Source organism: Vicia villosa, linkage group LG2, assembly GCF_029867415.1.
Source record: "Vicia villosa cultivar HV-30 ecotype Madison, WI linkage group LG2, Vvil1.0, whole genome shotgun sequence".
NCBI lineage: Eukaryota > Viridiplantae > Streptophyta > Magnoliopsida > Fabales > Fabaceae > Vicia > Vicia villosa.
In genome coordinates this window covers 149514021-149586109 of record NC_081181.1, presented here as the reverse complement: position 1 = coordinate 149586109, position 72089 = coordinate 149514021, and the positions used below count along the sequence as shown (strand labels likewise).

Genomic DNA, 72089 nt, shown 5'->3' with positions numbered 1-72089 from the left:
ATTAAGAAAATATTACTAAGATATTTCTCTACTAAGAATGAAATTTGCACTTCATTTTTTAATCATGTTTGCTATCAAGTATACTAACAAGTCGAATTAGACAAATTTTTGACTTGAAATAGACTCAATGTTTATCAATTGTGTATTTTTTTTAATGTGAATACTAAAGACATTTATAATCATTATGTCATTATTCCAAATATATCCCTACTTTTTTTTCACATTTTTATGTCTTTAACGATAACCAAAGCAAAAAGTAGGGATAAAATTAAAAATAGAGTAAGATTTAAATACATTCAAATATTTTTCTTAAAAGGTGAGCTATTTTTATAAAGTTGCTTATATTAGAGACTGGAAGAAGTATATACATCATTCAATATAAATTTTTGTTGTTGTTGATTATAACACTGGGAGGAATATGCTTTTTATTTGTATTTTTTTAAAAAAAATTATAGAGAAAATTTGAGAATGTTCAACAATGGTTTTTGTTAGTTATTAGATGATTTAGATTTCATGTCCTATCTTATTTTTTTATTTAATAACTTTTTAATAAAAAAAACTAATTTGTGGAATTTGAACAACATTATATTCATTGTTACTAAATAAGGATAAAGCACGTTTTAAACTTTTGCCAAAATATCACTTGTAGTAGTACTTAATAACAGTGAAAGCCGTGGGCCGAGTTCGTGTCACATACGTGGTCCTGTTTTCTGCCATCTCACCAGTAAAGAAGAATATTTATAGCAGTAAATTCAATTTCAATCACATAAGCAACTTAGTTTTCTGATGAATATTTTTGAGTCATACAACCACTCAGATACATCTTCTTCCTCAGAAACAAGCTCCTCAAACCGTAATAACTCAGAAACGTTTTTGGCATCTGAGAGACCAAAGAAGCGAACAGGTAGAAGAGTATTCAAGGAGACAAGACACCCTGTGTACCGAGGAGTACGAAAGAGGAACAATAACAAGTGGGTTTGTGAGATGCGAGTTCCTAACAGTAACAAATGCAGCAAGTCGAGGATTTGGCTTGGAACATATCCAACGCCTGAAATGGCTGCACGTGCACACGATGTTGCTGCACTCGTTCTTAAGGGGAAATCAGCTTGTCTTAATTTTGCTGATTCTGCATGGCGGTTGAGGTTGCCGGAGTCCAATGATGCAGACGAGATAAGGAAAGCTGCGATAGAAGCTGCTGAGTTGTTTGCTGTTGATCAGGACAACAACCAGTGTGAGGTTAGTGTTGGTGATGGAGTGGATATAGAACAAGTTCCAACGGAATTCGACGACATGCATGATTTGCTTTTGAGAATTGCAAATGAGCCTTTACGTTCTCCTTCTCCTTCCATCACAGATTATGCCACTAACTGGGGTGACATGGAGATATTTGACACTCAAATTTCATCATTATGGAATTTCGAAACACAATATTAAAGATGTAATTAGTTAACAATTTGTTGTTAGTTTCTCACAATTTCTGTATATGATATTGTGAGTAATTCATTAGCTTAGTAAGTTGCTTGTTTCCCGAGCGAGCAACGGTTGTATAGGAATAATCAGTTAGGTTTGATATGTGAGGAAGTTAGGATAGTTACTAAGTTATTTATTTATTTATTTATTAAAGTTATTTGGAATAGTTTGACTATAAGTAATCAACAATACAACTCTTGTAATTATTACTAATTCTACTTAATACAGAACCATTCATGCAATATTTTTTCTTGTTTGTGATACTAATATTTCTTTTATTTTGTTTATCAACATATTCCGTTCATTCAATTAATCATTTAAAACTAGTTCTTGTATGACTGTTCCAATAAAGTGGTATAGAAAAGAAATTTTTTGCAATCCTTTCAAGGAGAATTATGATACATGGTGTATGCAAATGATGGTCATTTTTCAGATTTTATAATGTGTTTGTAAATGTGATTAATGGTGTTCCTGCATTATCTGAATATGCAATTTGGTTGCAAACAACTTTTGAAAAGCTTGGACATCGCAAATATGACAATGACACCGACACAGAAAAATCAATAATAATTTTAAGAAAAAAATAAATTAAAGGTAATCACAAGTGTTGGTGTAGGTGTTGATGTTCGATACAGGCACACAGACATGTCATTTTTAAGAGATGTTTGTGTTACATAACAAACAACTCTCCATCGTGAGTTTAAGAAAAAATATTTTAAAAAAACTTGTTGATAATTCATAATGCATGGATTCTTATATTTGAAATGTAGTTGAAGAAGTAGAAAAAAGTGTTTGGGATTTTCTAAAAAAAAATATTAGGGCGATGAAAAAAAATGAAGAAATTCAAGTTGCCGTTTTGTGGAAAATCCCTCTCGAAAAGTTAATGAAACACCTTGGTTTGGCAAGGTCTAAAAATCGTTCTCTAAAACAAACACAGGTTTTTTCAGGTTTCACAACGATTTTTTACATTTCAATAGGACGAAAATGTTGTAGTGTTTTAAGATTTGAGGCGCCAATAATAGATGTTGCAAATGGATGATTAATAACTTGTTATTGACTTCTTTAATTACAAAACAAGTTATAGAGATTTGTTCATAAATTGACCCAACCCCACTTAGTATCAGTAGAACCTGACCCATGATCCCTAGACCACATTAGATCTGTGGGTAGTACTTAAATCAATATAAGTAAAGTGAATCCAACTACAAATCATATTGACTATCTTGCCAATTTAGAAAAATGTTTCAAGATTGCTAGAAATTAGAATGCTAGAAAGTAGCATGAAATTAACCAGAAAGTTGGGGGCCGCGGTACGACGACGTCTAAAAATCAACAGCGGGGCGACAAAACTGGAGTTAGTTTGGTTGTTTCCGACGGTCGCAGAGCGGACGAAGTCTAGCAAAGTCCAATCGGCCAGTGGCGTGGTTGTGGCACCAATGCTATGGAGGAGGATTCGACGATGATCTCTTCCGGTGGCAATTCGGGTCCATCTGCTTTTGGTTCGGTTCAGTAGATTTGCGTGTGTCGGGCTTGGTTGTTTTGGTTTAAAGATATATTCGTTAAAGGGTTGTGTTTTGGGTTCATTAAGGATCCATTTGACATTTAGCGTTTGTGTGATTCATATATAAAGATTTAGAGAGATTGAAAAATATTTGAGTAGAAAATAGAGTTTTTTCTTAGAACCATGGGAGACTATTTTCTCGTAACTCATTTGACATTCTTTTGTCATAAGTTTTAGAATTAAAATGAATCAAAGTACTGTTAGAACAAGATTTGTTCTGATCAATTATCTTAGTTTTGATGATAACAATAATATGAATTTTGCTTAAGATAATATGGTACTCTAATCCAATGCAATTTCCCTTTCAGGAAATATATAAAGAGTACGCATAATTCAGCGCTCAGAAGCTTTGTCTCAAGGGTTCAGCATGCAACATCAGAACATGGTCTGGCAAGACATCAGAAGATGGTCGAAGCAGAATCAGAACATGGGTCTATGAAAGCATCAGAAGAACAAGAGATCAGAAGCACTGAAGCTCAGAAGATGGTATCACGCTCAGAAGCACTTCAAGGTCAGAAGATCAGAAGATGCTATGCACCAAGCTGTTTGACTCTGATGATATTCAAACGTTGTATTCACAAACATCAGATCAGAAGAAAGTACAAGTGGCAAGCTACGCTGACTGACAAAAGGAACGTTAAAAGCTATTAAAGGCTACGTCAGTAGACACAGCGTGAACAAGGCTCGAGGTAGTTGACAAAAGCGTATAACATTAAATGCGATGTTGTACGGAACACGCAAAGCATTAAATGCATTCAACGGTCATCTTCTCAACGCCTATAAATATGAAGTTCTGATGAGAAGCAAGGTTAACGATCCTGAACAATATAATTCAAATTAACTTGCTGAAACTCTGTTCAAATCCAAAGCTCAGAATCTTCATCTTCATCAAAGCTCACTACATTGCTTTTGTAATATATTAGTGAGATTAAGCTTAAACGATTAAGAGAAATATCACAGTTGTGATTATCGCTTTTAAGAAGCATTTGTAAACTCTTGAATTGATTACATTAAGTTGTAAGGAACTAGAGTGATCGTGTTGATCAGAATACTCTAGGAAGTCTTAGGAGTGAACTAAGCAGATTGTAACTAGAGTGATCGTGTTGATCAGTAGACTCTAGAAAAGTCTTAGAGGGTATCTAAGCAGTTGTTCCTGGAGTGATCAGTGTGTGATCAGAAGACTCTGGAAGACTTAGTTGCGGACTAAGTGGAAAACCATTGTAATCCGTGCGATTAGTGGATTAAATCCTCAGTTGAGGTAAATCATCTCTGCGGGGGTGGACTGGAGTAGTTTAGTTAACAACGAACCAGGATAAAAATAACTGTGCAATTTATTTTTATCTGTCAAGTTTTTAAAGCTACACTTATTCAAACCCCCCCTTTCTAAGTGTTTTTCTATCCTTCAATTGGTATCAGAGCGCCGGTTCTAAGGTGCAAGCACTTAACCGTGTTTAGAAAAGATTCAGGAAGAGAAAAACGCTTCTGTAAAAGATGGTTGATGAAAGTGAAAGGACTACACCTACACCTGCATCTACATCTGGCTCTGCTGAGCAATACAACGGTAACAATGGTTATACTAGACCGCCGGTATTTGATGGTGAAAACTTTGAATACTGGAAAGATAAACTGGAAAGTTACTTTCTGGGTCTAGATGGTGATCTATGGGATCTTCTGATGGATGGTTACAAACATCCTGTAAATGCTAGAGGCGTAAAGCTGACAAGGCAAGAAATGGATGATGATCAGAAAAAGCTTTTCAGGAATCATCATAAATGCAGAACTGTTTTGCTGAATGCTATCTCTCATGCTGAGTATGAGAAGATATCTAACTGGGAAACGGCTTATGACATATATGAGTCCTTGAAAATGACTCATGAAGGAAACGCTCAAGTCAAGGAGACCAAAGCTCTAGCTTTAATCCAGAAGTATGAAGCCTTCAAGATGGAGGATGATGAAGACATTGAAAAGATGTTTTCAAGATTTCAAACTCTTACTGCTGGATTGAGAGTTCTTGACAAGGGATACACCAAGGCTGATCACGTAAAGAAGATCATCAGAAGCTTACCCAGAAGATGGGGTCCTATGGTGACTGCATTCAAGATTGCAAAGAATCTGAATGAAGTTTCTCTGGAAGAGCTTATCAGTGCCTTGAGGAGTCATGAAATAGAGCTGGACGCAAATGAGCCTCAAAAGAAAGGTAAGTCTATTGCATTAAAATCCAATATCAAGAAATGCACTAACGCTTTTCAGGCTAGAGAAGAAGATCCTGAAGAATCAGAATCTGAAGAAGAAGATGAACTGTCCTTAATCTCCAGAAGGCTAAATCAACTCTGGAAGACCAAGCAGAGGAAGTTCAGAGGCTTCAGAAGTTCAAAGAAATTTGAACGTGGAGAATCTTCTGATGACAGAAGATTTGACAAGAAGAAGGTCATGTGCTATGAATGCAATGAGCCTGGACACTACAAGAATGAATGTCCAAATCTTCAGAAGGAAAATTCCAAGAAGAAGTTTCATAAGAAGAAAAGTCTTATGGCAACCTGGGATGAGTCAGAAGATGACTCTGAAGATGAGCAGGCCAACTGTGCGCTGATGGCGACAGAAGATGACGGATCAGAATCTACATCAGAATCAGATTCTGAAGAGGTATTTTCTGAACTTACTAGAGATGAGTTAGTTTCCGGTCTAACTGAACTTCTGGAACTCAAGTCTCAGATTAGTCTCAAATACAAAAAGCTGAAAAAGCAATTTGAATTTGAAACAAAGAAGCTTGAGTTGGAGAATTCTGAATTAAAAGATAAACTTTTAAAATTATCCAATAATGTTGGATCTCCTTCTGATTCAGAAAAATCCACTCCTAGTCTAAACCATATTCTGAAAGAATATGATTTAAGTTTCAGGAAGTTCTTATCTAGAAGTATTGGCAGAAGTCAGCTAGCTTCTATGATATATGCTGTGTCTGGAAACAAAAGAGTTGGCATTGGTTTTGAGGGTGAAACCCCATACAAACTTGAACCTGTTGATGAAATGAAAATCACATACAAGCCATTGTATGATCAGTTCAAGTATGGCCACTCCCATGATATTAGGCACACTTCACATGCTCAAAGCTTTCACATAACACACACCAAAAAGCATGTGACACAACCTAGGAAATATCATGAAACTCACATTAAAAATTATCATGCTGTTCCTCCTATTGCTTACAATGTTAAACCCAAGTTCAATCAGAACTTGAGAAAATCTAACAAGAAAGGACCCAAGAAAATGTGGGTACCTAAGGATAAAATTATTCCTATTGCAGATATCCTTGACTGCAAAAAGGACAAAGCACAACAAGTCATGGTACCTGGACTCTGGATGCTCGCGACACATGACAGGAAGAAGGTCTATGTTCCAAGACCTGGTGCTTAAGTCTGGAGGAGAAGTCAAGTTTGGAGGAGATCAGAAGGGCGAGATAATTGGCTCTGGAACTATAAAGTCTGGTAACTCTCCTTCCATTTCTAATGTACTTCTTGTAGAAGGATTAACTCATAACCTCTTATCTATCAGTCAATTAAGTGACAATGGTTATGATATAATCTTTAATCAAGAGTCTTGCAAGGCTGTAAATCAGAAGGATGGCTCAATCCTATTTACAGGCAAGAGGAAGAACAACATTTATAAGACAGATCTGCAAGATCTTATGAGTCAGAAGGTGACTTGTCTTATGTCTGTTTCTGAAGAGCAGTGGGTCTGGCATAGAAGATTAGGTCATGCTAGTTTGAGAAAGATTTCTCAGATTAACAAACTGAATCTGGTCAGAGGACTCCCTAATCTGAAATTCAAATCAGACGCTCTTTGTGAAGCATGTCAGAAGGGCAAGTTCTCCAAACCTGCATTCAAGTCCAAGAATGTTGTTTCTACCTCAAGGCCATTAGAACTCTTGCACATTGATCTGTTTGGCCCAGTCAAAACAGCATCTGTCAGAGGGAAGAAATATGGATTAGTCATCGTAGATGATTATAGCCGCTGGACATGGGTAAAATTCTTGAAACACAAGGATGAGACTCATTCAGTGTTCTTTGATTTCTGCATTCAGATTCAATCTGAAAAAGAGTGTAAAATCATAAAGGTCAGAAGTGATCATGGTGGTGAATTTGAGAACAGATCCTTTGAAGAGTTCTTCAAAGAAAATGGTATTGCCCATGATTTCTCTTGTCCTAGAACTCCACAGCAAAATGGGGTTGTAGAACAAAAGAATAGGACTCTGCAAGAAATGGCCAGAACCATGATCAATGAAACCAATATGGCTAAGCATTTCTGGGCAGAAGCAATAAACACTGCATGCTATATTCAGAATAGAATCTCTATCAGACCTATTCTAAATAAGACTCCCTATGAATTGTGGAAGAATAGAAAGCCCAACATTTCATATTTCCATCCTTTTGGATGTGTATGCTTTATTCTGAACACTAAAGATCATCTTGGTAAGTTTGATTCCAAAGCACAAAAATGTTTCCTTCTTGGATATTCTGAACGCTCAAAAGGCTACAGAGTATACAATACTGAAACATTGATTGTAGAAGAATCGATCAATATCAGGTTTGATGATAAGCTTGGTTCTGAAAAACCAAAGCAGTTTGATAATTTTGCAGAATGTGATATTGATATATCAGAAGTTGTTGAGCCAAGAAGCAACGCATCAGAAGCAGAGCTTCTCAGAAGCAAAGAATCTGAAGATCAAGTATCAGCTTCTCTGGAGGATCTAAGCATTTCTGAAGAACCATCTGTCAGAAGATCATCCAGACTCATCTCCGGTCATTCAGAAGATGTCATTCTTGGAAAGAAGGATGATCCAATCAGAACAAGAGCATTCCTTAAGAACAATGCAGACTGTCAATTAGGTCTTGTATCTTTGATCGAGCCAACTTCTGTTGATCATGCTCTAGAAGATCCAGACTGGATAATTGCTACGCAAGAAGAACTGAATCAGTTTACAAGGAATGACGTTTGGGATCTTGTTCCTAGACCAGATGGATTCAATATAATTGGTACAAAATGGGTCTTCAGAAACAAGCTCAGTGAGAAAGGTGAAGTGGTAAGGAACAAAGCCAGACTGGTGGCTCAGGGTTATAGTCAGCAAGAAGGGATTGATTATACAGAAACCTTTGCACCAGTGGCCAGGTTAGAATCTATTCGTCTATTAATTTCATTTGCCACTCAACATAACATCACTCTTTATCAGATGGATGTCAAGAGTGCCTTCTTAAATGGTTATATAGATGAAGAAGTTTATGTCCATCAACCTCCTGGTTTTGAAGACTCTATGTCTCCTAATCATGTTTTAAACTTAAGAAATCATTGTATGGATTGAAACAGGCTCCCAGAGCTTGGTATGAACGCTTAAGTTCTTTCCTTCTGGATAATGGTTTCACTAGAGGAAAAGTGGACACTACTCTCTTTTGTAAAACCTTTAAAAGGGATATTTTAATTTGTCAAATATATGTAGATGATATTATTTTTGGAACATCTAATGCTACACTTGGAAAGGAGTTTGCTAAGTCTATGCAGGCTGAGTTTGAAATGAGCATGATGGGAGAACTCAAGTATTTCCTCGGAATACAAATAAATCAAACATCAGAAGGAACGTATGTTCACCAAACCAAGTATGTGAAGGAACTTCTGAAGAAGTTTAATCTTCTAGACTGCAAAGAAGCCAAAACTCCTATGCATCCAACATGCATCCTAGGTAAGGATGAGGTAAGTAAGAAGGTAGATCAGAAGTTATACAGAGGTATGATTGGATCTCTTCTATATCTGACTGCTTCTAGACCTGACATTCTGTTCAGTGTTTGTTTGTGTGCTAGATTCCAATCAGATCCTAGAGAATCTCATTTAACTGCTGTTAAGAGAATTCTAAGGTATCTGAAAGGTACTACTAATGTTGGCTTAGTTTACAGAAAATCTAAAGAATACAACTTAGTAGGATTCTGCGATGCTGACTATGCTGGAGACAGAATTGAAAGAAAAAGTACTTCAGGAAGTTGCCAATTTCTTGGAAGTCATTTGATCTCTTGGTATAGCAAGAAGCAAGCAACTATTGCTCTATCAACAACAGAAGCAGAATATGTCGCTGCTGCTGGTTGTAGTACACAGATGCTCTGGATGAAGAGTCAGTTAGAAGATTATCAGATATTTGAGAGTAACATTCCTATATTCTGTGATAATACTTCTGCTATATGTTTATCTAAGAATCCTATTCTTCATTCAAAAGCTAAACATATTGAGATTAAACATCATTTCATAAGGGACTATGTTCAGAAGGGTGTTATATCTTTAAACCTTGTTGATACAGACCATCAATGGGCTGATATCTTTACAAAACCCTTGGCTGAAGATAGGTTTAAGTTCATTCTGAAGAACATCAGTATGGATTTATGCCCAGAATGAGAAGATGAGAAGTTCTCATGTATGAGTATCTTCTGAAATGAAAATGGATTATTTTTTTTATATCAGAAGTTCTGATTGAAATCTTTTAGAAATTATGATTCGGTTATTACTAACGTTTCATTGTCTAAGTTGATTTAGAACCTCTGTTAAAGCAAAATAGCTGTTACGTTTTATCTCGGGATGGTAAACCTGTCGTTACTATTCATGGATAAACGTGCGTGCAGTCGAAGGGACACCGACCATAGGTAACTGTGCTAGTCACCTCATTTGTCTTTATTATCTCTCCTCACGTCACGTAACATTAAATGCTATGCATCATTCGTTTCATTTTATTTTCTTTTAAATACTCTTCAAACTCTTCTCTTTCCCTCTCATCTCTCTCTATCTCTTTGCATTTCTTCATCAAGTTTTTCTCTCTCTCTTCCGTTTTCGTCTCTTGCTCAATTTTTTTTAAAACCTAGCGTTCACCCTAAGCCTGTTGAAGATCTATGACTCAAAGGCGACAGATCTCTGCATATCTCGGGATGGCTCTCCTAATACCTCTCAAGTCAGACCTCTTCTTTGATGTTGTTATCAACTTTCACCCAAAGACAGAAGACTTTCTTGAGTTATGGGAGGAGGTTAAGAATGATATTCTTAACCTCTATGTTAAGGGAAAGCCCCGTTTGCAACATTAGCTCTCTGTCTGTGAACTGTCCCTCTCTTCCTCTTTGGTCACTTGGATCTCTCCTACAGTGGAGGTTCTAGTCTGGAAGACAAGAGTCCACAGGGATTCTTGATGGGTTGACACAGAGCGTGTCCTGCTAGGGTGCTGTTTTTAATTTTTGTAGTGATTTCCTCTTTGGAAATCCTTTTTTGTATTTGCTAGGAATGTTTCTCATCTCGTTAAACATAGGAACTTCTTGTAATATTTTTTTTTATTATCAATGAAAAAGTTCTTTTACATTCCAGTGATTTTATTTGTCGTTTCATGCATCTGAATCTTTTGAAATATTCTTTTTGATGTTATGACAAAAAGGGGGAGAAGATAAATGATAAATGATTTAATTAATCTATCAGTTGCTGGGTAAAGCTCCCACACATTCACTAACAAGAACTGCAAGTTCTACATGGTTTAAGTGTTTTGCAGGTATAAAGAAGTGAAGAGAATCCTCAAAGCAAACACAAGAAGCAAAACCATGGAAACTGAAGCTAGCCGAGTGCTGTCAAGCTTCAGAAATCAGAAGCACTATCAGAAGCACTGATAATAGAATTTGATCTATATTTGTCTATTTATTCTGACAAAACTCTATTTGCTCTGATACATATAATGTTATGGCTCTGATACATTATTTGCTCTGATACATTATTTTATCCTATATGGCTCTGATACATATAATGTGTTCAAACATACATCTTATGTTCTAACTCGTTCATGCTGACTTTTGTCGTTTAGTTTTTGTTCTGTAACATTTCAGGATGTAGAGATGCTCAGATGATGCTCTGGTACATTCAACAATGTTCTGATACAAATCTAGCATGAAGTGATGTTGGTAGAAATTCAAAGCTCTGAAGCTATCCGAGGGAAGCAGAAATCAGAAGCTGCGAACGTTCTAAAGATCCAGAAAACTCAAGTTCTGAAGCTGTCCTGAATGGAAGCAGAAATCAGAAGCTGTGAATGTTCAGAAGATCAAAGAAATTCAAGTTCTGAAGCTGTCCTGAATGGAAGCAGAAATCAGAAGCTGTGAATGTTCAGAAGATCAAAGAAATTCAAGTTCTGAAGCTGTCCTAGATGGAAGCAGGAATCAGAAGCTGTGAGTGTTCTAAGGATCTAAGGAAATTCTAGTTCTGAAGCTGTCCTATGGAAGCAGAAGTCAGAAGCTATGAATTCTCTGAAGACAAGAAGCTTATATGATCGTCTCTACCGAAATAATCAGGGAAGTCTTTTATTAAAGTTCTTCGAGTATTTATTTCAGGGGGAGATTATTTATCTCAGGGGGAGATTGTTAATCTCAGGGGGAGACATATTCATATGCTTATGCTATAGCTGTGTAATTTGTCTTTTGCCTACTATTCTTTCTGATCGCAAATTCATATCATTTATATATGTTTTTGTCATCATCAAAAAGGGGGAGATTGTTAGAACAAGATTTGTTCTGATCAATTATCTTAGTTTTGATGATAACAATAATATGAATTTTGCTTAAGATAATATGGTACTCTAATCCAATGCAATTTCCCTTTCAGGAAATATATAAAGAGTACGCATAATTCAGCGCTCAGAAGCTTTGTCTCAAGGGTTCAGCATGCAACATCAGAACATGGTCTGGCAAGACATCAGAAGATGGTCGAAGCAGAATCAGAACATGGGTCTATGAAAGCATCAGAAGAACAAGAGATCAGAAGCACTGAAGCTCAGAAGATGGTATCACGCTCAGAAGCACTTCAAGGTCAGAAGATCAGAAGATGGTATGCACCAAGCTGTTTGACTCTGATGATATTCAAACGTTGTATTCACAAACATCAGATCAGAAGAAAGTACAAGTGGCAAGCTACGCTGACTGACAAAAGGAACGTTAAAAGCTATTAAAGGCTACGTCAGTAAACACAGCGTGAACAAGGCTCGAGGTAGTTGACAAAAGCGTATAACATTAAATGCGATGCTGTACGGAACACGCAAAGCATTAAATGCATTCAACGGTCATCTTCTCAACGCCTATAAATATGAAGTTCTGATGAGAAGCAAGGTTAACGATCCTGAACAATATAATTCAAATTAACTTGCTGAAACTCTGTTCAAATCCAAAGCTCAGAATCTTCATCTTCATCAAAGCTCACTACATTGCTTTTGTAATATATTAGTGAGATTAAGCTTAAACGATTAAGAGAAATATCACAGTTGTGATTATCGCTTTTAAGAAGCATTTGTAAACTCTTGAATTGATTACATTAAGTTGTAAGGAACTAGAGTGATCGTGTTGATCAGAATACTCTAGGAAGTCTTAGGAGTGAACTAAGCAGATTGTAACTAGAGTGATCGTGTTGATCAGTAGACTCTAGAAAAGTCTTAGAGGGTATCTAAGCAGTTGTTCCTGGAGTGATCAGTGTGTGATCAGAAGACTCTGGAAGACTTAGTTGCGGACTAAGTGGAAAACCATTGTAATCCGTGCGATTAGTGGATTAAATCCTCAGTTGAGGTAAATCATCTCTGTGGGGGTGGACTGGAGTAGTTTAGTTAACAACGAACCAGGATAAAAATAACTGTGCAATTTATTTTTATCTGTCAAGTTTTTAAAGCTACACTTATTCAAACCCCCCCTTTCTAAGTGTTTTTCTATCCTTCAAGTACTGCTCTCACTTCACAGTAGATCGTTTGGTCGAATTGAGGAAATGAGTTATTGTGTTACTGGCTTTTATCTTCTTCGAGATTTTGTGCATTTGTCTTCACGCTTGGAAGGTTACTGTGTTACTTGAAGCCATTTATTTTGGTTGGCTTTGTTCTTTTTCCCCACAACTCAAATTTCTTGATGTGTTTAAACTCTGAATAAATCTACCAAGTGCTTTGAAATATTCTACCAGTTTTTCACAACAAGTGGCTCCCATTGGGCAAAGGGATTTCGTTTTCAAGTGAGCATCGTGGGTTTTAAATGGAATGATCGATAATGTTTTAAGAGACAACAATTTTGAATTGTGGAAAGATAATATGCAATCAATCATAACTCAAAAGAAGTGAATTAAAGCATTGAAGGGTCATACAATGATGTGTGCATGTCTAACACACGTAGAGAAGGCCAAGATGGTGGAAAAGACTAGGAGTTCTATTATCTTGTGCCTCGTAGATAAAGTTATAAGGGAAGTCGCTTGGGAGAAGTTATCGGCTTTATTGTGGGAGAAACTTAAATCATTGTATATGACAAAGTCTTTCTCTCACATGTTATGTTTAAAATAACAAATCTTCTTATTCCGAGTGATAGAGAACAAATCCATAGTGGAGCACTTGACATTATTTTACAAGATTATTGATAATCTTGAGAATAACGAGGTGAATATTGATGATGAGGACAAAACTCTATTCTTTTTAAGCTCGTTACCTAGATCCTTTGAGTAATATAAAAATGTCTCTTTTTATGGCAAGGAATATACTATAACTTTGGATGAAGTCTAGACGGTTGTGAGATCCTATGAATTTTAAAAGGTGAAAGATTTGAATATTGAAGATACTGTTGAAGGCTTGAGTGTCCAAGAGGGGGTAGTAAGCATGAAGGTATTCCCCAATCAAAGAGGTTCGACAAGTCAAAGGTAAAATGATTTACTTGTTTGAAAACTAATCACTTCATGAAGGATTGTCACAAGAGAATGAGTGATGAGGATTTTTTTAGATTGTAGTTGCTTGACTGATGATAGTAACAATAATGTTAACGCACTAGTGGTATAAAGTATGGATACTCAAGAGAAAATAATATTTTGAGACTTTTAAGGTGTAGGAATGTGGAGTATTTATCCTTTGTAACAATAAGGCTTACAAGGTTTATATAATTGGTACAGGTAGACTTAAAATGTTCGTTGACCATGAGTTTTTCTTCACAACATGAGGTATGTTCTAGAGCTTAGGAAAAAATTTCTATCCATAAGAATGTTTAATGATCTAGGCTATTACACTAGAGTTAAGCATGTGGTGTTGAATATTTTTCATGGTGAAGTGAGCATAGCTAAAGAGTCTAACATACGTGGCTTATATATCTAAGAGGTTCCAATGTTATTGTTCATTCATCATCAGCTAGTGAAGAATTTCAGGAAAATAACAATCTATGGGATTTGATATTAAGGATTGGTGAATGCATGAAGTTTGTTTCATAGCATTTTAATAACTTTTGTAGAAGAGTATGGATAAAAATGCATGTGACCACTAAGTTGTCATTGAGTTTATAGGCTAAGGCTTGTGCCGAAGCAGCTTACCTGGTCGACACATGTTCATTTAAAGAAATAAAATTCCAAACACCTATGGTAGTTTGTAGTAGGAAACTTAAAAACTACTTTAATTCGAAGGTCGTCAAAGCTTTACTTATTGTGCAAATGAAGTTAATTCAACTTGATTGTAAAATTGTTGACTGTGTAATTAATGGCTATGCAAGAGTTGGGAAGGGTTATGAGCTATTGGGACAGGAATCTTGACGATTGAATTTCAACAATCGCTTATGTATTACTTTCAATGAGCTCCTTCACGAGAAGAAGAGTAAAGTCCAAGGGATGAATCTTTTTATAAACCATGGCAGAGAATACTCAATTTAAGGTTTAGTTTCTATTACGGATAGTGGTATTAGTGGGGAAACAATTACAAAGGCCTATATTTATCATTTGACTTGTGATAAGGTAAAGATAGAGATTTTACCATCTCAAAGGGACGATTATGTTGGACATGATCAGTGTTATTCTTTGAATGTGGCTGAAGGCTTACAAAACTCAAAAGTAGATACATTCATGGAGGCATTTGAAAGCAGGGAGAATCAATGATGGTTAAAAAACCATGCTTGTCGGCTTGTTAGATTGCCTAAGAAGGAAAAGGTGATTGGAAGATCAAAGTACAAGTGTCGCTTGAACTTGATCAAGGTTATTGAATAATTATTCAACATGGTAGAAAGAAATAAGGTGTTTGATAAATAAATTAACATCACCACAGTTTCAAGTCAAGGTAGAGAATGTAGATGTATGCCTTAAAGTCTTTGAGTGTTGAAGAGAAAAACAAACATGTTTCGAGATCGTCAAAATCAAAAATCCTAAAAGGAGCAAGAATGGCGACGAAAGACGTCAAAATCGTAGAGGTAGGTCTTAAAAAGATCATAGAGGAAGAAACACCAACTGATTATCCCATACATATCTTCTAATACATTATGCCTATGCTTTAACAATGTTTGATTTATCAGGAACTTTAAAAAAGTTCACTGGATATTTCTAGACATGCATTTCTGGAGATAACACATGTTTTGAGTTACTTACCAAACTGATATGAGTCATGAACAAAATTGTTTTTTAAAGAAAATCCAACTATACTCTGATACCTCATATACTCTAATTGCAAGCCAGAATCTGAAGCAAAGTGAGATATAAGAACTAGACATGCACAATCAGACTCTAAGATGATGAACCAGAAAATTTCTATCAGATTCTGAGAAGTTGATAAATATCTTAATAAAGGAAGTGTTTCTTTCATGTCAATTAAAGTGTTTTATATGTCAAAATACCTTTGTAATACTATACCTAACATATGTTAAAGTGTTGGTATAGTTAAAATGTTCAAGGATAAACCAAAGGCATCACACCTAAACTCTCTCAGTATTAGAAGGTGTGTCAGTATAAGTACAAAGGCCATCCCATGAGGGGGCGCCTGAACTATCTTAGTATATGCGACGTAGCATGTCGCCCTTGCGAGAGACTCCTTAACCGCCCATTTCTTGATTATATCGCTCATTTCTTGAGTTACTCGCTTGTTCATGAGACCATGGGGAGTGACATGTCTTGGTCCACAATAGTACGTAAGAGGGAGTGAAAAGGAAAATGTCAAATTTTCCTGAATAATAGGAGGACTGACTACCTACGTTTTAGAAAACAATATTATTTTTACAAGGAGTTGACACATATTGTACTTTTAGCAAATACAAAATGTCTAATTGAAAATTTTTGAACTGAAATCCAACAACAACCAAAAAGAGTACAAGACCCTCATCGCAAAAATGAAGTCAACTACTGAAATGAAAGTCAAAATTTTAAGAGCATGGAACATTTCATAACAGGTAATTTGTCAAAAAATATCATTAAAAAAGCCTATATTAATTAACTATTTACACAAAGTAAAAATTATTAAAATTTTCAATTACTTTGAACTAATATAGGTTCTATAGAACTAAATTCCATAACCTTATCTAGTTCGGTCGCTTAGGATTGAGATCCTCTCCATTTTTCAAAAAAAATGGAGAATGCCAATTACTAATATTTTCATTAGATACAAGTCAAATTATATAAATTATATGTCACACATTCCAAAATATATACATTTTATATATCAATATTTTGATAATTGTATTCTTCATTTCTCTTGAAAATGAAAAGGATCTCGAGTCGGTAGCTTAAACATTTATAGAAAAAATAATATTTGTGCGTAGTAAAAAGGCCCAAATACAGAAACGTTAGAGAGAGAAACTCTCTCCTCTCTCTAACGGTTGTGACTTTTTTTCTGCTCTGTGTTCTCTTGGTGTGAGTTATGGATCAGGGCAACGGATGGAGAAGGGTAGGCAAGTTTCAGCAAAGGACAGTAGGGAGGAAGCCTTGGGATGTAGCAGACGGAGGGAACAGGAAGGGAAGCAAGGAAGTGATTACGTCATTCTTTTTCACTGAGTTTGGAGACAACTGGAAAGCTTTGGATTTGTTCTTTGAGATGAAGGAGTTCGGTGACCTAGCTGAGGTAGTGATCCCTCCAAAAAGGGATAGGAGAGGAAGACGATACGGTTTCGCCCGCTTCTATAATGTTGCAGACAAGAAGTTGTTGGCTATCAAACTTGATAGCATAGTGTTGGATGGAAGGAAGCTTTTCGCAAACTTGCCAAAATTCCAGCGCTTCGAGAAGGTTGATAGCAAGAACGTCAAGTTGGGAGAGTTTCACGATGCAGAGGGTTCTAAAACCAGGGGTGCGGTGCTTAATAATAGTCTTGGTTCAGGATGGATCGATAAGCGTTCGTTCGTCGATGTAACGTTGAATCGGAAGGAGTCCTCTTTGTTGAAAGAAGAAGCCTCCTTTTCCAAATCCTTTACGATGGTAACGGAAGATGAAGACCTTAGTAGGTATGGGAGGGCTTTCACTGGGGTTCTGAGGGACCCGGCGATGGCTAATGAGATGAAAAGACTGTTTATCGAAGAAGGGATCTTTACCATTAGAGTTACGTCCTTAGGTCCAAACCTTTGCTTGCTTGAAGACTTGGTTCATGGTGAGGTTGAGCTTTTCATTGAAGAACGAAGAGCATGGTGGGAGCAGTGGTTTCGTAGTATTAAGCCATGGAAATCATCGGACATTGATACCGAGAGACTTGTTTGGATTTTGGTGTCGGGTATTCTGTGTCATGCGTGGGGGATTAAGATCTTCAAGCGCATAGCAGAACTCTTTGGTTCATTCATAAAGTATGATGATTTAACTCTTTCTAGGGTCGGGATGGATGAGGCTAGAGTTCTCTTAAGAACAAGTCGTTATCCGCTGATTAATGAAGCTTGCATGGAAATAGTGGATGGCGTTCCTTTTAGATTGTTCTTGAAGGAAGAATCATCCTTTCAGCCAACAATAGAGCCAGTGAGATCTCCGAGGGACGATGTTCGATCGGAAGCACTATCTTCTCCGGCGGAAACTTTTTCTAACGGGGAGGAGGAAGGTCACTTAGATGTTGTTCCCAATGTTAGTGTTTCAAAAGTGGTGGAGAAGATGGCGACAGATGATGAGACAAAAGGGGGTAGGGAGACTGTGTCAGGGATAGCTGTTGACTTTGGAAAGGCAGAACAATCATCTTTAGGTGTTAAGAAGAATGTCACCACAAAGGTTACTTCTGTGGTTTCTGTGACCTCTGATGAAGCACTGTTGCTCAAAAAAGTGATAAAGGGTCCACTAGCATTAAATGCATTTAATGCTTGTCATATTGGTGGGGGGAGTATCAAGGAGGGTGGAAAAAATCCTAACGGGCCCCATGGAGTTTCTATGGACAATTGGGCCGCTGGTGGGACCTTTTTTAATAATAAAAAAAATAGGTGTTTGTATTATGAGAATGGGCCGGAGGAGGTCAGCGAACGAACATTGAGCCCAATTTCTTTTGAATCTTCTTGCAGACAATTGTCTAACCCAAAGCCTAGGAGGTGTGTTTCAAAATCCAAAAAGAAGAAGATGAAAAGCATTCAGGATCTTGGTGATAGAATAGAACCTGCTTCCTCTTACTTCGCGTGTATTGCGCCAAGATGTTATGTTGGCTCAAGTAGGAAGTCTATGTCTGATGCTATCGAGGATGCTGATGCTGATTCTATTTCAACTGGTATGTATCACCCCTGTATTTCTCATACTGATTTTGAATTTATGAGATGTAATAGTAGAATTCTGCACAATACGAAGTCGGAGGTGGGACGAAATTTATGGAAATCTATAGCAAAATTAGGGGTGGTCAGTGGGGTGAATGAGAGTTCTAGTATAAAGATGGTTGAGCAAATGGAACTTCGAGATGTTTTGGGGTTGAAGGGGAAGAAGGGGAAGAAGGTGTCTAAGATAATTGTTCCATGAATTTATTTTCGTACAATATCAGAGGAGGAGGGACTTTGTCCAAGAGGAAGAGAATTAGTTATCTTCTCAATTCTAGCAAGGCGGAGGTGTGTTTTATCCAAGAAACAAAGTTGAGTTGTTTCAATGACAATTTAGCTTCTTCTTTTTGGGGGTGGCAACGAGATAGAGTGGTCTGCGAGTAATTCAGAAGGGGCGTCGGGAGGAATGGTGATTCTATGGAAAAAAGGTTCTCTATGTGCTAACTATAGCTTCTCCGGGTATGGGTATGTTGGTATTAATGCTACTCGGGATGGCGTTTGCTTCAATTTAGTAAACATGTATGCTCCTTGCAATATGGTTTTAAGGAGAAGATTGTGGGCTGGTTTGATTGACAGGAGGTTAAAAAGCGGGAATGAGAAGTGGTGTTTAGGAGGGGATTTCAACGAAATCACTAGTAGGGTCGAAAGACTAGGATTTGGAGGCGGATTCAATCTGAGAGGGATGAAGGAGTTTCGGGAATTCATTGAGAGCATGGGAGTGGTGGATATACCGTGTGTAGGTAAGTTCTCTTGGTTTAAAGATAACGGAAAGGCAATGAGTAGAATCGATAGATTCTTAGTCTCAGAATCCTTGATTGATGATTGGGGTGTTCTTGACCAAAGGATTGGTAATTGAGATTTATCGGATCATGCTCCAATAAATTTGAATTGCGGAGTCGTCGATTGGGGACCTAAACCGTTTAGATTTAACAACGCGTGGATAAATCATAAGGACTTTAAGGAGTTCATTTGCAATGAATGGGCTAAGTTGAAGATTGATGGTAGAGGAGACTTTATCTTGTTTGAGAAACTCAAACTTTTGAAGGCAAAGATTAGAATTTGGAACCGGGAGGTGTTTGGTTGGATCGACCTTAAAGTTAGTGAAGAACCGGCAAAGATCAACGTTTTGGACAATTTGGTGGTGGAAAATTTTGATGGTGACATTGAACCTTTTGTGAAAGCTAGAAAAGAGGCCACTTGCGAGTTTTGGAATAATCTTTGGAATAAACTTTGGTTACATGATGGTGATAAGAACACGTGATTCTTCCATAATTCTATTAGGGAGAGACAAAGAAGGAATGCTATTTTGGTTTTGGAGGGAGAGGAGGGTCGGGTGGAAGGAGTTGTTGAAGTGAAAAATGAGGTGAAAAATCATTTTGAAACCTTCTTCAAAGAGTCGGATAACATGAGGGCTGTTCCGGATGGTTTGGCTCTCTCTTCTTTAAGTGAGGCCGATCGTTTGTGGTTGGAGAGACCGTTTTCTGAGGAGGAGGTTAAGCTAGCGGTTTGGAATTGTGACGGTAGTAAAAGCCCAAGCCCGGATGGCTTCACTATTGAGTTTTTTAAACACTTTTGGGAAACGATTAAGGAGGATGTCTTTATTTTTGTGCAGGATTTTTATGACAAAGCTAGACTCACGAAAGGAAACACGTCGTCCTTCATAGCTCTCATTCCAAAAAACAACAATCCACAATCTTTGAATGAGTATAGACCTATTTGTTTAGTGGGAAGTTTGTACAAGATTCTAGCTAAACTCTTGGTGGGGAGGTTAAGAAGTGTTTTAGGAAAGTTGGTTTCGGCTAATCAAACGGCGTTTGTTCCCGGTAGAAATTTTTTGGACGGGGTATTGGTTGTTAATGAAGTGTTAGATTTAGCAAAAAGAGAAAAACGTTGTTGCGTTGTTTTGAAGGTTGATTTTGAAAAGGCATACGATCGAGTGAGTTGGAATTTTTTGAGGTTTGTTTTAGTGAAAATGGGTTTTGGTGAAAGATGGTTGAGGTGGATGGAGGGATGCGTTTTCACTAGTACTTTGTCCATTATGATTAACAGTAGTACTACTAAGGACTTTAAGGTTGAGAAAGGTTTACGGCAAGGAGATCCTTTGTCTCCGTTTTTGTTTGTTTTGGCAACGGAGGTTCTTACGGCGTTAATGAGGAAGGCCATTGCTAATGGTGAGTTTAGAGGTTTCAAGATCAACGGAGAGGAGAATGTTGATATGTTACAATTTGCGGATGACACGGTTATTCTAGCGGAAGGAGATACCGCGAATTTATGGAGCATGAAGGTTATCTTAAGAGGTTTTGAGTTGATGTCGGGTTTGCGGGTCAATTTCAACAAAAGCAATTTATATGATGTAAATGTGTGTGAAGGTTTCTTAGAGGCGGCGTCCATGTTTTTAGCTTGCAAAGTGGATAAACTTCCTTTTAAGTTTCTTGGTGTTAAAGTAGGAGACAATCCAAGGAAAATCTCAATGTGGAAGGATTTGATTGTGATGTTGAAACGTCGGTTAGCCGGTTGGGAGGGTGTGAATCTCAATATAGCGGGACGTGTTTGTTTAATAAATTCAGTTTTAAATGCTTTGCCTATCTATACTCTCTCCTTTTATAAAGCTCCTTCCAAGATTCTAAAGGAAATTTGTGCGATCCAATCCAATTTTCTTTGGAGCGGGAGCGAGTTGAAGAGGCCAATTCATTGGGTTAGTTGGGATGTCGTGTGCAAAACCCGGAAAGAAGGGGGGTTGGGCATTAAGAACGTGGAGATTTTGAACATAGCGTTGCTTAGTAAGTGGAAGTGGAGGGTTCTTACGGAAGAGGAGGCGGTTTGGAGGGGTATTCTCATCTCTAGATACGAAAACATTAAGTCGAAGGTTCTTATCGGCGATGAATCCGTAATAGAGAAAAAGGACTCCATTTGGTGGCGGGACATTCTATTATCCGATAACTATTTTTCTCTTTTGAATCATAATTTTTCAGGTGTGGTTTCTTGCAAGATTGGCAATGGTGCTTGTAATACGATGAACTGACTTTATCGAAATGTCGCGGTAAGCAAGAGTCGCCACCGACTTTTATTTTATCCAAATTATCAGAAAGGCTAAAAGAACAGGAAAAACCTTTTAAATAAAAAACTGAGTTCGGGGGGTAATTTATGCAAAGGGAAAGTGTAAGACACCCTTTGCATCCATGGTTTTCCATGGGCTCTTAATTGCTTTGCTCTTTTGAAAGAAAAAGTTAGAAAAGAAATAAGACTTTAGCTTGTAAATAAGCGTAGCTTTTTAAAAGTTTTTGAGAAAAGGGTAGAAAAAGATTTAAGCCAGAGCAAGGCAATTAGGAGCAATTACCTGGTTAGACGAAAAATGTTCTTTTTAGCCTTTCAGGGCTATCCCTGCCATAGGAGCGCAAGGAAGTCCTTTTATTTGGAGGTTGAAGGGTCGTCGAGTTATCGTTCGCCATAAGACTGTCCCATGCCATAGAGGGGCAGGTAGTCTAACGGAAGGATCAGAATAGCCATTTTTTGTTTAGGCAACCAGAGGATACCTCAGCGCTTCGAGGGACGAGGTCATATTTGGCGAATCGAAGGCAACATCATTAGGGACTTATGACATTTGAATGAACCGAGGGCAACATCGCTGAGGTATCCTCGTATTCGAGGGACTTTGGCTATTCTGCATTAAACACAAGGCAACAGGCAACAGGTAACAAGAGGGGTACCATAAAAGGTGCGTGGGTGCAACAATCACATGAACAGATTCATAATAAATTATCTTATAATTAATTATTCTAATTAAATTCAATGGTTACACTCCCTAGAATTACTAACCACGTAATAATAATATAATAATCACAGTTTAAGTGCCTTCAAGGCCAAACAATACAACTCGAAGCAGATACATAATAAACCATGGGGATGGGGAAAAGAAAAAAACAATAAACTTAAACCCCAATAACGCAATAGGGTTTGGCATAAGTAATAATAATAAAGAATTTAAAAGATGAGTTTCTAGGGTTACCGACTAATCGAGCTTTGACCGGCTGGCTAACCCTGAAAATTGGAAAAGGAAGAAATAAACAAAAAATAGTGAGTCTATGGCTAATTCATTGGCAATTGAATACTAAACCCTAATTTTAACAAGGCAAAAATAAATAATTAAATTACAAGGCAAAAATAAATATAAAAAGAAATAGAATCGGGAACTTAGCTTTGATCTGATATGGTTCGTAGTCGAGGAAAATCCTGGTGCTAACCCTGAAAAACTGCATAACCAGAAACAGAAAATTCTTAGTGTAGGTATGATCTTCGTAAACCCTGATTAGGGTACGAATTAAATAAAATAACAGAATAAATAATTTAATTAATTATTGGTTTTTCAACCTAATTAATTAAATCGAAGAAAAAATAAATTTCGATTAAATATATGATCATATTATAATTTTTTTATTAATTAAAAGCAATTAATTATGATTTTATGAAATTATTTGAATAAAAGAAAACAATTTAAAACAATAAAAGTTAATAATAATAAAAATAAGTAAATAATTTATTTATTTATTTAGTAGAGAGAAAAAAAATAACAAATAAATAAATAAAAAAGAAAGGGGTTTGTATTCTATATAAAATATATAACATAAATATAAAGAAAACAAACTTATATAATAAAAAAGAAAAAAAAATTGAAAAATACTCAGCTGGATTGTGTGTGGCACGCGCTGAGGGACTATGATGGACTCGCGCCTCCTGATGCGTTGGATTTATCTGAGATACGAACAGACGGCAGTGATGATGAGGGAGTACGATAGTACGTGCGTCTTAACGCACCGGATCTGTCATCACCCCCATAACCTTTGCGCGCCAACCCCTTTTTGAATTGAACCAATCGGACTGCGCCATGCAGTCATCTTCTTCAACCAGAAAAATCTGAAACACTTTTTACAGCGCTTCTGCAAGGACGCTGTAAAAGAACCACACTTTCTACACCTGTAAAAATCAAAGGACTCCCAAAAAAGTACAAAAATTTGGCGCGACCACCCTATTGGCATCGTCCAATGTCCCTGAATGCAACCATGGCCTTGGTTTTGCGTAATTTTGGCTTAAACAAAAAGCCCCTTTTCGAGGTTGTAAACCCTAACCATGGCATAAGACTCAAACAAGCGCAAAAACACGATTAAGTATCCAGAATCAATCACAACATCTTACTAATCACAAATATGCAATAAGATTTCAATGAGAATGCATGAATCATTAAGATCGAAGGGTTTTCAGAAAGTGCAAACCGTGATAGATAGGGGACAATTCTGAACGTTGCAGCCTTGGAGAATGAATGGAGAACCTTCAATGATGTCCCAGGAACGTGTTTTAATCTTTAAAACTCTTTGAATCAAGCTGCAATCACGAAATCGATTTTGAAAATTTCTTGAACTTTTTGCACTTATTTAGGGTTCTTGGACTGCAGAAATTCGTAACCCTATCATATGTGAATGTTAGGTACTTATAATGGACTGAATTAGGGTGAATCTTTGGCCTTGAACCTTAATAAATCTTGGATCCCAATCTTTGCAATTTGATTGAAAATATGGTTCCTAATATTTCTATTTTTGTCCCAAATTGCCTCAATCTTTTCCAATTACCCTATGAACGAAATTGAATCAAATGTTGTGTCTAATTGGTGATTGAACATGATTGAAATTAAAAGAAAATCAAATCTTTTCAATTTCCTTCCAAATATTGATTAAAGCCATAATTTTAATGAAATAAAAATCATATAAAATCAAATTTTAATCATATTTTAGTGGCTTTGAGGATTGAGTATCTTTGATAGCTTGGGGAACAAGATTGAATCAAAAAAGATTGGGTCCTTTGGCAAAAAGATTCATTTTAGAGCCCTTTACTTTTACATTTTTTCTTCAAAAATTGTCCAACTTTGACAAGGCCTATCTCCCTCAATTTGAGGTATGGAGGGGTTCTAGGACTTTTTAGAAACCTTAGAGAGTCCTCTAACCAATGTATTTGGTCTCATGTCAAAATAATTTTCCATGCTCCTTGTGTGCTCTTTTGAAAAAGATGACTTTTGGTTGACTTTTGAAAAGGACCTATAATGTTTTGATCCATATCTCCCAAATGAAGCATTTTTAGACTTGGCTTGTGATACACGAAATTGTAGAGAATCCAATTTCCTTCAAAATGAGCTTTGGATGGAAAATTTCTGATGTTCCGTGTAGGAGTTATGGCTGGTCAAAGTTCAGTTGACTTTCTCCTATGAAAACCCTAATTTAGAAACTTTTGGAATTGCTGATTTCTGATCTTTCCTTGATGAACCATGATCAATTCTTGATCAAATAGTGAATGATACTTCAATATAAGGATGTTGACAAAAAATCAGGAGTTTTGACTGTACTTTGACCACAGTTGACTTTTAGGTCAAACTAGTCGACTGTTAACTTTATGAGCAATTGAGTGATCAATCTTTTGAATTGAGACCTGAAATTTGTCATGGAGGTAGTATGGAGTATCACAGACCATATGGGATGCTTTGGAGCTTTTGATCCATTGATTTCTTCTCAGAACGACAAAACCCTAGTTCTTTGAACCTTGTTTAGGAGAGGGTGTCTTTGAACATTGTACCTTGATTTGAATTTGAACAAGAGAAATAGTATGGGCAAATTTTGGGGTATGACAGCTGTTGTCCCGTTCTGGTATGGTACCTGGGCCGCCAATCAGTCTCTGTCCTAGGCCTTTACGGAGTTATTCGTCAAAGTGAATAATGATTCCCTAACAGTAGCAGACGCCAGATTCTTCACGCAAGATGGCTGGCAGTGGAAACATTCTGCGTTCTTCTTGGATGACACTAGCAGCAGTGTTACATTATGGCAGGAAATACTGGATGCTATACAGCATGTTGTTCCGCAGAGAGATGTTAAGGACGGGTTCAGTTGGAGTAGCACAAACGATGGCGTGTTTTCGGTGAGTTCCTGTTATATTAGGTTCAAAGCAAAACTCACCGGTCCTCCGCTCAACAACCGATTAGTGAAGGCGGTTGAGTTCATTTGGAAGCTTAAAGTGCCGCTGAAAATCCTTTTTTTGGTTGGCGTATATGTCACGATAGAGTCGCTACGAAGGACCAAATCAAGAAGATGGGTATATTATTGGATGATTTTAACTGTGTTTTCTGTTTGTTGGAAGAGGAAAGTTTACAACATCTCTTTGGGGGCTGCAACATTGTCCGTATCTTATGGAGGAGGATTTTTGATTGGTTTGGTCCGTTGGATAATTTATCCGTGGAGGATTTTGTGGGGTTTATTTGGAACCCGAAGAAGGTGAAGTCCAAAGTCAAGAGGACCACTGTAGCGGTAATATGGTTAGCCACGGTTTGGTGCATTTGGAATAGGCGAAATGCGCTTATTTTCAAGAATGAGCCTTATAGTTTTTCCGAGAGCATGACGGAAATTGTTCACAACTCTTGGGGATGGCTTATGTCTGCCTATAAGTTAGAAGGAAATTGTAATTTTCACATTTGGAATATTCTTCCACTTTCTTGTTTCAAGTGGTAGAAGTTTTCCGCCTTGTTATCAGTTTGGAGTACCTCTTATACTCCTTTTTAATGTCATTTCCTATTAAAAAAATGATATTTTGAGAAAGATCTTATGAAAAAGGAAAAAAATATTTACAGAAAAAGGGTAAAGCACGTTTTAAACCTTGTCTGAAGTTTTAATCCTGGATGGATAGTAGTAGGAGACAGCCAAGTCAAAGTGTCAAACAGTATATATGAAAAGAAGGAGTGATATGGAACCTTCCAAATCAACCTTTGTCGTTATCATCATATTCTGTCCCACAAAAGTGAAAAAACTTGTATTACTTAATAGTAGCCTGTCCGTGTTCGTGTGACATACGTGGTCCCTTTCTTTGCCAACTCACCAATAAGCTATGTACATATAAACTCTCCACAGACACTCACTTCCTCACTTAACTCAGTTCATTCACATAAGCAACTTAAATTTTCTCATGAATATTTTTGAATCATCGTTTACCGAGTTGAACTACGGCACACACCAGCACTCTGATACATCTTCTTCGTCAGAAACAAGTTCCTCAAACCATAATAATTCAGAAACGTTTTTGGCATCTGAGAGACCAAAGAAGCGAACAGGTAGAAGAGTATTCAAGGAGACAAGACACCCTATGTACCGAGGAGTACGAAAGAGGAACAATAACAAGTGGGTTTGTGAGATGCGAGTTCCTAACCGTAACAAATGCAGCAAGTCAAGGATTTGGCTTGGAACATATGCTACACCAGAAATGGCTGCACGTGCACACGATGTTGCTGCACTCGTTCTTAAGGGGAAATCATCAGCTTGTCTTAATTTTGCTGATTCGGCGTGGCGGTTGAGGTTGCCGGAGTCCAATGATGCAGAGGAGATAAGGAAAGCTGCCATAGAAGCGGCTGAGTTGTTTGCTGTTGATCAGGACAACAACCAGTGTGAGGTTAGTGTTGGTGATGGAGTGGTCATTGAACAAGTTCCAACGGAATTCGACGACATGCATGATTTACTTATGAGTATTGCAAATGAGCCTTTACGTTCTCCTTCTCCTTCTATCACAGATTATGTTGCTAACTGGTTTGACATTGAGATATTTGACACTCAAATTTCATCATTATGGAATTTCGAAACACAATATTAAAGATGTAATTAGTTAACAATTTGTTGTTAGTTTCTCACAATTTCTGTATATGATATTGTGAGTAATTCATTAGCTTAGTAAGTTGCTTGTTTCCCGAGCGAGCAACGGTTGTATAGGAATAATCAGTTAGGTTTGATATGTGAGGAAGTTAGGATAGTTACTAAGTTATTTATTTATTTATTTATTAAAGTTATTTGGAATAGTTTGACTATAAGTAATCAACAATACAACTCTTGTAATTATTACTAATTCTACTTAATACAGAACCATTCATGCAATATTTTTTCTTGTTTGTGATACTAATATTTCTTTTATTTTGTTTATCAACATATTCCGTTCATTCAATTAATCATTTAAAACTAGTTCTTGTATGACTGTTCCAATAAAGTGGTATAGAAAAGAATTTTTTTGCAATCCTTTCAACATTCAAAGAGGAGAATTATGATAGTTAGTGTATGCAAATGATGGTCATTTTTCAGATTTTAAAATGTGTTTGTAACTGTGACTAATGGTGTTAATATGCAATTCGGGTGCAAACAAATGAAGCACGGACACCACAAACACGACACTGACACCGATACAGAAATATCAGTAATAATTTGAAAAAAAAATTAAAAGTAATCACAAGTGTTGGTGTAGGTGTCGGTGTTCGATATAGACAAAGACACATTATTTTTCAAAGGTGTCGGTGCTACATAACAAACAACTCCCCATCCTGAGTTTAAGAAAAACGATATTTAAAAAAAGACTTGTTCATAATTCATAAAGTGTGGACTCTAATATCTTTGAAAAAATGGTAGAGGAAGAAGCAGCAAAAGGTGTTTGGGATTTTCTATAAGAAAATATTATGGCCAGGGACAGATCCAGCCATTATATATTGGTGTGGCTAAACATCAAAGAAATTACAAAATTATATTATATTAAAAATAAGAAATATATTTATAATGAAAATTATCTATCAAATATGAGGGATCGACAAATATAAAAGTAAGAGAAACTTGAAAGGTGGTGACAGTACTTCAAAAATCCGACTAGACCGGCCAGTCGAACTGGGAACCGGAATGGGTCATCGATGTGATTTAATTGTTGAATCCGATAAGCTATTAAACTAGTTATAGCTAGCCAAAACTGATCAATATCGATAAAAATCGAAAAACTGACGAATTTTGAAAACCGATGGATAAAATGTTTGTTTTATTCTAAAAAAAAAACGTCATTTTGATAACTTTTTAGAAAACTAAAATTAAAATACCACCTGAAAAAATTATGTTTAGAATGACTTGGCAGTCCAGCTGGATTTTTATTTTATTTTTGATTTAATTTTTGACAGCCACGTGGATTTATTTATTTTTTAAATTCTTATATTAATTTTTTTATACTTTTTTTGTATTTATTCTATTTTTACGTTTTTTAAAATTATTTTTATTAATATATTTTAGGAATGATTTTTTTTATTATTAAAATATTAAGTTTTGGGACTAATCCCATTTTAGTTTTAAGTCCAGCCTACTTAGTGTTTCAATGTGTTCAACTTATTATATAAAATGGCAATTTGCTTTATAAACACTAATTGTGTGATTCTCATAAACGATGTGGGACTTCCTTCTATCCAATTTCTTCACCACCAACTCTGCTAAAATTATCAGCATGCATGCATGAATACATACTACCTGCCTTGCCTTGCCTAGCTTTCAAACACCCGCTGCCATTTTGTCATTGCTTTATGTAAACATTGCATGACATAACAAGTGGAACAACCATCATGGAGCTACTACACGAGGAGTGTAAGAAGAACAATGGAAGAAGATCAAATGGAGAGAATAATGAGATTAGCTAAACAAAGTGCTGTTGTGATATTCAGCATTACTAACCTTACTTTTCTGAAAAACTTATTTGACTATTCAACTAACCGCTATGCTATCATGATGATGCTGTCTTTGTGTTTTCAGGATCCAAAGAACAGATTCTTCCTATGGACCATCCTTGTTCTACTCTCTTTGATTTGCGCAGCTTATATCATTTTCAATTTCTAATTGCTTTCATTTACTAGACACAATGCCATCATCCTTCTGGAACTCACTCATTGCCTCAAGGAATTCTTGCTACAACATCTGACTTGGAGGATGTGCTTCAATTATAGTGGGATCTATATCAATGAAAAAAAGTTGGTTTATAAAGCCCCACATCGAGCAGTCGAGTATCATCATGAAAGCTTGACATGCCTTTTGCAAGACAACATAAAACAAAACTTTTGGATATCACAAAGCATTTCACACTGTCAAGAAAAAAATTATAAACAAGCATTTCATGAGTACTCGTATCCCATGCGGATAATGAAATTACTCACCAATAGCATGTATTTTCTTCATTTTATTCTTTTCATTTCCATGCTATGAGGAGTGTGTTTGGGTGAACACAAGTTTTATCTTCCATGCTATGAGGAGTTTTATCTTCCATGTAATGTTATATATAGGCATATTAAGATCCAAAAGTTGGTGTACCATGCATGATATTTGTATTTTTTTTTTTTGAAACTTGTAGTTGCATATTAAGATTTGTATCAGGTCCTGTTACGATAGAACAAAGAGGGAATAGAGTAAACTTTCTCTAGAATGTCATGTTCCATTTCCCATGTATACTAATGGTGGTAATTTATGGCTACACTTTGGTTTTCAAAACACCTGGATATTTGTCCCAAACACAAGCTGCACCTAGATATCACTGTTTGTCATATTTTATGGACAATGATTTTTAAAGACAGAAGCAAGTTGACGTTGTTATTTCTACACTTGGAGGAAATATATAAAGATACAAATATAATAAAAGAAGTAGGAAACATCAAGGTACAAATATATAAAACTTGGGGTGTTGCGGTTTGGTGTTTCATGTGGGTGTTCTTCTGCATGAAAGTGTTTATAGAAAGTTTAAAAGAATGGTTTTTAAACGAAGGAGTCCCACATCGAAAGTTTAAAAAAGTGAAAAAAAGAAATTAAAAAAAATAATAATAAAAAAATTCCAGGTGGAATTAAAAATTAATTAAAAAATAAAAAAATGTGACGTGCACTGCCACGCTTTTAAAATGGAAGAATATTTGCTGCAATCTGGCAATTAGGGGCCTATTTGACGGAATCTGGAAATTACGAGGGGGGTTTTAAAAAAAAAAATTTACAGGGGCCTAAAGAGAATCTCGCTAATATTACAGGGGGTTTTGTATATTTAACCCTTTAAAGAATGAACTTGTAAAATTATGATATTTTAAAATTTTAAAATTTGATAAGTGTAGTGATTTTTTTAGATATTGGGTTATCTAATTCGATCTATTTAATTTTATAATAGAGACCAATTTATTTAATTAAACTATATAATTTATTCAATTTAGTTCGGTTTAGTCATATAGTTCGACTAATAAAACATTAATTCACCCTCATCAATTTGATGAATGATCCGATTTTTAAAGATTAAGAGGAAAAAACCAAATATATATATATAAGAAGAAAAAATTTAAAAAATTGGTGTGGCTAAAGCCACACTATACCTTAGGCTGGGTCCGCCTATGATTATGGCGATGACAAAAGATGAAGAAATTGAAGTTGTCGTTTAGTGCAAAATTCCTCCCGAAAAGTTAAGCAACACCTTGGTTTAGCAAGGTCTAAAAACCGTTCTCTAAAACTAAGACAATGGTTTTTTCAGGTTTCATAACAATTTTCTTACGTTTCAGTAGGATGAAAAGGTTGTAGTGTTTCAAGTTTTGAGGCACCAATAATATAGATGTTGCAACTAGATGATTAATAACTTGTTATTGACTTCTTTACAAAACTAGTTGTAGCGATTTGCTCATATATTGGCCCAACCCCACTTAGTATTAGTAGAACCCTACCCATGAGCTCTAGAGCACGCTTGATCTGTGGATAGTACTTAAATCGATATAAGTGAAGTGAATCCAACTGCGAATCATATTGACTATCTTGCCAATTTAGAAAAATGTCTCAAAACCTTGAGTAATGAAGAGAAAGAAAATATGTTTCAAGATTGCTAGAAATTAGAATGCTATAAAGTATTAGAAAAGTAACCAGAGAGTTGGGGGCCGCAGTGCGGCGACGTCTAAGAATCAGCAGTGCGGCAACAGAGCTGGAGTTAGTTTGGCAGTTTCTAACAGCCGTATGGCAGAAGAAGTCTAGAAAAGTCCAATCGACCGGTGGCGTGGTTGTGGCGCACATACTATGGAGGAGGGTTCGACGATGATCTCTTCCAGTAGCAACTCGGGTCCATATGCTTTTTGTTCTGTTCAGTAGATTTGTGTGTGTCGGGATTGGTTATTTCGGTTTAAAGATATGTTTGTTAAAGGTTTGTGTTTCAGGCTTGTTAAGGATCCATTGGACATTTAATGTTTGTGTGATTCATATATATAGATTTTGGAGAGATTGGAAAATATTTGAGTATAAAATAGGGTTTTTTCTTATAACCATGGGAGACTATTTTCTTGTAACTTATTTGACATTCTTTTAACATAAATTTTGGAAGTATAGTAAATCGAAGAAATGCTCTCACTTCACAATAGATCGTTTAGTTGAACTAGGTAAATGAGTTATTGTGTTACTGTCTTTTATCTTCTTCTGGATTTTGTGTATTTGTCTTTGCTATTGGAAGGTTATTGTGTTACTTGACGCCATTGGCTTTGTTCTTATTCCCCACACCTCAAATTTATCGGTGGTTTAAACTCATAATAAATCTATCAAGTGCTTTGAAATATTCTACCAGCTTTTCACAACAAGTGGCTCCCATCGGGCAAAGGGATTTCGTTTGCAAGTGAGCATCATGGATTTTAAATGGGTGATCGAGAATTTTCTAGAGACAATGATTTTGTTTTGTGGAAAGTGAATATGCAATCAATCATAAGTCAAAAGAAGTGAATTGAAGCATTGAAGGGTCATACAAATATGTGTGCATGTCTAACACAAGTAAAGAAGGCTAAGATGGTGGAAAAGACCAGGAGTTCCATTATCTTGCCTTATACCATGGCTCTTCAATCCATGAAATACCTTCATTATTCTTGAATAACATCTTTCATCCAACTAGCCTTTGCTTCTTAGGTAGTCACATAAGCTCTCAAGTATGGTTCTTTATCAATGAATGCATCTCATCATTAATTTTCTTAAGCCATTTTCTTACTAGCTTTGTTTTCGAATGCCTTCATGAAAATATTTGGTTCTAAATCTTGCTACCCTTCATCCATATTCAAATCATAACAAATAAGATCATCATAACTAAAGTTCCAAGTTAAACAATCTCTTGTTGGGAGAGAATATGGAGTAAGAAAACAGTTTTGAGGGGGGTGAATAGACTAAAACAAAAATGTAATCGATTTTCCAAAAATGTATTGTCGGCGATTTTTCAGAATTTGTGCATAGAAGGTTTAGAGCGAAAATATGAGAATTACACTTATATTGAAATTTGTTCATGTTAACACTTAATCACTTCACAAATATCAAAGATGATTTAATGATGATACACAAAGGTATTCAATTAATACCACTTGTATAATACACGAGAAGTGATTACACAATGATTCGATTTCAACGAATTCTAAACTCAACAGTTTTTCAGAATTTAATCACCACTAAAGCTCGATTAGGTTCCAATTCTAAAAAAACCTAACCTTAAGTAATAAATCGCTACCAAATTGAATGAACGATAAACTACTCTAAGAAATGAAAACCTAAGCATGAAATATTCTATGAAAAGTAAATGCAAAAGTAAAAAAAAAGGACACTTGGATTTATAGTGCTTCGCGTTCGTCCTCGCTTTGCCTACATGCACTCTTCAATGGTTTCCCATTGGAATCTGCATAGTTCCTTTTTATTTTGACAAATATTCCAAGAGTTCATACAATACTAATCCACAATAATACTGAAGAAAATAAATATTCTATCTGAATCTTGACTTGTATACAACATAATGTCAAACTCTTCTACATGATCTTTACTCAATTAACACTTCTTGAATCTTCCAATATCACCAATCTGCTTTAAGCCTTCGTGTGTAAAAATCACCCCTTGATCCAACTGATTCCTTGAGCGATGAATTATCTGAAGATTTGAGAAGAACTTCACGTTATCTATAGCCTTCCACATAGTTCTACCAAGGTAACCTAGAGAGAAGAACCTTTTTCTTTTCATTGGAATTTGTCACCACCAATGACGACAACTTCAATCTTGCAAGAACCTTAAAAAACTTTTCCCAATATTCAAGAACAATTAGTTTCAAGATGGTGTCTCCCTCAATCAATTACAAATCTCTCATTATCAAGATCTGAAATCAAAACAAAGGTTGAAGAAGAAAAAAATGCAATTGCAAGGGTTTTGAACTTTTCAAAATAGAGAGGAAGTTGGTTTCACAGAAAATCATAAAAGTGATTATGAGATTCATACACGTAAAAAGTTTATGAAATGATTATATATGTGCTTGAGATTAAACACAAAAATAGGTGGAAATTTTGGTTAGATTCGAACCAAGAACATTTCATGGTTTGAGTCAAATGAGCAATTGAAGTGGAATAAGAAGGAAACATATTTTTTACCCATTTTTCATATGATTCAAATCAAGAACAAATTCTAATTTGAATCAAAGGCCCCATGATTTGAATCAAGTACAAATCTTAATTAAATCAACTACAACAGAGCCAAGTGGAAAATGCTGAAAAATTGTCTGATTCGAATCAGGTGCAAAGTTTGATTCAAATCAAATCAAGCTGGGGTGACTAGCAGAAGCTTAATTCGAACCAGGGTTAAATTCTGATTCAAACCAAAGTGTTTGAAAACCTTCTATTTGCATTTGTACAGTTTGATTTGAATCAAGATAAGTGCTTGATTCGAATCAAACACACAAAATCTCATTTTTTTTTCATTGTTATCAAAATACTTTGAGATTTTTCTTTGCACCTAACTTGAATAAAAAACACGTGTGGTTCTTATTCCAATTACTCATGCAATTGTCTAAAAGCATTATAATCAAGTTCAAATATAACCATTGATTTATGCAGGCTAAAACAAATAACGATTTGATTCGAACTTGTATTAGAGATGTGCAATCATGAAGGAGACTCAATAGACGATAATAAAAAAAAGAGAAAAAGACAAGCAACAAAATAACCATATTGGGGGTGCTCTCCTTGTGTTAGGGACATACAACAATCTTCCCCTAGGAATATGTAGCTTCATCTCTTTCCTTACTCTATGATATTTCAACTGATAATCTGGAGCAGTTGTAGGTTGCCCCTCTCTATATCTAGAACCAAGAGCCTCATCATCATCCTCATATCTCATCTCACTATTAGGAACCTTAACCTTAAACCAAGTCTTCTCCAACTTAGCTTCTAAGTCTTTCAAATTATAGTCTTTCCACTTCCAAATCTTTCGAGTCTTTCACATTATAGTCTTTTCACTTTTAAGTCTTCCAAGTCTACTTATGATAAAATTTAATCCATGAGGTTTAATCTTCCATAATTTTTATCTTTTCACGCCTTGGTGTAACCAATAAAGACACATTTCACACCTTAACCATCAAGTTTGTCTTGCATGACGAGAACAAACAATAAGGCTTCAAAATCCTTCAAATTAGAGTAGTCTACCAGTTTGTATGTCCAATCTTTCATAGGTGTCTTATTTTGATCAAGTGACTTCAACCACAAGAGTGAGTGTGGATTGTGATAAACTGTTTTTGAAACTGTTTTACAAAAATATTTGATTTTAACTTATTTTGATCAAGTGACTTCAAACACAATAGGGGGTGTGAGTTGTGATAAACTATTTTTGAAACTGTTTTACAAAAAAATTTGATTTTAATTTGGTCAACTTTAAAAAGAGTGATGAAGCGGAGATTTAAGTGCGGAAGATAAATGACAAAAAAATAAAAGAGAGAAATTATAAAAGTATACACTGAAATTTATAGATTTATACTTGTTTGACATTAATCCTTACTACCTATTTCAAACTCCAAAAATTTCTACTACCAATTTGAGCTTTTTCAAAAATATTTACATTGCTACTTTTTATTCAAAATGGTATACAACCTTTAAAAAAATTTAAAATTTTTTATTTATACTTAACTACCATTTTTTTTTTCCCTTTTTTTAACATCACACTTTAACATAAAAACATTTTTGGTGGGGGCACTTGAAAATATAATCTATCACAATTAAAAGTAAATAGTTTTATGCATTAAGATGAATTAGAAGTTTATTTAAAATAGCTCAAATAGAGTATAGATGAGTAGACTAATAATACAATACGTACATAAAACTATAACAAAGATACTAAACAAATTCAGAAAGATAGAGTTTTGAAACAATTATGTGAACGTACAAGAGTTCTTAACTAATCTCCCCCAAAAACTATTTCAAAATTAAAAGAGTACTGTAATACTTTCATCTGTATTTTTCATGTTTATTGTAGAACTACAAAATAAAGTCCCATTTTGAACTCCCTAAATGGTCCAAATAACATGTTTAAATTTTATTTAAGATGAACAAATATGTAGAATTTGACAAAAGATGTTTTTCATTATAACCAAACAAGGAAAAAAAAAGCACGTTTTAAAGTTTCTCATTCCTAATAAATATGTGAAGTATGGATGGGGTAGTGGGAAACATCCAAGTGAGTCAAGGTGTGAACAAACAAATGGAGTATAATGCAGAATATTCCAAATCAATATTTGTCGCTATTGTCATATATTTTATCCAGAATAGTGAACATACAATTGTAGTACTTAATAGTAGTGAAAGCCGTGGCCAAGTACGTGTCACATACGTGGTTCTGCTTGATCAATATATTCCTTGCTTATTAAAAAAAAAACATACGTGGTTCTGTTTTGTGCCATCTCACCATTAAGCCATATACAAATAAGCTCTCCACACACACTGCAATAAGCAACTTCATTTTCTGATGAATATTTTTGAATCACACCACCACTCAGATACATCTTCTTCGTCGGAAACAAGCTCCTCAAACCGTAATAATACAGAAACGTTTTTGCCAGAAAGACCCAAGAAGCGAACAGGTAGAAGAGTACTCAAGGAGACAAGACACCCTGTGTATCGCGGAATACGAAAGAGAAACAATAACAAGTGGGTTTCTGAAATGCGAGTTCCTAACCGTAACAAATGCAGCAAGTCAAGGATTTGGCTTGGAACATATGCTACACCAGAAATGGCTGCACGTGCACACGATGTTGCTGCACTCGTTCTTAAGGGGAAATCAGCTTGTCTTAATTTTGCTGATTCTGCATGGCGGTTGAGGCTGCCGGAGTCCAATGATGCAGACGAGATAAGGAAAGCTGCAATGGAAGCTGCTGAGCTAGTTTATGTTGAAGACAACAACCAGTGTGAGGTTAGTGTTGGTGATGGAGTGGTCATGGAAGATTCCAATGATAAGCACGACATGATCGAACAAGTTCCGACGGAATTCGACGACATGCATGATTTGCTTTTGAGTATTGCAAATGAGCCTTTACGTTCTCCTTCTCCTTCCATCACAGATTATGCCACTAACTGGTTTGACATGGAGATGTTTGACACTCAAGTCTCATCATTGTGGGACTTCTCGGATGTACGTAATTAGTTAAAATTTGTTGTTAGTTTCTCATATTGTGCATAATTCATTAGCTTAAGTTAGGAATGATCAGTTAGGTTTGTTTGATATTTGAGGAAGTTGTGATAGTTACTAAGTTATTAGGAATAACTTAATACAACACCATTCATTCTTGTAATGACTAATTCTACTTGATACAATATCATTCATTCAATTCTTTTCTTTTTTTTCTTTCTTATACTGCTCTTTTCTTTTCTTTTTTTAATTGGAAGCTTCTTGGATGAAGTCACTAAAATGCCTTCTTTGGTGAAGTCAGTGATATGACCAATAAGAAATAAGAAACAAGTTCTAACTTAATCAATGCCACATCAACTTTTTGAATTGGGTAGATAATAATTCACTTATAGAAAACAAGTCATAGCTTAATCAATGCCACATCAATGTTATAGCGCAAGAAAACAACTCATAGCTTAATCAATGCCACATCAACGTTATAGTGCAGCACACTTATAGTGAGAATTTTTTATTTAAAACTTTTATTTATTGCATTTCAGTCCTTCATTAAATCAATAATAATTTAAAAAATATTTAAAACAATATTTATATAAATTTAAATTATATCATTTACAAATTAAAAACCAGAGTTCTTCGTTCTTCTTCTTCGTTCTTCATTTTTTCACTTTCAAACCACCATTTTCGGACCACTTCAAACACTAACCTCACAGGTTCTCATAACATGAATCTCTCTAATAGCAACCTCACACTCCAAATCATTGTCAATCATAGTCAAAACCTTTCGATTAGCAACCTCAGATTCCGATTCTATGGCGTTTTTCGTCCAAACCTTTCTAATGGCGTTTTTCGATTCAATCGCTCATCGGATATAACAACACAATTACCATTCGAGGCCGGCGACATTCGTATTGAAGACATAGTTGCTAAGGTGAATACAAAATTGGTTGTTATATTTATTTGACTATAGTTATTAGATTTACTGATTTCGAACAAAGTATAATTGGAGGTGTTAAATTTGATTTTAATTTGGGAATTAGGGTTCATTCTTGAATTTGTTTTCTATATATGGGTATTTCAATTTGGGAATTATGGCTTATGCCTGATTTTGTTTTCTATATATGGGTTTCAAATGTAATGATTTCGATTTTCAATTTTGTTAGTTACATTTGACAAGTTGAAGATTGGGGTTGTAGATAAGCTTCACCAAGGACTCTTGGAGATGGTTTGTCTAGTTACTTCCTGATGACATTGGTGGTGAGAGTAGGTGGCGCTTCATATCTGATCAGCAAAAGGTATGTGTAATGGTCCATTGGTGGTTATTGTAGTTGGTTTTCATTATAGTTTACTAATGATCTAAGTTATTATGTGTTTAGGGAATAGTGTAAGTATTTGAGGAATAATGTACTGATATTGAGCACGGAATTTTGTCTAATGCATTTTATGCTAACTTCAAGAAGGTACAGTCTTCAGAGTAGTCTAAAATTGTGGTAAGTGATTGTGGAGTTTAATTGTGTTTAAATATAGTCTAAAATTGTGTTTAAAATCAGTCTAAAATTTTATATAGTATTATTTTGTAAAAAGTATGAATTGAATATTTGATGATCACGGTGAGCTTATGATTTTGATTTGATGATACAATGTGGTTTTGTTGCATTTTGAAATAGCATATATGAGTCCCCATAGTGTTGAATAGAGGTGAAGTTAACTTGAAACCGCTCAAGTCAGATGTTAGTTCAATTCAGTTGCGCATGGCCAGATAACACAGGTATGTGAAATCTAGATGTGAAAATCATTATTTTTGTGATTTGGTGTGTATCTGTCATATACTGGAGTGAAAGAGTTCGTTATTGATTCAACTGAATTCTCTAACCATATATGTTTGGCATTCTTTTTGTATATATAGTGGCTGCAGTGACTAACGGCCAATCCATTAAGCTATATAAACTATTAGGTTCAAACACATAAGCAACAATATTTTAAAACTGTAACTGTGATAAGCTGAAATAATGCAACTGGATTTGATGTTTTAAAAATCCAAAACTCAAAATCATATAGTAAACATTTATCGCATAAGCCAAAACAGCCACTCCAACTACAAATAAGCCTACTAATCATGTCTATGAAACAAAGTTTAAAAACTTCAACTGTTAAACATTAACCAATGTCGATGCTTTCACAAGGATTATCCCAACGATGTTTAAAATGCCTTATGAAGCTTTTCTTGATTATTCCAATAAGCCTTTGACTTTGACACCACTTCATCGAGCAACACATTATTGGCTGAATGTACCAAAAATAGCGCTAGTTTCATTCTCGTCGATGTCGAAACCTATATATAATTATGAATATTTAGGATAATTAGAAATATAACTACAAGAGAAATTATTAAATTAATCATTTTCACATGAATTCAACTTATAGTCATATCATCTAAATACCACCAGTGTAAGCAACACTCAATCATCCATTTACAGACCCAAACTCCACAATCATTTACGCGTTCAATCAGTAAGTGCATTAGAGACACATAATAGGTAATACTATCAATCGAATAAAAAATAGTAATATATGAGAGTACTTACGATTCGGGTAGTTGTTGAAGGCGTGTCGGTTGACATATGCTGAATGTTGTTATTAAATTTTTTGGACAAGGTGATTTCGAGCCACAAAAGAATTCATGCATCAGAATTTCCTCAAGAAATATGGCCTGCCACATAGTACAAACCAAAGTTAAAAAAAGCTAAATTGATTGGACAGTATAAAAACCAATTCGCACACACATGTGCATACCAATTTTCTAATTAATCTGTGTTTGATATAATGTATTTCAGGACAATCCCATGAGTCCAACCAAACCAATTTTCCCCCCTCAAAGTCAACTACAATTAGAAACCAGTGCACTCCATCGCCGTTTATGGGAATAAAAATCTGCAAAAACGTAATATTAAGTTGTAGTAAGAATTTGTATATGTGCCAACTGTTTTCGCAACAAAGTGACATACAACTAACCTTACCAATCCATTATTTTGGTCTCAATATGTGAGGTTGGTATATATTCCTCACATATTCAGCAGTATGATTTCCGCTCAAGGCATATTGCTGCAATTAGAATAAGTGTATCTTAAGTCAACAATTCATACTGAAGGAATATACATTTGACATTACTATTAGTAGCAGTACTCACCACAAACTCAGTGGGAAGATACCAAGAGGACTAGTTTCTTACCGCATTATTTATGAACCAGTTTTGTCTTACAGCAACAAGATTGCTAATCTGTATAGTAAAATGAAGATGATATTAACAAAATTATACATTAACGGGATAAATTATACTCATAATCATATTAACAATAACCTCTTGATCCATAGGGCATTCTGGCATCAGTGTATTCAAAGCTTTCCTATTTACGTATACACCTGAAGTTGTTTTGACCAAAACCTCCTCACTACAGAGAAAATAGATATAATCATCAAAATAACTATGAAAAATAAACTTACTATTAGGTTTTAGCACGTGTATTAAAAATAAATACCCGTTCAGTTTTTCTTCGTCGCGCATAAAGATGTACGCGACTGTGTAAGAACAAATGTCATTTAGATGGGTGCATTGAGGTGGTCTAGATGTGATTGGCTTCCACTGTCATTAATTACACATGAAACAAAAAATGCTGTCACAATAAATTATATAGTATCGTGTAGTATTAGGATTTATTGAAAATAAATAATGAATACTTATGTTAGGAATTGTAGTAAGAGCATGAACACCTTCATATCCAACAAAATCACCTAAATGACAGTTGATGTAAAAGTCATCATCATCGGGTTCATTATCGTTGGGTTCCTCATCTTGACTGAAAAACGTCTTTTGAATCTTTTGTAATTTCCCGTCATTTATATTTCTCTTACCCCCATCCTTTTGTTGTTTTTCGGGGGAGCCGAGGTTGTGCCCATAGTCGCTCTACTTTTATACTTTGTGGCTTTCCTTTCAGTTGCCGCAAAATTCTTAGTGGTACGCTTTAGATGTATTGCTTTGTTTTTTTAGACAAGGATGTATTTATTTTTTGAACAAGGATGTAATTTAGTTTTTGGAAGTGTTATGTGATTGTATTTCTTGTTGAACCAGTGTTATGTGATGTACTAATGGTTAGGTTTTTATGAACTTCTTGTATTTCTTGTTGTCCAAGTTATATGTTAAACAAGTGTTATGTTAAACAAGTGTTACGTTAAACAAGTGTTATGTTAAATGTTTTTTGTTAAAGGTTTATGTTAAGCAAGTGTCGTGTTAAAGGTTTTCATGTGAAGGTTAGTGAAGAAGTTTGATCAAGGTTTTTATGTAGTGTATGTGAAACTTTGTTTGTCTAAAAACTTTGGTTAAGGTCTTTTTGTGTAATTTTTTATGTGAAACTTTGTTTGTCTAAAAGCTTTGGTTTTTATGTGTTTGAATATGAAGGTTACTATGAAAACTGTTTAATGTTGTTTATCTAAAATCTATTCATTGCTTGATTAATTTATAAATCAATTCTTCACAAGACCTTAACCAAAGTTTCATCACATAACTATATTAGATCCTTTTTCACAAATAGAAATACATCCTTGTCTAACAAAATAAACATCATCCCAACAATAAACCTCTTTAAAAAACAAACATAACATTGAAAACCAAACATGTTCCAACAAAACATAATATTCATAAGAGCCAACAGTATGGCCAATATTACATAATTTATATGGCTTATGCAAGATGATTACAATCTTTTTGTATCATTAATCACATCCACAAAAGCATAGCCATTACAAACTACAAGTCAAACAAAACAAAACACAACCATATTTCCACTTCTACATAAAAACACAACAGCCACAAATTACCACTCCCAGAGTCACTTATCCAACATCTTTCATTTCACCAGAGCTGTAACATCCCGAAAATTCTTTTTTAATTAATTTAATTAAGTTTTAAATTAATTATTGGAAATTAGCATTTTATCGAATTATGTGGAGAAATTATAAAATGTAAGTCATTGGGCCATGTGGTGGAATTAGTAAGGTGGGAGTGTAATTGTGAAGGAGCCCATTTCTAATTTTGTATTTTTCATAAAATAAGGAAAACAAGAGGAGAAAGAAATTAGAACGTGAAAACAAGAAGTTGTGAGAAGAGGGAGAGCTGAAAACGTGAAGGAGAACCAAAGAGGAAGAATACCCATTCAAGAATTTGGCTAAGGTAAGGGGGACTTATCTGATTAGCATCTATTATCGGGTTAGGGGTTGATAATACTAAATAGATGTAGAATTCGGGTCGATTGAGTCATACGATAGATTTAGGGATTGAGTTAAATTGTATGATGTTTGATTCCCTATGTTTGAATCCATGATGTTTGTGTTGATATGGTCTCAATTGATGCGTAATTGGTGTATTATGATGTGTATTTTCGTGTTGTATGTGCATTCCATTTCCTTAGGTTCGTACTGGTATGAATTGAGTGAGTTTGGAATGTGTAGAATGTTGTGTTCTGCGATTGGGGGTTTCTGAAAATCGCCAGTTTGTGCCGCGTCCCAGGGTTGGCGCCGCGAACTGCCTGGCAGAAAGCCAGGAAGTTTTGATGTATTCAATACGCGCCGCGAGAACATGGTTGGGCCACGAAGGCGTACTCCTTTTCTCGTTTCGCGACGCGAGCATATGTTTGCGCCGCGAAGTACTTGGTAGAGGGCCAAGGAGTTTTGAGACGCTCAGTTCGCGCCGCGAACCAAGGTTGGCACCGCGTGCTGTTAGTGACAGACTATTTTTGAAAAGTTTAAAGATGCATAACTTTTGAACCGCTGGTCCGTTTAGTGTGCCGTTTCGAGCTAAACGAACCTTATAAAATAATCTATTTGATGATTAATGATGTGATTGTGATTGAATAATGCACACACACACACACATATATATATATATATATATATATATATATATATATGTAAACATGCTTGATGATGATGATGATTATGATGAAATGAGTATTTGATGATGTTACTCATTAGACTTGACGATGGTATAAGTATGTTCATGTATGTTTGCATTCATTCATATTCATTGATGATGCTGAATCCATGATGATGTGTTGGATCAATAAAGGGCATGATTCCCATTGTGTGGAATCTGTGCTGGCAGGGCCGTATCTTGATGATGTTGGATCGGTCATGGGTTATTCCCATTTGATGATGTTGGTACCACATGCATAGTGTCAGTTCATACATATGCATACTTTTATAACATGATTGGATGTATTCCAGTGTTATAAATATTGATGATGGGTTGATTGATTGTTTGTGATGATGAAACTTGTCTGAATGTCTGTTATGAAACAATTGGGTGAATGATGCAGCTATGATGTGTTATTGCTTTATAGTCTTATAACATTTGTTAATTATGATGAGACTCACCCTTACATGTTGTCATTTTCAGATTGAGGATAACGGATGTTCGACTCGGTGAGGATTAGCTCATGAGTCAGTTTTTTTTAGTTAGCGTCAGGTGTCATGCTCTGATATTTGTAACACTGGGGACACGATGTTTAGAGTTTATGGTTTATAACTCTGGTTATGTTTTGATGTGTGAAGGATTAGTTTTAAAGATGTTAAACTTAATCCATTTGAGTTAATTTCTGCTGTGTTAACATGAAATATTTTTATTTGTTGATGAATGCCTCAGTGAATACATGACATAACTGAACGATGTTTATTTTATTATGAATTGTGGCACCCTTATTTTCATGTATTCTGAATAAACTTATTAATTGCCGCGGAGGTTTAGTAAGGGGTGTTACAAGAGCCACTGCAACCCTATTCGATGGAGGTTCGCGTACGGTAAACGCAAGCTTATCACCTTTACGGAGGCCCTTGTGCTTCACAAATTCGTACCAACTCTGCCCAATGAACCTTTCAGCACAGTACTCCCTTTCTTTGAAATGAAGTTTGCATTCATAGGTTTTCTGTGTATCAGAATCCAACAGCTGAATACGAGTCTGACCAAATGGGAAGCAATTCTTTATCACCTTTTGAGGGAATTGCTACACGTAACATACTAAATGTTCTTTCACTAAACAGGATTCGAAATACATTCCCATACTTATATCATTACATGTAAATGTTTAAATACTTACAAATACATTCTTTGCTGCAGTCTTCCCATCGTTGATTTCCCTTTTCCATACGTAGTACCTGTAAGCATCCATTTTTTCACCAGCGGCCAACCTTTTGCGGCAACTGCATCAAAACATTGAACTGCTTCTTATTAACATTATGGTGAAAATCTATAATATAAAAGTTAATACAAATATGATGTGTATAACATACATTTTACAAGGACACAGTTTGTCTCCAACAGAGGATGAATCTTTGTATTTGTTAACATAGGTGTTACCATCAGAGTCTTCAAACACAACTTTTGATTGCAGATGACGCGTGACGACCACAACCTTGTTCTTAGACGATTTTTTCCCGAAGCGACGTTCTTCGCCTTTATTGTCATGACTTTTTCATTCTTATTGCTCTTTTCCACCCTTACATTGGATCTGCACAAATATCATGCATGCATTTTTCATTATCAACCAAACTACATACAAACTTATATTATTTCCCTAAACCACAAAAAATATCTCTAAAATGTAAAACGATAGTACCTGGTTTCATCAATTGTTCGACGGTGGCCTTCCATTGATGTTGATTTTTCTTTCAATCTTCTGATCGGTAGTTGAAGTTGCTTTTTGGGAACTGGAATGTACAACAAAACACTTTTATTAGGAAAATAGAGAAACAATATATTATTTCATCGTTTGGCATTATGTTAAACTGGGCCATATGGATTGAACTTCTTCAAGGCCCATTTGCCTTTTTCCGAATTGCATGACTTTTTCTTTGAATTTAATTGCACAACTATAATGTTAGGGTTAGGGTTAGGGTTAGGTTTTATTATGTCTTGTTAAACACATTTTGATTTTTTTACAAATAAAACTGAAGTTTTAAAAACATATTTTATATTCATGGTTTTTCATTAAGTTTTTATTTTTATTTATAACAATAGATGATACTCATCCCTGAAGTCAAAAATATAGATGATACTTGTCAAAAAGTTAAAACAATAGATGATGCTCATTCCTGAAGTTAAAACAATAGATGATACTCGTCAAGAAGTCAAAAATATAGATGATACTCAAAAAGAAGTCAAAAATATATATGATACTCATTCTTGAAGTCAAAAATATAGATGATACTCGTCAAGAAGTTAAAAAAATATATGATACTCGTCAAGAAGTCAAAAATATAGATGATACTCGTCAAGAAGTAAAAAATATAGATGATACAATAGATCAAGAGGTCAAATATATAGATGATACTCATCAAGAAGTCAAAAACATAGTTGATACTCGTCAAGAAGTCAAAAATATAGATGATACTCGTCAAGAAGTCAAAAACATAGATGATACTCGTCAAGGCGTTAAAACAATAGATGATACTCATTCCTGAAGTTAAAACAATAGATGATACTCATTCCTGAAGTCAAAAATATAGATGATACTCGTCAAGAAGTCAAAAATATAGATGATACTCGTCAAGAAGTCAAAAATATAGATGATACTCGTCAAGAAGTCAAAAATATATATGATATTCGTCAAGACATTAAAAATATAGATGATACTTTTCAAGACATTAAAACAATAGATGATACTCATTCCTGAAGTTAAAACAATAGATGATACTCATTCCTGAAGTCAAAAATATATATGATACTCGTCAAGAAGTCAAAAATATAGATGATACTCGTCAAAAAGTCAAAAATATAGATGATACTCGTCAAGAAGTCAAAAATATAGATGATACTCGTCAAGAATTAAAAAATTTAGATGATACTCGTCAAGAAGTCAAAAATATAGATGATACTCGTCAAGACGTTAAAACAATAAATGATATTCATTCCTGAAATTAAAACAATAGATGATACTCATTCCTGAAGTCAAAAATATAGATGATACTCGTCTAGAAATAAAAAATATAGATGATACTCGTCAAGAAGTCAAAAATATATATGATACTCGTCAAGAAGTCAAAAATATAGATGATACTCATCAAGAAGTCAAAAATATGGATGATACTTGTCAAGAAGTTAAAACAATATAGATGATACTCATCATGAAATCAAAACAATAGATGATACTCATTCGTGAAGTTAAAATAATAGATGATACTCATTCCTGAAGACAAAAATATAGATGATACTCGTTAAGAAGTCAAAAATATAGATGATACTCGTCAAGAAGTCAAAAATATAGATGATACTCGTCAAGAAGTCAAAAATATAGATGATACTCGTCAAGAAGTTAAAACAATATATGATACTCCTCAAGAAGTCAAAAATATAGATGATACTCGTCAAGAAGTCAAAAATATTGATGATACAATAGATGATTTTTAATTTTTATTTTTAAGATTTAATTTACAGAAAAGTAATTTTTAATTTTAGAATAATAGAAATGTAATTTTTTATTTTGGAGATTTAATTTATAATTTTTCTCAAATAATAATCAAAATCTGGTGCAATCAATATTGACCAAGTTTTTCACCTGTTTAAATCACAGCCGCTTATTTATTATGGAGGGCTGTGATTAATCTGTTACTTACAACAATTAACCATTGATTTATATCGGATGGTTGTTACTGCAATGATATTAACGCATATGCTGCACCAGATTTTGAATCCAAATCCTTCATAAACCCTAATTTTCTTTGGAGGGAATCATCAAATTGAAATTTGAAAATCTTCTTTGGAGGGAATCATCCCTCCAATTCTCATACCACAAATTCTCGCATCTCTTCATAAACCCTAATTTCTTTGGTGCCCGCCTACAAAAGTGTCTTGTATCATCTATTCATAAACCATAAATTCTCAATTTTCTCATCCCTTCTTCACCTTCGCCATCAACCTCTGTTCAATTATGTCTTCGGCATCTGTCTCAAACTCCATGCGGCCTCGAATACCAGAATGTGATTGTAATAAACCAATGAGGATGTACATCTCCAATTCAAATGATAACCCTAAAAGGAGGTTTTGGAAATGTGCAAACTGGGAGGTGAATTTGATTTCTCATTTTATTTGTTAATAAACTACGATTTCTGATATTTAAAACAATTTCTAATTTTATGTTTATTAATTTTTATGTTTATTTTAGGCAATGAGAAGCTGTAAGTTGTTCATATGGGATGATGAAATTGATGGTCAACCTCCATATGTTCATAAATTAGGAGTTGGAACAAGAAATTTGTTGGATTTGAATGAAGCAAATACACACAGGTCCCAAATATGTTGTGGTTGCAACTACTCAGAGATTTTGAATGACATGACTGCCATAGTTAAAGAAATCCAATGCAAGAAAGGAGAGAAGATGAAGATGACACTACAAAATGAAAGAAACACATCCAAGATCTTTAAAACCTTGCTGTTTTTTACTTGGATAACATTCATTTGTTATTTTAAGATGTTTTAGACCTTGCTGTTTTTCTAAGAAGCCTAATACAAGAATTGCTTATGTTGCAAAAAATATCTGTTTTAGATCTTGATGTTTATTGTATTATTGTCAAAATGATTAAGATTGATTAAGTAGATGCCGAATACAAAAATTAATTATGTTGCAAAAATCTCTATTTTAGATCTTGATGTTTATTGTATTACTGTCAAAATGATTAATATTGATAAATTAGAAAAAATATTCATTATGGTGTACACGAATAATAAATGAAACTTAATATGTGTTTCCCAATTGATGCACGAAAATAACAAAATGACATAAATTGATATACCATTAATTTGTTCAACATATACCACAATGAAACCATGATGGAATCAACTGATACAACATCTTGAAATCACAGCCAAATAACTCATCTACTGCCAGCATCATGTACACAATATAGGCCATCTTAGATTATTTTCATTTATTGAACTGATTAAGATTACATATGTAGCAACATAGGCCATCACAAAAATAACAAAATGCCAGCATCATGTACACAACATAGGCCAGCACGAAAATAACAAAATACCTTCAATTATCACAATTTTAATATGTGTTGGCCAAAATAGATATACCACACTATAATTATGAACAAAGATCATTTCAAGACATTGCAACATTACAATTATCCAACAAGTTATATCAGTACAAATAGGGTGCATAAAGTTTAGTACACATTATGTTTGTTACTACAGATAGGGTGCATAAATTCCACAAATTACAAACAGATTCATCATCTTTGCAGATTCACAAACAGATTTCAGTTTCATATATTTGCAGATTTCAGTTTCACATATTTGCAGATTTCAGTTTCACATTGTCATGCACTCGGTTTTTTACCGTACCTCTCGTGGAGAGATACACGAACTGACACTCTTCTCTTTTTGCTTTTGTGTTTTTGAAAATCAGAGAGTCGCCACCGACTTTTATTTTATCCAATTAAGGAAAGGTTTATAAAAGAAACAGAAAAAAGACCTTTAAGAAATTTTGGGTAAGGGGGTTGGTTATACAAAGGGAAGGTGTTAGCACCCTTTGTATCCATGGTTATCCATGGGCTCTTAATTTGCTTAGCTCACTTGTTTTGAATCATTTTTCTCTTGCCTTGAAATGCTTGTATGTGGTTTCAAAAATACCTTTGTAAATTGATTTTGTAATGATCCTTGTGCGAATGTATACAAAATGTTTTATCTTTCGAAAGATGTTTTGAAAGAAAGAACGTTAACTTCGTAATGATCCTTGTTTGGATATATACCAAGTATTGTCTTTCTTTGAAAGTTTTATTTTGAAAAACAACGGTATATGAGACATTTGTTTGTTTTGATTTGAGCAAGCAAATTAGGAGGTCTACCCTAAGTTATAAGGTCTTTTCCTATTTCCTTTAGAAAATTCTCCTTTCACCGAATGTAAACGAAAGTTCGATTTTGCATTTGAAACAGTAGAATTTGATTTTGATTTCTGAAAAGAGTAAAAGAGGGATTACCCTAAGAGGTGCAAGTGTGATTGTGTTTTGATTTCAGATATTTTATCTTTGAAGTTAGTGACCTAACGCTTCAATTTTTATTTTTGACATACACGCAATTTTATATGTACAGAAATTAAAATGCAGAAATGTAAAATGCGGAAAGTAAATCTACGATATTACATCGATTGTGCGGGAAGTGTAAACTACGCTATTTACATGATTTTGACAACCTATACACTTGATCTAGGAATTTAAATTGCAAGAAAATAAAAGAAAATATTTTTGGATTTTTTGTATGATTGATTTTAATTAGAATTAATGCATGATTAATTTAATTAAAATGAGAAAAAGGTAGAAATAAAATTTAAACCTAAAAATTAAGTTTGAAATATGTTCAAAATGTTTGTCAATTAATTTTTAAAACAAAACTAATTTTTTTGGAATTTTGAAGTTGATTTTGAAATTATTAAGTTAAATAATATATAATTATACAAATAATTATACAAATAATTAAAACTTAAAGAGAAAATTATACTAAATATGTGCAAAATTAGTCTATAATATATAAACTAAATTTAATATAAAGAACAATTTTTTTATGATTTTTTGATTGGTTGAAATAATTAAAAAGCAAATATATAAATATATACTAATTAATTAAGCAAAATATTTTAATTATTAAGAAAAATAAAATATTTTTATATCAAAAAATAATAGATTAAATTATAAACCTAAAAATATTTTTGTTATATTTTTTGGATTTTTTAAACTATTTTTAATTAATTATTGAAAGAAAATAAAATAAAAATAGAAAATAGAAAATAAATAATCATGTGTGATATGCTGGTGAGTCGATGGTATGGACTGCTTGTCTGGTGCGTTGGATGTGTCAAGATCATGATCTAATGGCTCAGATTGGAGAGAACATGGTACACTTGTATTGACCAGTCACGTGGGATCATAAAGACCTTCAACAAGTCAGGTTGGCCCCACTATTGCATGCGTGGACAAAGACAAGTTGACTAGCGAACCACGCTTGGACGCGTGGTTGTCTTCAACCTCCGTCTCCTTCATTTTTACTGACAAATAGCGGCGGTTTTGAACCCCCACTATTTTCACGATAAAATGCCATATTTGGTAGCTTCACAAACCTGCAAGAACAAACGTTATGAATAATAACAAGTGACCCAGATCCCCTAATTAGGATGCTCTGAGTCCAAATATGATATTAGTTTCGCTGTTTGAGTGTTGTAGCCATGGATTCGAAGAAGTTGAAGCTTAAACATGCATGAACACTTGTTAATGGCATAGAGCTATTCTCACGTGGAAACTAACATGTTAGAGCCCAGATCTACCCTATAAGACTTCATGAACTCATTAGAATGATTAGATTACATTGATATTGATTAAATGTAAGAAAACGAAAATTGATTATGCATGAAGATGAAGAGTACTATGCACGTGTTATAACCCTTATAGGACCATATTATGAGCTCATTCTCACTCTATGCCACTTCAGAAGATGATTGAAAGTATTATTTTTTATTGAGGTAAGCTAGAAATTGCAAAATGAAAATTACAAAGTGTTTGATATTTTGTGAGAATTTTGGTAGTTTCTTGGCTATGCCCTTGCTATGATTTCGTGTGTGTTACATTGATGAAGCATACTACTTCATTTATAAGCTAAGATGTGCTTAAAATTGAAGCTAAGAAGCATTGATGAGCTTTATTGAATTTTTGACTTGTTTAATATATTAAGCTTTGAATTCAAGCTACCATAGCTTGATTTTTCCACACCTCTTGCCCTAGGCCTGCCTTGTACCTTTCTTGCTGCAGAATTGGATCAATTTTGGAGGCTTTAGCTTAAGAATCAAGCATTGCATCATTATTCTTTACCATTTCTTTTTCAGTTTAATCTTAAATGTAATAAAATTAAACCAAAAAAGAAATAAAAATGTTATGGGCCTTAGGTTGGTCGTGGGAGGCCCTTAACATGGTTAGAATCATGTTTGGATCATGAAAACTTGGCCCCTTTTGGAAAAAAAAACATTTTTGATCAATGTTGGTTTCATGCATTTTCCCAAAATTTAGCCAACTTCAACAAGGCATAAATCCCTCAATTTTTATCATATGAAGGAGTTCTTGTACTTTTTAGAAACCTCAAGATGTCCTCTACAAGCTACTTTGGAAGCATTTTTGCATTTGGAGAAGTTATCTTGATGTTATGGTCTTTGACAAAAAACCACTTTTTGTTGACTTTGAAAATGACCTATAATGTCTTAGCTCATATTTTCCAAATGGTGAATCCAATGACCATAGGACCAATTGCACTTGAAAGATAATTGAATTTCCTTCAAAATGAGCCTTGGTTGGAATTTTTTTGATGAATGATGAGAGAGTTATGGCTAGTCAAAGTTCAGTTGACTTTTTAGGAGAAAACCCTAATTTTGAAACTTAGGGTTTTGCTGATTTCTGAGCTTTTCTTGATGAATTTTGATCAACCACTAGTCAAATGATGAATCCTTTGACAAAATATGGATGTTGACAAAAAATTTCATTTTTGACTGTCTGTTGACTTTTTGATCGTACGAGTCGTCTGTTGACTGTTTGAGATGTCAATTGCGTGTCCGAGCGAATCGAAGTTTGAAAATTTGTCTGGTGGTACTTTGAGACATATGGAGGTACAGGAAATCCATTTGAAGTCTCAAAAAACTTGTTCTCCTGAAAAAAACAAAAACCCTAGTTAGGGACTGTTTGTGTAGGAGACAGTCGAGCGTACCTGATTTTTGTGCAGTGTTGAGCCTTTGCTGATCTTGTGATTGTCAGAAGACTTCTAGGACAAAAATCTTGGAATTTTGAAATGTGAAAGATGGATTTGATTGATGGTACAAAACACGGAGAAACGTGCTGTCACCGGGTTTGACTGTTAACTGGCTGTTCGGGTATTAACGTAACAGTTAAAGTGAAAATTCAACAGTTAAAGTTAATTTTTCTTTTTGTTTTTGTTGTGTTAATGGTGAGAAATTATTTACATGATTTGTTAGAAAAACACAAACATAATAAATAATTAAAGTACACTGTACGAGAACAAAATTACCGTCAATAATAAGACTGAAAGGATTTAATGCACAGAAAAAATAAATATTTTAACTAGCAATAAACACATATAATATTATCTTACTAGTTAAATGACGATATAATAGAAAGTGTAATACTTAATACTGACAGTACAAATATTACCTAAACAAAACGTAGTAAACAGCACGGTAAATATAAAGAACGGTACATTCTAAAAACAGAAGATACGACAAACTTTAAATATGACGATTAATAATCCATGCTATGACCAACAGAAAATAGATTATCAGAAGTGTAACCATCGCAGGTCCGCATTTTTCAGAACTATGCAGACAGAAGAAGGACATGATCACCGTAGCAATGGTGATGACTATAAGAAAAAGTGTCTCCATCCACTTTGCCATTTTTTGCCGGGGAAGAAGAGAAAATAGATATGAGGTAGAAATTTGAGAGATTGAATGAAATTTGATGTGAGATTTTATGGAAAAAATGAGAGGTATTTATAGAATGAAAAGAAGGATAGAGACGTTGGGGAATGAAGTGATTCCGTACAAAAAAGGAAAATTTGAGTGGTAGTAGGATTTGAAAGAAAGTGTATGGTAGGGTTTGAAAAGAGAAATGTGTAGAATAAAGTTAGAATTTGATTTGAAAGAAAGAGATTTGAAAAGAAAGAAAGAGATTTTGAAAATAATAGAATATAGTACAAAAATTAGTGGAAAACAATAATAATTTAATTGTTACCAGTACAGTCTGAATCCCCGGACTCTGTGCCTGCAAAATTTAATTCTGTACCAAATGCGTCAGTACTATTTATCTGCAAATAAATCTCAAATAAATAGCGTGTGTGAAGTAATAAACAGTACTTGGCGTTTGTGTAAGAATAAATTCAACAGCAAACCAAAATACCGTATAAGAAAAATTCTAAAAACCAAGTATTCATAAATCAGGATATTTATGGAATAAAAAAATCCAAGATTATATGAAGCTTTTAATTTTTAGACAGAAGTTTTCTTGAAAAAAGATGCGGGCAAATTTTGGGGTATAACAGTTGCCCCTATTCAATCTTCTTAAACCTGAAGAGACTGTTCGGAATCTGAACGTAGAAGATGATTGAATATTTTAGATGCCCTGAAAATTTGCACTTACCTCCACCGGTTGTGATGTTGGAAATTGCTTTTGAATGTTGTCTGAGACATGTTGTTGGCAGATTGAAACATTACCTGAGATGGGCTTTCAGATGCCATCTGGCAAATGTATTTGATGGTTTGTTCACCAGAATGAATCCATTGATTATATCTTGATGAAGGATTTGAAAACCTCTGCGTTGACCATTTCGGAATTGTCTGAGGTTATCGCTTTAAGTCTTGGAGGCTGATCGTTACGGAACTGTCCAAAGTTTTTCCGCTTTAGATTTTGAAAATTGATCTATGAGGAACCATCTGAGGTATCAGCTTTAGATCTTTGATGGTAGATCGCTAAGGAACCGTCTGAGGTATCAGCTTTAGATCTTTGATGGTAGATCATTAAGGAACCGTATGAGGTATCGACTTTAGATCTTTGATGGTAGATCGTTCTGGAACCGTCTGAGGTATCGACTTAGATCTGTGTTGCTTGTTTTTGAGTTGATAGGTGATTTGGAAAGAGAGATCTCTTCAGAATGAATCTTCGGCTTGATTATATCTGAGAGGACTGCTTGTCTGAAATAGAATTCAGGGGAACACTGCATGTGATTGAGAACATCCTTGCTGAAGATATCTGTCTGCCTAAAAAAATCAAATTAGTGATATGCAATGTTTATGATGTATGTAATGTATGCGATTTTTGAACTAAAGGAGAAATATGCATGTATATGCTATGTATGAATATGTGCATAATGTATGATGTATGATGTATGAGCGTATCAAGCTTCTGGTTGGGAAAATAAATCCCTGCTAGCCATTTGGAAATGAGGGCATTGTGATTGCGGAAGATCTTTGCCGTCTTGTTCGAGTACACTCGGTTGGGGACCTTCTTTGAGGACCGGGATGCTCTGTTGAAGGATCTTTGACTACCGCTTGGGGATGAAAGGTAATTTGAAAGTTTCGGATTTTGATGCCCTTTAAAGTGGGAATGAGGAAGATGCATAATCCTCCGATGCACTATTTGACCAAGTCCTGGTGTGGAGACCACACTTTCTGAGGATAGTACTCTTGAACAGCCCTGCTGGGGAATAAGATTTCTCGAATCACTTTGTTGGAGAGAAAAATCTCATTGAGGAATTTGCTGAGAAATGCATTTCTGTTGGGGATTTTTCTTCTGATGCTGGTTTCGGGATGATGTCCAAATGATTGGGACATTACCTGAATGCTATTCCTGTTTTTTCTGGTAAACATCAATCATATTCAAATGCACATGTTCATTCAAAATTATCATTGGGACGTTTACGTATTCAAAACAGAAAAAGTGAAAACGTTGATTTTGAGCATGTGCTGCATTGATTTTTGAAAAAGAGCCATAATAGGCGGATTAGTACAAGGAGACAAAAATCCTAGTAGTAGGAAATTGTCATAAAGCTTTGAAAAGTATTTATAAAGAGAAATAGCTATGTGAAAACAATCCAGTCAGGTTTCAATTCTGCTATTGCCAATCTGTCTTCGAGCATCTCATCCCTCACTTGTTGGAAGAAAGTAGTTGGACTGATCGGTGTCTTTGATGTGTTGAACCTTGAAGGTGAATAGATAGCCGAACGGAACATAGTTGTACATTTTATTCCCTAACTTTTGCCTAGGCTGCCTTTTCAGGTTTTCAGCCTACCGGGATAATATTTATTTAGTCTCTAATTTTTGCCTAGATCGCCTTTTCAGGTTTTCAATCCACCGAGACGCTCATTTTTTGCCTAAGTTGCCCTTTCAGGTTTTCAACTTAGCGAGCTTTTCTTTAAGCGAAGTACTTTTTGACTATGTCCGCATTTACAGGGTGTGGGAAATCCTCGCCATCCATAGTGGTAAGCAACATGGCTCCGCCGGAGAATATTTTCTTGACTACAAACGGTCCCTCATAAGTGGGAGTCCACTTGCCCCTGGGGTCACCTTGTGGTAAGATGATGCGTTTGACAACCAAACCACCGGTTTGGTATGCCTGACTTTTGACTTTCTTGTTGAAGGCTTTGATCATACGCTTTTGGTACAACTGACCATGACAAATAGCTGCGAGTCTCTTCTCATCAATCAAGTTTATCTGGTCCAACCGAGTCTGAATCCAATCGTCTTCGCCTAGATCGGCTTCTTTCATAATCCTTAGGGAAGGAATCTGAATTTCAATTAGAAGAACTGCCTCCATACCATAGACTAAGGAAAATGGAGTTGCCCCTGTCGAAGTACGCGCTGATGTGCGATAACCATGAAGAGCAAAAGGTAACATCTCATGCCAGTCTTTGTAGGTTACTGTCATCTTTTGTATGATTTTCTTAATGTTCTTGTTGGCAGCTTCCACCGCGCCATTCATCTTTGGTCAATATGGAGAGGAATTATGATGTTTGATCTTGAATTGTGTGCAGAGTTCAGTAATCATTCTGTTGTTTAAATTTGTGCCATTGTCTGTGATGATCCTTTCAGGGATGCCATACCGACAAATGAGATTATGCTTGATAAACCTGGCCACAACATTCTTGGTGACGGAAGCAAATGACGCTGCTTCTACCCATTTTGTGAAGTAGTCAATAGCGACTAGGATAAAACGATGTCTGATCAGTGCATTTTAATGCACGTTCTTCCATGTTTGTACTCAAGCATTTCTTCGGTTTGTTTTATTTATTTTTATGTTTTAATATGTTTTTATATTTTATTTTATTTTTGCACTTATTTGTTTTTCGTATTAATTTTTCAGCATTAACAGCCTGCACGAATAAATTCATAACTGGAGCTTGGAGTATCGGATTAAAGCGTTCTACCAGTCGTTGGAAAGCTAAGAAAAAGATCTACGATTTTTGTTCAGAAGTCAGAAGCAAATTCCGACTCCAACAAGGCCAGAAAACTCGTACAAGCTGCTGCATTATTTTTTGTATTTTGTTTGGGTTAGTTGTATTGGGCCTGGATCACACATTTGACCCAGTTAAGTTGTGAAACGGGTCGTGCTAATTGCTCCTAGGGTAGCAGCCGAAAAAAAACAATAGTTTTAGTGACCATTCACGATTTTTCACGATCATCCATCACTATTCACGGAATTTTCGAAGCTTTTGTACGATCCCATGGCGAACTAATCCTATTGAGTTGATCTGCTGTAATTCGGATTCCAAGACTTGAGGTTAATATTATTTTGCAATATAATTACTATTCATATCAATCTTATTTTGTGTCATTCGTTTGCTTAATCCGAATTATCATAGAATAACATTGTTCATTCGATTGATTTATGTTTCCTGAATTTATATGCGTTATATCGTCTGCTTAATTCGTTATTCCGCTAATTGTTGAACCGTTTGCTTAATCCGGTGAAAGAGGATCATAATTCTTATAATTCCATTCTCGCTTGTTGAATGTTTTTGTGCTTCGAATGTGAATAAAATCCGCAGAATTATATTTATCGATGATAGTAGGAACCGAAACAGCAGATTAGCTTAACTCTATAATCACTTATTTTCAAAACAGCTTATTTTATAATCACTTTTTATAATCCTTTTTTTTTTCCGACCAAACCAACCCCCCCCCCCTTAATCGATTTAGCTTTTAGTTAATAAAAATCAAGAATCCTTGCGATACGACTCGAGCCATTGTCGCTATACTACGTTTTGAAAACTACTCGTTTTGACCCGCGAGCGACAGCGGATCAAATTGGCGCCGTTGCCGGGGATTCTTGTGAATATTAACTGATATTAGAGTCTTAGGTGTAGTGTTTGTGCGTTTTGGCCATAGGTTCCTCGCGGTTTCGGCCATAACGCCTCTAGAGTCGAAAAAATCGGTTTTTGGGAAAATTTCACCGTTTCGAAAATCTGTCCCGACAGTTAGGTGTGAAAAAAATCCCTGATCAAAAGTCACCTACTACAAAGTAGTTACGTGACAAATTTTTCAAATCGCGAAAAAAGCCTTTTTACTATTTTTAATGATTTATTTTCTGTTTTCATAGAGTCGAAAAATTCCGAAAAAAATACCAAAATTCTATTTTTACATCATTAGATTATTTTCGGTGTTAGTTTATTTTTTTGAATTATTTTTAATCGATTTGCTTCATTGTGTTTGTTTTAGGGACATAGTTGGCATTTTCACGATTGTTGTTGCGTTTGCTGTGCACTAGTCCTGGCTACTAGGTCTTCCTGTCCTGAACTTGTTGCTTTTGATCCTGAGGTAGAGAGAACCTTGCACACACTTCGTAGAGCAGGCCAGGCTAGCAATAGTTCACCTTCACCGACCATAGCTGAGTCTGATTCTGAGTCTGATTATTTGCATAATTTGTTTGATTCTGATTCTGAATTTGCTTTTGAAATGGCTGAAAATAGAACTCTAAGGCAACTTGCAGCCCCTGATGTTAATTATAATGGCTTGTGTATTGAATATGATGCTGTGGCTGTTCCTTTTGAATTAAAATCGGGTTTAATACACTTGTTGCCAAAGTTTAATGGTCTTGCAGGTGAGGATCCACACAAACATTTGAAGGAATTCCAGGTGGTGTGCTCTACACCATTGAAGCCCGAAGGTATACTGAAGATCATATCAAACTTCGTGCTTTTCCTTTTTCTTTGCAGGGTGCAGCGAAGGACTGGATATATGATCTCGAACCGAATTCAATCACAAGCTGGAATGCTCTGAAGAGAGTGTTCTTGGAGCGATATTTTCCTGCATCTAGAGCTGCTTCAATCCGAAAAGAGATTTGTGGCATTAGACAAGACAACGAGTCATTGGCTGAATACTGGGATAGGTTCAAGAAGTTGGTTTCAAGCTGCCCTCAACATCAGATTACCGAGCAACTTCTCATTCAGTACTTTTATGAGGGGTTGTTACCTATGGATAGAAACATTCTTGATGCTGCTAGTGGTGGAGCACTTGTTGACAAAACTCCAGCTGCTGCCAGGGCCCTCATTGAAAATATGTCCCTAAATTCCCAGCAGTTCACCACTCGAACCAATTCTGTCCAAACCAAGGGTGTACATCAAATTCAAGGTTCCTCGAACAGAGCTTTAGAAACCAGACTTGATGAGCTGACCGCTCTAGTCAAACAACTTGCAGTAGCGAAACCTCAAACAGCAACTGTATGTGGCATTTGTACAGCTCATATCATCCCACTGATACTTGTCCTCTTCTGAAAGATGATACTGTTACCAAGCTGCCTCAAGCTTATGCAGCCAACCTTTACAACCATAACAGGTACAACAACACTCATGACTTGTCCACCAACAAATATCACCCCAATTGGAGGAATCATCCCAACCTTCGATATGGAAATCAGCAGCCTTCTCAACAACAGCTCACCGTTCCATTACCCCAGCCACATCACACTCCTCCAGCTACCACTTCCGGACCATCCTTGGAAGATCTTGTTAAACAAATGGCCGTGAACAACCTTTAGTTTCAACAAAGAACCGACACTAGCATTCAGACCTTGACCACACAGATGGGACAACTTGCTACTCAAATAAATAATATGCAAGCTCAAGGTTCGAACCAACTTCCAGCACAAACTGTTGTCAATCCGAATGGTAATGCTAATGTGAGCGCTATTTCTTTGAGATCCGGAAAGGTTACAGAACCAGCCCCTGGAAAAAATAAAAAAATCATTGAGGTAACTTCTGAACTTTCTTCTTCTGAACCTCCTCCAGCTGAGCTTTCTTCTCCTTCTTCTGTTGTGGTCGGAACTGAAAAAAATAAAGAAAATGAGTATGTGCCACCAGTTCCTTTCCCACATAGAGTTCTGAAAAATAAAAGAATTGAGGAGGGAGACAAAGAAAAAGAAATTCTGGATATGTTTAGGAAAGTAGCGGTAAACATTCCGCTTCTTGATGTGATTAAGCAAGTTCCAAGGTATGCAAAGTTTCTGAAGGATTTGTGTACAAACAAGAGAAAAGTAAAAGGAAGTGACAGAGTCAACTTGGGAAGAAGCATCTCTGCTTTCATTCAGCCCGAACAAAGTGTTTCGGCCATCTCTCAGGTCTTGCCACAAAAGTGCAAAGACCCGGGAACTTTTACTATTCCTTGTACCATCGGGGATAAGAAATTTGATAATTGTTTGCTTGATTTAGGAGCGGGCATTAATGTTATGCCTACTTCTATTTATAATAACCTTTGTCTTGGTCCCATGCAGCATACAGGTTTAATCGTTCAACTGGCGAACAGGAGCAATGCACGTCCCACCGGCATAGTGGAAGACGTCCTCGTTCAAGTTAACGATTTAATTTTTCCTGCAGATTTTTACATTCTGGACATGGAAGGAGAAACTAAGTCAAGCAGAGCTCCCATCATCTTAGGCAGACCGTTCATGAAAACGGCGAAGACAAAAGTTGATGTTGATGATGGAACCATGTCCATGGAATTTGGTGACATCGTCGCAAAATTTAATATCTTCGATGCCATGAAACACCCTGTGGAGGAGCATTTGGTTTTTAATATTGAGTTGATTTCTGAATTAGTTGATGAGAGTTGTTCTGAATTATTTGCACTTGATTTTCCATCTCTCTTTGATTTTGATGATAATTATTCATGTCCTGATTGCACTGACACTAACGTTTGTGTCCTTTGTGCTGAGATTGATGCTTCCTTGCAGCCTGATACATTTTCTACAGGTGAAGTTGTTACCGATGAAGCTGTTTTTACCGTCGATGCTCTTGACATCCCGGCTGCCCCAAGCCTTCCATCCATCGAGCAGCCCCCATCCTTAGAGCTAAAAGAGCTCCCTGGGAACCTGAAATATGCTTACTTGGAGCATAATGAAAAACTTCCTGTTATTATCTCTTCTAACCTTGATTTCAATCAAGAAGACAGACTTTTGCAGGTATTGAAGAGGCACAAAAAAGCAATCGGGTGGACATTAGCCGACCTTCCAGGTATTAGTCCTTTGATGTGCATGCACAGGATTTTACTTGAGGATGGAGCGAAAACAGTAAGGCAGCCCCAAAGGAGGCTTAATCCTTTGATTCTTGATGTTGTAAAGAAAGAGGTAACCAAACTCTTGCAAGCAGGTATCATTTATCCTATCTGTGACAGTAAGTGGGTAAGTCCAGTGCAGGTTGTACCCAAGAAATCTGGACTCACAGTGGTAAAAAATGAAAAGAATGAACTTGTTCCCACTAGAGTCCAGAACAGCTGGAGAGTTTGTATTGATTACAGGAGACTGAACCAGGCTACTAGAAAGGATCACTTTCCTTTGCCGTTCATTGACCAGATGCTTGAACGGCTAGCTGGTAAATCACATTATTGTTTTCTTGATGGTTTTTCAGGTTACTTTCAAATTCATATTGCACCTGAAGATCAGGAAAAGACCACTTTCACGTGCCCATTCGGTACATTTGCTTACAGGAAGATGCCTTTTGGCCTTTGCAATGCTCCTGGCACTTTCCAACGATGCATGATGAGTATTTTCTCTGATTTTATTGAAAATTGCATGGAAGTGTTTATGGACGACTTTACTGTTTATGGTTCTTCTTTTGATGCCTGCTTGAACAGTTTAAACTTGATTTTAGAAAGATGCATCGAGACTAACCTTGTGTTGAATTATGAAAAGTGTCATTTTATGGTTGAGCAGGGAATTGTTCTTGGTCACATTATTTCTGAAAAAGGAATTTCTGTTGACCCTGCTAAGATTGATGTGATTTCTACACTGCCTTACCCTTCTTGCATTCGCGAGATTCGTTCTTTTCTTGGTCATGCAGGTTTTTACAGGCGTTTCATCAAGGATTTCAGCAAGATAGCTCTTCCGCTGTCGAACTTGTTGAAGAATGACGTCACTTTTGATTTTGATGACAAATGCAAACAAGCGTTTGACTTCTTGAAGAAAGCATTGACCTCCGCTCCCATCATTCAGCCCCCTGATTGGACACTTCCTTTTGAGCTTATGTGTGATGCTTCCAATTATGCAGTTGGGGCTGTCCTTGCACAAAGAGTTGACAAGGCTGCCCATGTTATTTACTATGCTTCTAGGACTTTAGATTCTGCACAGTCTAATTACACTACCACTGAAAAAGAACTGCTAGCTATTGTTTTTGCTCTTGACAAATTCAGATCTTATTTGCTAGGTTCCAAGGTTGTTGTTTTTACTGACCATGCAGCTTTAAAGTACTTGCTGAAGAAGCCGGATGCAAAACCGAGATTAATTCGGTGGATGTTGCTGCTCCAAGAGTTTAATGTCGAGATTAAAGACAAAAGTGGAGCTGAGAACTTAGTGGCTGACCACTTGAGCAGGATAGAGAGAGATGAAGACCCTTTTCCTATTCAGGATGATTTTCCTGATGAGCAGTTGTTTCTTTTGCACGGGATTACACCTTGGTTTGTTGACATTGTTAATTTTCTTGTTGCTGGTGTTTTTCCTACAGGTGCATCTAGATCACAGGTTCACAAGCTCAAGAGTGATGCCAAATATTATGTTTGGGATGATCCATATCTATGGAAGTTTGGTAGTGATCAAGTAATCAGGAGATGTGTCCCTGACAATGAGATTGAATCTATTTTAAAATTTTCTCATGCATCTCAAGTCGGCGGACATTTCGGTCCTCAAAGGACTGCAAGAAAAGTCCTTGATTCAGGCTTCTATTGGCCAACTATTTTTAAGGATGCTTTTGAGATTTATCGCACTTGTAAAGAGTGCCAGATAGCAGGTACAAACATCACTCGCAAGAGTGAAATGCCTCAGTAGCCTATGCTTTTCTGTGAGGTATTTGATGTATGGGGAATTGATTTCATGGGTCCTTTTCCTGTATCATTTGGTTTCCTTTACATTTTACTTGCTGTTGATTATGTTTCAAAGTGGGTGGAAGCTATCCCCACTAGGACTAATGATTCTAAAGTTGTTGCAGAGTTTGTTAGGTCTAATATCTTTTGCAGGTTTGGAATACCGCGAGCTATCATAAGTGACCAAGGCACTCATTTTTGTAACCGCACCATGGAGTTGTGCACAGAGTCTCTACTGCATATCACCCACAGACTAATGGGCAAGCTGAGATCTCAAACAGGGAGATCAAACAGGTTTTTGAGAAAATGGTGCAGCCAAACAGGAAAGACTGGAGCCGTCGTCTAGAAGACGCACTTTGGGCTCAAAGGACAGCTTTCAAGACACCCATTGGGATGTCTCCTTATCGACTTGTTTTTGGTAAGGCGTGTCATCTTCCTGTTGAGATAGAACACCGTGCTTTTTGGGCGGTGAAGAGTTGTAATTTGGAGATGCAACAAGCAGGTATTGAAAGAAAACTCCAATTGCAACAGTTGGAAGAGCTTAGATTAGAGGCTTATGAGAGCTCTAGGATTTATAAAGAAAAAACTAAGCACTTCCATGATAAAATGATTTCTAGGAAGGAATTTTCTGTGGGCCAACAGGTTTTACTGTTTAACTCCCGCCTTAAGCTAATGGCTGGGAAACTTCGATCCAAATGGATTGGCCCCTTTGTTGTTACTAATGTTTTCCCTCATGGTGCAGTAGAAATAAAAAGTGCAGGTACTGACAAAGTCTTCAAGGTTAACGGGCAGCGGCTGAAGTTATTCCATGAAAGTCCGGTGCCTGAAGATGTCAGCATAGAGGAGCTTTCTTTAGAAGCACCTAACTACACTGCAACTTGATCAGGGAGTCCTTCTTTCCTTCTCTCTACTTTATTAGTAATGTCTTTTCATTGAGGACAATGCTTAGTTTAAGTGTGGGGGAGGAAATTGTGTGTTTTATTTGTTTTTTTTTTGTGTGTTAGTATTTTGTTTAATTTCAATAAAAAATGCATCTTCTTGAAAGTTTTAGGCTACACACTGATTTGAGTCGGGTTTGTGGAGATTTGAGAAAAATTCACAAGATCGGTATCGTTCTAACACAGTAAGTCTCCTGCATACGAAAATTGATTTGAATTTGTTATTATGTTTTAGCCTTAATTTCTCATTCTTTGACAGCTCTTGAGTAGTTTATTTTAGCAGTCGGCACCATCTCTCACACACTTTACGCAGGAAGCCGATGAATATAAGTGAATGTTCCGAAAAGAAAAGAAAAAAAGAGAAAAGAAAAAGGTAATACACCTTCTAAGTTTGGTGATCCTCACCCGGTCACTTAACCCAACGGTTGTGTAATCTTCAAAAAAAAAAAGTTTTCAAAACTCTTTGTTAGTTGGTTCAGCGGTTTCTGGTGCTGAACTTGGTAGGGAGGATTACGGTCCGATCCCCCGCAACTACATCTGAGTAAGCAAAGGGTTATGTCACGCAAGTACCGGAACCCCGTGCAAAAGGATCAGAATCACTAACCGGTTGTCCTGCTATAAGTGTGTGGAGATAACGGGCTTAATGTGATTGCGCCTGAATGAAAAAGAGCAAAAAGGATGAGTAAGTTAGGCTATGGTATAATAATATGATTTGAATTGGTTTGTGTATTTAGGAGCCTTATGTCTGCATATCTGTGGTTAGTGTTCTTACGATGTCCTTAGTGTGCAAGATTAGTACCTGTCGATGCAAACTTACCCGAAGAAGATTTGTAGCCTAGGATGAGTAACTGTTGATGTATTTCTGCTTTCTTTTCATTTTGCTCGGAGTGCAAAAGTTCAAGTGTGGGGGAATTTGATCAGTGCATTTTAATGCACGTTCTTCCATGTTTGTACTCAAGCATTTCTTCGGTTTGTTTTATTTATTTTTATGTTTTAATATGTTTTTATATTTTATTTTATTTTTGCACTTATTTGTTTTTCGTATTAATTTTTCAGCATTAACAACCTGCACGAATAAATTCATAACTGGAGCTTGGAGTATCGGATTAAAGCGTTCTACCAGTCGTTGGAAAGCTAAGAAAAAGATCTACGATTTTTGTTCAGAAGTCAGAAGCAAATTCCGACTCCAACAAGGCCAGAAAACTCGTACAAGCTGCTGCATTATTTTTTGTATTTTGTTTGGGTTAGTTGTATTGGGCCTGGATCACACATTTGACCCAGTTAAGTTGTGAAACGGGTCGTGCTAATTGCTCCTAGGGTAGCAGCCGAAAAAAAACAATAGTTTTAGTGACCATTCACGATTTTTCACGATCATCCATCACTATTCACGGAATTTTCGAAGCTTTTGTACGATCCCATGGCGAACTAATCCTATTGAGTTGATCTGCTGTAATTCGGATTCCAAGACTTGAGGTTAATATTATTTTGCAATATAATTACTATTCATATCAATCTTATTTTGTGTCATTCGTTTGCTTAATCCGAATTATCATAGAATAACATTGTTCATTCGATTGATTTATGTTTCCTGAATTTATATGCGTTATATCGTCTGCTTAATTCGTTATTCCGCTAATTGTTGAACTGTTTGCTTAATCCGGTGAAAGAGGATCATAATTCTTATAATTCCATTCTCGCTTGTTGAATGTTTTTGTGCTTCGAATGTGAATAAAATCCGCAGAATTATATTTATCGATGATAGTAGGAACCGAAACAGCAGATTAGCTTAACTCTATAATCACTTATTTTCAAAACAACTTATTTTATAATCACTTTTTATAATCCTTTTTTTTTCCGACCAAACCAACCCCCCCCCTTAATCTATTTAGCTTTTAGTTAATAAAAATCAAGAATCCTTGCGATAGGACTCGAGCCATTGTCGCTATACTACGTTTTGAAAACTACTCGTTTTGACCCGCGAGCGACAGCGGATCAATGTCCGTTGGAGGCAGTAGGCTTGATTTCTCCAATCATATCAATAACCCACATTGCAAAAGGCCAAGGAGCCGTAAGGACGTTTAACGGGATTGGAGGTACATGTACTTTGTCGGCATATATCTGGCATTTGTGACAGGTTTTGGAGTGATGATGGCAGTCTGTCTCCATGGTAGACCAGTAATAACCTGCTCTTAAGATCTTTTTAGCCATTATATGCCCACTTGAATGAGTACCAAAAGCACCATCGTGTATGTCTTCCATAATCTGTTCTACTTCCTTCTTGTTTACACAACAAAGTAAAGTCGAGTCATGGTTGCGTTTGTACAAGATTCCATTACTTAGAAAGAATTTAGCAGCAAATCTTCTTAGAAACTTTCTATCGTTAATGGATGCCCTTTCAGGGTATTCCTGAGCTTCGAGATATCTTTTTACTTCATTGAACCATGGTTTTTCGTCCATTCCTTCGGCATCGATCTCATTGCAATAGGCTGGTTCATCCTGTCTGTAAATGGTGATCATTGGCGCCTCATTGTCCCACCTGGCTTTGAACATAGATGACATGGTAGCTAAGGCATCAGCCAATTGATTTTCTTCGCGCGGGATATGTTCAAAAGTGATTTCTTCAAAGTAAGGAATCAAACTCAGCACATATTCTTTGTATGGAATTAGATTCGGGTGCTTCGTGTCCCATTCCTCTTTGACTTGATAAATTACAAGCGCCGAGTCTCCGTAGACCTCTGGGAACTTGATTCTTAAATCGATTGCAGCTTTGAGACCCAGAATACATGCTTCATACTCAGCTATATTGTTAGTGCAGTTGAAACATAATCTGGCAGTGAATGGCGTATGACCTCCTGTAGGAGAAATGATCACAGCTCTGATGCCATTGCCAAGCGCATTAGAGGCTCCATCAAACACCATAGTCCATCGAGATCCTGGCTCGGGTCCTCCCTCTGGTCCTGGTTGTTTGTAGTCAGTAACTAACATAATGTCTTCATCTGGGAAGTCAAATTTTAATGCTTGGTAATCATCCACTGCCTGATGAGCCAGATGATCAGCTACCACACTTCCTTTTATTGCCTTTTGCGAAGTGTACTGGATGTCATACTCTGTTAGAATCATTTGCCATCTTGCTATCCTTCCAGAGAGAGCAGGGTTTTCGAACACATATTTGATAGGATCCATCTTGGAGATCAGGAAAGTGGTATGGTTTAGCATATACTGTCTTAATCGGCGAGCTGCCCATGCCAAGGCACAACAAGTTTTCTCGAGTAGTGATTATCTTGTTTCACAATCGGTAAACTTTTTGCTAAGATAGTAGATTGCATGTTCTTTTCGGCCAGACTCGTCATGTTGCCCCAGTACACACCTCATTGAGTCTTCTAACACCGTTAGGTACATTATTAGAGGTCTTCCTTCCACTGGTGGTAACAAGATTGGTGGTTTTTGAAGGTATTCTTTGATTTTGTCAAAGGCTAATTGACATTTGTCATTCCATCTTTCCACTTGATCTTTCTTCAACAATTTGAAGATTGGCACACAAGTAGTAGTCATATGGGCAATAAATCTGGCTATGTAGTTCAAACGTCCCAAGAATCCTCTAACTTGTTTCTCGGTACGGGGTATAGGCCTTTCTTGAATGGCTTTGACTTTGGCAGGATCAACCTCAATACCCTTGCTGCTGACAATGAAACCTAAGAGTTTACCGGATCTTACTCCAAAGGTACACTTGTTTGGATTCAGTCGCAACCTGTACTTCTTGAGTCTGTCAAACAGCTTGTGCAGATGACCCAGATGTTCTTCTTCGGTGTTGGACTTTGCAATCATATCATCCATATAAACCTCTATCTCTTGATGAATCATATCATGGAACAGAGCTACCATTGCACGCTGATACGTTGCTCCTGCATTCTTTAAACCAAAGGGCATTACTTTGTAACAAAAGGTTCCCCAGGGTGTTGTGAAGGTTGTTTTTTCCATGTCTTCGGGTGCCATCTTAATTTGATTGTAACCGGAGAATCCGTCCATAAAGGAAAATACTTTGCATTGTGTAGTATTATCAACCAATACATCGATGTGAGGTAAAGGGAAATCATCTTTGGGGCTTGCCCGGTTCAGATCTCTGTAGTCTACACACATCCTGACCTTCCCGTCTTTTTTAGGCACAGGCACGATGTTAGCTATCCAAGGAGGATAACTTACAACTTTCAGAAAGCCATCATTGAATTGCTTCTCAACCTCGTCTTTGAATTTCTTGGACATGTCAGGCCTACTTCTCCGTAGTTTCTGCTTAACTGGAGTGCTACTTTCTTTGATTGGCAGGCGATGGTCCACAATATCCGTGTCGAGACCAGGCATATCTTCATAGGACCAAGCGAATATCTCAACGTAGTCTTGTAACATTTGAATCAGTCTTTGTTTGACACTGTTTTCTAAATCAGCCCCTATCCTGACTTCTTTCTTTTCTTCGTCACTGCCCAGGTTGATAACCTCAGTTGGCTCTTCATGCGGCTGTATAGTTTTTTCTTCTTGTTCTAACAGCCTTGCAAGTTCTTTTGGTACTTCACAACCTTCCTCACTTTCGTCCTCAGTTTGGTAAATCGGATTTTCGAAGTCATGACTGGCAATAGCAGAATCGTTATCAACAGGATCCAGAGTGAATGTGAATCTGCATTTATTATGTGGGTGTGTGTAAGAACACATAGCTATTTGAAGATGAATAAAGTAAAGAAAGAAAAAGGATCACAAAATTTGAATATGCAAACGTCCCATGATTTTATTGAATGAACATGATCATGATATGACAAACCCTTATAAAAAGGACCAGTGTGCTTCGGGCAAGGCACACGGCTTTCAAGTTCATGGTTCGATAGTACAGGAACCATTTTTATCTTTGCACATATAAACAACGAAAACAGGAAATTGCATTTACTCCTGATCAAAGGAGATGACATCTTCAGCTTCCCAGTTGTTCAACCCATTGTTGTGAGCGGGGAATATCCAGTTGCCCCAATTGCAGTTGTCTTCTGTGTCTCCCACAACATTGACTTCTTTGGTGACGAGATGAGCTGTTGATCCTTCAGGATGAGCAAGATGCTCTGTTGGATATGAGGATCCAGGTTGAGGTATCTCTGTTGGTTGAGAGAGATACTCGATAAGGCCGTCCCATCCAGTCGGAATGACGTCTTGGATAGAAACTTGTGCATTATGCTGAGTAGTGTACTGTGACAGAAAATAACCCTCGTTATTTGGTATCTCTCAGGCTTCTCCATGAGTGAAATTGTCTTCGTAATGTTCATCCCATCCAGTTGGGACAATGTCTTCAATGGCGACTTGTGAGCTCGGAGGAGCGGAATATTTCACCATAAAGTCATATTTGCCACTTGGCTCTCCTAAAGTATCCCAAACTTCTTTAGGTGGACTTTGATATTGCTCAGTAATGGAACTTGTGAGACTTTTGTGATCCTCGAACTGATTATCCCATCCAGTCGGGACAATGTCTTCGATGGCAATCGAAAAACTCGGAGGAGCAGTATACTTTACCATAAAGTCATACTTGCCACTTGGCTCTCCCAAAGTGTCCCAAACTTCCATGGATACAGGTGGAACTCCATTGGGATATTGTTGAATCATTCCATCGTCTTCAATAGCATTTACTTCTTGGCTGATGAAATGTGTCATTAACCCTCCAGAATGAAGAATTTGATTGTTCTTCTGAGTTCCATTAGCATAGCCCAAACCCAGCTTGTCGAATTTGTAAGGCACGTCAATGAGTTGTCCCTATGCTGTGCCACCACCTTCTTTGATTGCAGCTTTTGCATCTTTGAGAGAAGCCATTGTTGGATTTATTTTTATAGCAGGATTAACAGAAATGTGCTTGGCAGTAGAGACATCGGGAGAGACTACCTCAAAAGCTTGGCAGGGGGTTTCAATGAATTCTCCATCCATCTCAACATACTTGGAGTTACTCAGGTGGCTAACCACATATTCTTCTTCACCATGGACTGTGACGATCTTGCCTTTTACTGGATACTTTAACTTCTGATGCAGGGTAGAAGTTACAGCGTTTGCCCCATGTATCCAAGGGCGTCCTAGTAAACAGGAGTATGTTGGATGAATATCCATCACAGAAAAGGTAGAATCAAAGACCTGAGAGCCTACTCTGATTGGGAGCCTAATTTCTCCATATACCGTTCTTGTCGACCCATCGAAGGCTCTTACCACCACATCACTTGGTTGTAACACAACTCCTTCGAAGTCAAGTTTTTCCAGTACTACTTTTGGTAATACGTTTAACGAGGAACCATTGTCTACCAGCACATGAGACAAAGTGGCGCCGTTACATTCAATAGAGATGTGCAGGGCTTTATTGTGATTTTTCCCAGCAGGGGTTAAATCAGCATCGGAGAAACCGAGACCGTTGTGCACTGTAAGACTAGCAACGCAATTTTCAAATTGGTTGATTGAAATCTCCTGTGGTACATGGGCAGCTTTCAAGAATTTCATTAAAGCTTTAGCATGAGCTTCTGAATACTTTAGCAGAGATAGCATTGAGATCTTTGAAGCAGTGTGCCCCAGTTGTTCAACAATATGGTAATCACTTTTGCAGATGATTTTCAATATTTCCTCCATTTCTTGCCTTGAAGGATCTTCAACAAGGACTTCAACGGGTACTTGAGCTGGTTCGGTCAGTGGCTCTTTGCCTCGAGCATTGACATCTTGATTAGAAACTGGGACATGGATGGGAGTAGTAGCAACATTTGGAGAAATTTCTGGCGAAAAGATCCTTCCACTTCTCGCAATCTTACTAGTCCCCACAATATTATCAACAGTTGGATTTACGGACTCCTTTTGTTTAACTCCATGGACATAAACTTCAGTGTCATATTTCCACGGGACAGCTTTGTCGGTGGAATATGGAAATGGAGCTGGATTGGTAATGATTACAGATGCTACTCTGGGTGCAGCAGAAATTTTAAAGGGAGCTTTGGTAGGGATTTTCAATGGTAAGTTAGAAACCACTGAAACATCCTCTATTCTCATCCCGTTTGCAAAAACTTTGCATAAATCGTCCATAGAAGGGAGCCTTTCAAACATAATGACACGGCGATCCATCCATTTTTGAATTCCCATTTTCAAATTCTCACAACCATTGGGTAGGTGTGCACAATAAAAGTAATCAGGGTCACAACCTAGAAAGAAACCAGCTCGTATTAGCTTTCTTTTAACTTCAAGGAGCGGAGTTGACAATTCTCTCACATCATAGATATAAACAGTGTCTATGATAGCATTACAGTCTTGTCGTGCTTTGGCATAGGTGCAGTGATGACATTTGGAGTTTCTGGAGGATCGAACTCAATTTCCCCAGCATCTATCATGTCTTGGATTTTGTTCTTCAGAGCCCAACAGTGATCTGCGTCATGTCCTGGACAATCGGAATGGTATGCACATGTTGCGTCAGGGCGGTAACTAGGAGATGAAGTGTTGACATTCTTCGGAGGATCTTTCAATATAATCAAATTTGCCTTTAACAAGTGTTGCAATGCTTGAGAGATTGGCATATTGATTTTAGTGAAATTCCTTCTCAGTGTGTCGGGTCGACGCGTATACTTCGGCGGTTGATCTTTTTGAGGTGCATATGCAGAGATCAAGACAGTCCCTATAGATTGGTGATGTTCACTTTTGCGACTTTTCTGATTTTGCATTGTATTGACCTCATTTCTCCCACTGATGGGTCTTTTTGTAGTACCAGAAGAAGAGCCTATTTGAATTTTTCCATTTCGAATGCCACTTTCGACACGCTCTCCAGTTAGTATCAGGTCAGTGAAACCTGATGATGAGCTTCCCAGCAAATGACTATAGAACGGGCCAGTTAAAGTGCCCATGAACATGTCAACTAGCTCGCGATCAGATAAGGGTGGTTGAACCCTTCCAGCTAGATCTCTCCACTTTTGCGCATATTCTTTGAAACTTTCTTTTGGTGCCATGGTCATGCCTCGTAATTGAGTATGAGTTGGTGCAAGGTCAGCGTTGTATTGATACTGTTTGTAAAAAGCAGCAGCTAAATCCTCCCAGGTATGGACTTTTGTACTTTCCAGTTGGTAGTACCACTCGAGTTGTGTACCCGACAGACTTTCCTGGAAGAAATGAATCCACAATTTGTTATCTGCTGTATGAGGTAGTATCTTCCTCACATAGGCCCTCAGATGTAGTTTTGGGCAAGAAACTCCATCATACTTTGCAAAGACAGGAATTTTGAATTTTGGAGGAATAACAATATCTGAGACGAGTCCAAGATCATTGAAATCTAAACCAGGTATTTTTTGTATCTCCATAGCTTTCATGCGTTCTTCCAACTGCTGGTATTTGTCATCATCCTGTTCGTCTCCAGAATGATAATCTTCTTCATTAGAAGAGAGAGAGGGTTTGGCAGAACCCTGGTTGCTGTGATTGTCTTCTCGATCACCTTCACCGACTATTTCAAGGATCGATGGCTTTTTGGGCTTTTTGACTGGGATTTTGATCTTCCTTTTCAGGTGACTCAAGCCTACAGATCCTTTGGGCTTCTTTTTCTTCTTGATTATCAGGGCTTTCAATTCTTGTTGCCCCTTTGCTAATTCCAGAATTGCTACCTGAACTTGGGCGTTCTGTGCTTCGAGATTCTTGATGCTTGTTTTGGATTCCATCTCTTCTAACTGAAATAAACAGCGAGGAGATGAGAAACCCATCATGTGAACCTGTTATGCAATGTTTATGAATGAAATGCATATGCAATGTTTTCAAGGATCTTAGAATTTAGATTTGTTAAAAAAGAGAAACAAACATTTATTAGTCAAACAATTTTTTTCTTTTTTTTCTTTTTTTCTTTCTTTGTTTTTCTTTGCCTCATTCGGGCTTACAAAACAGAAAATAAAGAAAATGAAGGATCCCTCAGGTCTCCCATGGACGCTTTCTCTTTGCACCCAGGAATGTGTTGATCTGCTGTTCTTCTTGGAGTTGTCCAGTGAGCTCCAATACTTTCCTCTCATAGTCTTGACAGTGTGCTTTGAAGGTGTCTCTTTCCTATTTTAGCTGAACCCAAGATTTTTGCAGCTCTTCCAGGTCAGTTGGCATGTCCGGATGTAAAATCACTCGAGGTTCGTCCCCTTCGACTTCTGGTTCAATAGTCACAGGTAGAATAGCGGGATATGGCATGATGAACTTCTGAGCATGAGCACGCACCCATTTGAGGTAAGGCTCCATGGGAATAGAGTTCCATTGTCCTAAAGTTTTGCTTTCTACTCTATAGACACTGCCCCACGCATGTATAAACCTTCGTCGATGTCTGTGGGAATCATCTTCGTAATCAAACACAATGCCACGGATAATCATGTCGTGAGGACCGTTTCTCCGTGCATATCCGAATTGACGT

The 72089-nt window shown here is 36.2% G+C and overlaps 4 protein-coding genes and 1 long non-coding RNA gene across 10 annotated transcripts; all 5 read left to right on the top strand.

Moving 5' to 3' along the window:
* The first annotated feature begins 786 nt into the window (after nucleotides 1–786).
* Nucleotides 787–1700, top strand: LOC131647030 (dehydration-responsive element-binding protein 1E-like). The gene has a single exon (XM_058916945.1). It carries the CDS (start codon nucleotides 787–789, stop codon nucleotides 1432–1434), a length of 648 nt encoding a protein of 215 aa, XP_058772928.1. The 3' UTR covers nucleotides 1435–1700.
* Nucleotides 1701–18944: 17244 nt separating this feature from the next.
* Nucleotides 18945–19799, top strand: LOC131650307 (uncharacterized). The gene is made up of 2 exons (XM_058920019.1): nucleotides 18945–19386; nucleotides 19435–19799. The coding sequence occupies exons 1-2, from the start codon at nucleotides 18945–18947 to the stop codon at nucleotides 19797–19799; spliced, it is 807 nt and encodes a 268-aa protein (XP_058776002.1).
* Nucleotides 19800–26509: 6710 nt separating this feature from the next.
* LOC131647029 (dehydration-responsive element-binding protein 1E-like) lies at nucleotides 26510–27475 on the top strand. The gene has a single exon (XM_058916944.1). The coding sequence runs from the start codon at nucleotides 26531–26533 to the stop codon at nucleotides 27206–27208; it is 678 nt and encodes a 225-aa protein (XP_058772927.1). The 5' UTR covers nucleotides 26510–26530; the 3' UTR covers nucleotides 27209–27475.
* Nucleotides 27476–36097: 8622 nt separating this feature from the next.
* On the top strand, nucleotides 36098–36977 carry LOC131647028 (dehydration-responsive element-binding protein 1E-like). Its single transcript, XM_058916943.1, has one exon. The coding sequence runs from the start codon at nucleotides 36148–36150 to the stop codon at nucleotides 36820–36822; it is 675 nt and encodes a 224-aa protein (XP_058772926.1). The 5' UTR covers nucleotides 36098–36147; the 3' UTR covers nucleotides 36823–36977.
* A 460-nt stretch (nucleotides 36978–37437) lies between these two features.
* LOC131652427 (uncharacterized) lies at nucleotides 37438–44008 on the top strand. Of its 6 annotated transcripts, XR_009298708.1 has the most exons (5): nucleotides 37438–37735; nucleotides 37968–38099; nucleotides 38181–38572; nucleotides 41912–42028; nucleotides 43253–44008. It is a non-coding gene; the product is annotated as an uncharacterized LOC131652427 (long non-coding RNA). The 6 variants fall into 6 exon arrangements; XR_009298710.1 differs by having other exon boundaries at nucleotides 38181–38294; nucleotides 38472–44008; XR_009298709.1 differs by lacking the exon at nucleotides 41912–42028.
* Nucleotides 44009–72089: the final 28081 nt, after the last annotated feature.

Coding starts and splice junctions, on each gene's coding strand:
- LOC131647030 (XM_058916945.1), top strand. CDS start 787: ATGAATATTTTTGAGTCATACAACCACTCAGATACATCTTCTTCCTCA.
- LOC131650307 (XM_058920019.1), top strand. CDS start 18,945: ATGGTGATTCTATGGAAAAAAGGTTCTCTATGTGCTAACTATAGCTTC. Junction 19,387..19,434: donor TGTTCTTGACCAAAGGATTG/GTAATTGAGATT, acceptor TGAATTGCGGAG/TCGTCGATTGGGGACCTAAA.
- LOC131647029 (XM_058916944.1), top strand. CDS start 26,531: ATGAATATTTTTGAATCATCGTTTACCGAGTTGAACTACGGCACACAC.
- LOC131647028 (XM_058916943.1), top strand. CDS start 36,148: ATGAATATTTTTGAATCACACCACCACTCAGATACATCTTCTTCGTCG.